Raw genomic sequence first — 72,089 nt, 5'->3', positions numbered from 1 at the left:
TATCGAGAACCGGTCCCAAAGTGGCCAGATCGGTCCAAAGTGGTTTTGGGGATCATAGATGAGCTTGATTTTGAAAATGATGAACTTTGACACCCATATTGCCATAATAGAAATAGTTTTATTTCTGACCGTCCCTTGACCGGTTCCCCCGGGGTAGGGAACCTGCCCGCTCAATCCGGAACATCCCCGGTGGTGCAAAATGCATGGTCAGTATTGTCTGTTGGTAGAACAAAGATCGTAACATGAAAAATTGTGTTTTTTCCAAGATTTCTATTAACAAAATAGTGCGGGAACCAAAAATGACAATTTTTGACCCTGTTTGACCCAGTGACCCACCGGAATATCTCCGGCCACCGAAACATTTCCGGGTTCTGCGGGTCATTTTCGGAAAAAAGACATTCTAATGAGTCCAACTAATAAAGAAGTATGCAAATTGGTTGAGTTTTCGCTGAGTTATGGCCATTTTTGTGATTCCAATTTCACCCAGGCCTATACGGGTTAACCAAACGTTGCACTTTATCAAAATTTCACCAAAGTACTTTTTGATGGCTAATTAGATTTTACATCGAAAAAAAAAGTTGAAATTTTGTAGCGACCGGTATTTCGGTTTTTGAAAAAAATCAGCATTGATTCAAAAATGCATAACTCTGTCAAAGATTTTTTGCACAACCTAGAAATTTCTGAAAAGTGGGCAGTTTATGTCCCCTAAAACATATCAGAAAATGAAAAAATAGTGTTTTTTGAAAATCAAGTTTTAGTGGGGTAATTCTCCGCCAACTCACACAGCAGTTGTTCCGACCCCTCTTCGATTTGCGTGAAACTTTGTCACAAGGGGTAACTTTTGTCCCTGATCACGAATCTGAGGTTCGTTTTTTGATATCTCGTAACGGAGGGGCGGTACGACCCCTTCCATTTTTGAACATGCGAAAAAAGAGGTGTTTTTCAATAATTTGCAGCCTGAAACGGTGATGAGATAGAAATTTGATGTCAAATGGACTTTTATGTAAAATTAGACGCCCGATTTGATGGCGTACTCAAAATTCGGAAAAAACGTATTTTTCATCGAAAAAAAAACTAAAAAAGTTTTAAAAATTTTCCGATTTTCCGTTACTTGACTATCAAAAATTTTGGAACATGTCATTTAATGGGAAATTTAATGTTCTTTTCGAATCTACATTGACCCAGAAGGGTCATTTTTTCATTTAGAACAAAATTTTTCATTTTAAAATTTCGTGTTTTTTCTAACTTTGCATGGTTATTTTTCAGAGTATAACAATGTTCTACAAAGTTGTAGAACAGACAATTACAAAAAAATTATATGTAGACATAACGGGTTTGCTTATAAACATTACGAGTTATTGTGATTTTACGAAAAAAAAATTACCGTGATTTATTTTTTATGGACAAGCTAATGATGCAAAATGGCTTCTTTGGGCATACCGAAGGCACCAAAAAAGTTTCGACCGGATTAAAAATTACAAAAATTACTCAGAGAATTGCTGTTTGACTACTTATGGATTCTTAAATTTGAAAAAAAATTAAATAACGTAATCTTCAAATCCCATCCAATCTCAACCTTGTCAAACATGAAGTAGATTAACTGACGAACCCAGTTGAAGATTATTACCCGACTTCACCAGCTTTTGAGTACTCTTCCCAACCAGAGGTTAGCCAACATATGGTTCCTCTGCCATCAAAATGTAAAAATGATTCCCCTCCCTCGCGTGGAAGGATTAAAGTTTTACAGCTCTATTTTCGGAACGAACTTTTCGGAATTTCCCACCCGGGTATCGATTCCTGCCCCAGGCCCTCGCAAAGTAGTAACAGTTTTCCCATCCAAGTCGGAGGCGAGGAGTTACAAGAAGCTTCACCCCCTTTTTTCGGAGGACGACACCGCCACCGAAAAAAGCCACCCTGAAGCAAACATCTGTTTCAATTTCATGGCTCGGTTTCTTCCCTCGTCTGCATATTTGGAGGGGAGCATTCATGCATTTGGAGTTGTGGAATGAAGAAAACTGTGCTGCCAGCTAGCAGAACTATGTTTCTCAACTTGTCGGAGTCGCCAAAGTGTTGAGTTTTCTCGTGCGCCCAAGCTGTCTGGACGGTTCCAGAAGCACAATTCCGGAGGAATCTGTGGAATTATAGTATGCAGTAATTTATATTTATAGATCATCCTAGGGAGCTGGAGAGCAAGTCGGTGTAGAATGGTTTTTGCTGTTTGCATGCTGCAACCACATCCGTTGAGGGTGAGAAAATGTAAATTGCGGTGCCTGAGGGGAAACTATGTTTTAATAGTTTTAATATTTCAATTTCTGGTCACCCAACCCATGGTTTGCGGTTAAATCGTAGAAAGATATTGCTATCCCTCCGTCAAAACAAAATTACATGAAATTACAAGCTGCTCGTAGTATCGATTCTGCATTCAACCCACATTTTCCTCGATTCAAAAGTGGTCCCATTTTAATCTGCCCGTTATGTTTCCGGCTCCATTTTCTTCACTCTCTCCCGCCTACACCTTAATCTTAGTCCTGCGGAAACCAGAGTGGGGGAGAGGGTGTGAAAAGTATTTCTCAAGATTGGTTTCGGATTATGCACTTCATGGCTTCGCCCCAGACGGCAGGCTAGACGATTCTAGGACGATTTCGGGACACCATCCCACGCCAGGGATAACGTCAATGTGTTTCTCATGTTTTGCCAGGGATAATGGTGGAGCCATGTCGGAAATGTACTCGGAAGTCGGTAGGATTTAAGGACGAGGACGGATCTTGGGGAGTGCCCTCGACAGGTCAAGTGCTTATTGATTTCTTGATGGTTTTTGACGGGGCTGATGTCTTTGATTGTGGGTGGATTTCGAATATGGTTGTTATGTTTCCTACACATTTATTGGATTTGATTGGTTCAAACTTCACGAATCATCATTCTTGTATACCGTAGTCCGTAATGTGCACTTTTAAAGTGATACCACGTGACAGACCTGACATCGTTTGCATTCATAAATTGTCCGTTGAGGTTGCTGCAAATAAAAAAAAATATTTTGTCAAAAATCAAATCTTCAAAACATGTCAGTTGATTTTAAAATTATCTGTCAAAGCAAATATGTCACTTGAATATGGAGGTAAACTAAACACAAACATGTTTAGATCTCAATAGAGCTGTTTTCAGCTTCACAGTTCCAGATCTATTTGTCATCTCATGTCTTTTTCATTTTAATCGATCAGTTTATTTGAGACGCGGGTTCGATTCCCGCCTTATCCACTGAGCTTTTATCGGATGGTGAAGTAAAACGTCGGTCCCGGTTTCTCCTGTCTCGTCAGAGGCGCTGGAGCAGAAATCCCACGTTAGAGGAAGGCCATGCCCCGGGGGGCGTAGTGCCAATAGTTTCGTTTTTCGATCAGTTTATTTAGTTTTATCGACTGTTTGTTGTCAAATCAGCCGTTGCGTCCATGACGAATGATCGCTCTGTTGTGCAGAACATCACCCTTTAAGCGAAAAATGCTTTTTGCACTGATAAGAAAGCCATATATTTGGAAATGTTTCATGTTTGTGCAGCATACATTGCGTATGTTACGGATTGCTGATAAGACCATTCATGGCCTTTCTCTAAAAATAACCCTCGTGTATAAACAAATTTTTATAATTTTGGATACACAAAGTTGCTCATTTTTTAATGCTATTGCAGCCATTCAATATTTGATCAACATTTTGATTTATGGCTTTGAAAGTCATCAATCGCGATCGGCCATTTATCGGCTATGTTTGTTTTAGAAAATCATTCAAATCTTGATTCAGATTGTTTCAAACGATAAATAATTTTCTTTGTGTTGTTTGTAGAAGCATTTTTCTTTTCAATTTATTATTTCTGGAACCTGAATTCAGAACCATCATTGACAGTCAATGCTTAATGTGATTTCTTTTCTTCAAAATTACTCAATGTATAATAATTAGGTTGCATATATTCAGTGCACCGGGATCGGTGGTGGGTTCGGCGTGGGTTCAATACCAGAATTGTCTGATCACGCCTTCCGTCGGACGGGGAAGTGAATGTTGGCCCCGGTCTAACCTAGAGGTTAGGTCGTTAGGTATAAAAGTCATCTCCCTGGATCCTGCCTCGGTTGAGTCGCTGGTAGGCAGTTGGATTCACAATCCAAAAGTCGACAGTTCGAATCTCGGGGTGGATGGAAGCTTAGGAGTAAAAATAGGTTTGCAATTGCGTCAACAATCAAGCCTTCGGACACTTAGTTTCGAGTAGGAATCTCGTAATCGAGAACGCCAAGGCAATGCTGTAGAGCGAATAATTTAAGAGCGAGTTTTTCACCAATGTGTAACAGGTCGTATCGAGGTGCTTCGATTTGGATGAAACTTTCAGCATTTGTTTATCTGCCAATTATGAGCCCTCTACGACAAAGGGAAGTGGGGTAAAACGGGCATTAAAATTTGGGGTCCAAAAAAATAAAAAATCTTAAAATTGTTCGCAAGTCAGTAAAACTCCATCATTTCCAACTCTCTTAGATGCATTCGAAAGGTCTTTTGAAGCACTTCAAAATGAGCCATAGACATCCAGGATTGGTTTGACTTTTTCTCATAGCTTATGCAAATTACTTTTAAAAATGGATTTTTTTTTTAAACTTTAATATCTTTTTGCAACAGCCTCCAACACCCATACTCCTTTAGGTCAAAAGTTAGGAAATTTCATGGACTATAAGCCTACGATAATAACTTTCTGGCCAATCGCAGTTTTTCTCATAGTTTTTCGATTTTTCTATAACAAACTTTTTACAACGTTAGTTTTTGCCCTGTAAGCTCCCATGGCGGCATTTTTTGGTCTCAATTTTGTTATATTCGGAATCCTCGGAAAATTTCACGTTTTTTAGAAGTATTGGAGTTGTAAATTTGATTCAAAAAATAATTAAATAAAACATTTTTGAAAAAAGAAAAAGATCTTATTTACTCTGTTTTCAATACGTCAAATGCTGTATCAAGTAGGCGAAAACCTGTTTTACCCCTAATCCAACAAATAGTTAAAAAAAATTAATTCATTCTAAAAGGCATTTTTTCAATCAGATTTACAACTCCAATACTTCTAACTAACGTGAAATTTTCCGAGGATTCCGAATATGAAAAACTTGAGACCAAAAAGTGCCGCTATGGGAGCCTACAGGGCAAAAACTAACGTTGTAAAAAGTTTGTTATAGAAAAATCGAAAAACTATGAGAAAAACTGCGATTGGCCAAAAAGTTATTACCGTAGAATTATAGTCCATGAAATTCCCTAACTTTTGACCTATAGGAGTATGGGTGTTGGAGGCTGTTGCAAAAAGATATTGAAGTTTAAAAAAAAAAACATTTTTAACAGTAATTTGCAAAAGCTATGAGAAAAAGTCAAACCAATCCTGGATGTCTATGGCACATTTTGAAGTGCTTCAAAAGTCCTTCCGAATGCATCTAAGAGAGTTGGAAATGATGGAGTTTTACTGAAATGCGAGCAATTTTAAGATTTTTTTTTATGTTTTTTGGACCTCAAACTTCAATGCCCGTTTTCCCCCCACTTCCCTTTGTCGTAGAGGGCTCATAATTGGCATGAGTTCATCTCAAGTATAGACAAACAAACGCTGAAAGTTTCATCCAAATCGGAACATCTCGATACGACCTCTAGAACAAATCGAGCAATATTTACAAATACTGCCTCTTAATCTTTTAGGTCTTATAGGTCTTTTAGGTAGGGGAACTATACCCTTTCTCAGCCTATTTCTATTATCGGCCTATCAGCACTTTGATCATGAATTACAGCTTATATAAAGTGTTTTTGACTGTTCCAAAGTAATGAATAGCTCAAATAAAAGTGAGCAAGCAACTCTCCATTGTTGAAACACCTGAAAATGTTGATTTAATAGCAGAAACGGCAAAAGTGATGAGAATTGGTCGAACGGCTTAGTGTGATTAAAATGGGTATATTTCCCCTAATTCAAGTTATTTTAGCCATTTTGGTCATTTTGGTCATTTTGGTCATTTCAATCATTTGGGTCATTTTGGAGGCGATCGTTAGCGGTGGGGCAATGTGCTTGCCTTGTAGGATTATTCGTGTCTTGAGCGTCATTTCTTTTCGAGGAATTTGTGTTTTTTGTGCTTTTGAAAAAGTGATTTCTGTAGAATCGTATATCGAAAGACCAGTTGACATTTCAGATCGTCGAGTGTGCAAAATTTTTCATTTATAATACGGTGGACTCTTTGGCTGTCGATTTTCTCGGTATCAATATTGCTCCAGCTGCCAATAAATTTTTCAGTCCCTTCAAACAGAATGCTTTGATTTTAGTTCTTTAATTTGATAACTCCCTTTCTCGACGGTCCCTTCAATATCGAAAACGATAGAGTCCACTGTATATCGAAATAACTGTAGGGGGAGAGGGGGTAATATGCACCCCCGGGGCAAAATGCACCCCCTGCTTTTCTCGGTATTTGAAAGAATTTTCTGGGGAAAAACTCATAGAAATTGGAAGCTTAACATTGCAAAACCATGCTGGAAAAATTTGAGCATCGTAGTTTAAAAACAGCTTAAGTTATTTGCAAAACTTTAAAATGTTATGTTTTCATCTAATTTTCGTTGAACTTTCATCATGATTTTTGGACAATATAAAAAGCATTTATTGTTATTGTAAGTATTGAGGTATATAGTTTTTGCCATAATCTTCACTATTTGATAGATAGATGAGTCCAAAAACATCAAAAAATGCATTTTTAATTAAATTTTCTGCAAAAAGCGTGGTCGGGGCAAAATGCACCGCTGTGATGCTCCTTTGTAAAAACAGCGGTGTCATCTAGTGGTGTCTAGTGAAAACTGCTTTTACCCGGTGCATTTTGCCCCATGTTGTGGTGCATTTTGCCCTGTTGTTGTAGTGCATTTTGCCCCAGTGTTGCGGTGCATATTGCCCCGGAAGGATGGTTTGAAATAAATCAAATTTTTTTTTAGAAATTTGATATTTTCGAACAATTTTGAAGTTTTTTAAGACTTTTTTCACATGGATAACGAAGAATAATAGTTGGTTAAGAACATCGAACAAAATTCTTCCACAGTAATGCTGTAATGGTTGAGGAATCACAGTTTTCCCTTAGGGGGTGCATATTACCCCCTCTCCCCCTACAGTGATTGATTTCGGCGTTGGCTGTTTCATCAACATCCGCAGGGTCCGAACTCCATTTGGGATTCCTGGGAAGAAGTTAATCCAGCGGTCGTAGGTGATGGTCAAAATTTCGCCGTATTTTTCATCACTTTTACTATGTCGTCATTTCTTATGTCATGAGGTAAGTCAAGCACACGAACTTCCGTAGCGTTGTTGTCCAGGTAAATCGGGATTTTGCAACCCTGATATACCAGAGGTTTGTCGATGATGGACGAGGCCACTGCTGAGTCGGCGAACTGCAACACGGCTATTTTTCTTCTCAATTGCAACGCTAACAAGTTTTTTTGGTTTACTTGAAGGTCTGCGAGAAATTTTTTTACAAGCTTTGGGCTTGGTTGGGTTTGGAGTTGACAAAAATCCAGAACCACACTTGTTTTGTCTACGGTGCACATTTTAAAAAAGCGGCGACGCGCACACAAACTGCGGACTGGCGTTGAGAATGCGACTTGTAATGTCGGCGGTTACTTTGCAACTGAAAATGTCTTCTTTGATCATAAGGACGGCCCCCAAAAAAATTTAAGGCCAGGTCAAAAAGACAAATAAATAAATTTCCTTGATTCGGAAAAAAAGCTCATGTGTGTTTACAATGCGCGATCTAACTGATGTTTATTAAAGGTTTAATATTAAAACGCTTAAAAACGTCAACACTGGAAGCCGAATATTGGAATCCATCTAACACACAATAATAATTCCTTGAAATTTAAATCGACCGAAAAAAAATACCAAAACTGGAGTTTTTTTTTAAAAAAAAAGGTCCATTATACCAAATTTTCAGGTTTTGCTTTCAAGGTGGTTTCAAAAACACTCCGTGCATTTTTGTCACTTTTCATATGAAAGAAGTTTCTATCTTGTCATGCTATCTTGACACAGCCTGAAAATTAATGTACACTGAAAAAAAAGTACCAAATTCCTAAATTCTAGGAATTTTGGCTCCTTTCCTTATTAAGTAATCCAAAAAACCAGATTACTAAATAAGGAAAAGAGGCAAAATTCCTAGAATAAAGAAAATGGGTACTATTTTTTATTTCAGTGTAAGTGCGACAATTGGCCAAAGGGATTTCAGGTCAGAACGCGTTAGACGCACGTACAATAGGGTGCCCAGAAAAAATGACCCCCTACTCCACAAGCGGAAAACGGTTTTTTGGGTTATTTTAAGCATCTGTGTAAATTTTGAGCGACATTGGATGAGATTAACCCATTGATACCCGAGCCTAAAGTTGGTGTAAAAAATGTTTTTCATACAAAAATGACTTTTTTTAATCGCTAATAACTTTTCAGGATCGAGTTTTACAGCTTTGGTATGTTCTACAAAGTTGTAGAGCATTAAATTTTCATTAAGAATCTCACTTTTGGGAATATTCGGATGGAAGTAGCGCACCGTGCAGACCAAACCGTAAGAAACTTGGATTTTCCATACATTTTTTCGATTTTTCCCATACAAACTTCACCTCCGAGTATCAATGGGTAAATGATGACCGATTTTGCTCATATTTGGTCCAGAGTCCTAGAATAGGTCAAGGAACAATATTCAGCTTGTGGAGCGAGGTTTTGAGAAAAAGTCTCATATTCTGGGCACCCTAACGTACAAGTTAGACTACCGTAAACATTTGTAATTATAACTCGAGACTCCAGCAACCAAATTCTACCAAACTTCGAGGCAATGCACAGAATGGTCAACCAAACAAAACGTGTTTGCATTGCGTGCTTTCGTTTTTGTTTATTCAAGGTCAAACATTGAAACGCGTTTTTCTCGGAACGTCAAAAAGCGGCGTCGACTTCAAAAAACACTCACCTATGATGACAACTGTTGTACCACCAAGCTCCGGTATTCGTTTCTGCGCAGTTGGCTGCATTTGCATCATTGTCACTGTCCAGCGTCGTGAACTTCATGTTCTTGTGATACACCAACGAATCTCCCGCCGAACCACTGTAAACTCCAAGCTTTTTCAGCGCGTATTTTTCCGTTTCGTTGCCAATCCCAAACTCCGTATATTTGGCGTACTTGTAATCTCCGTTGTAATCTTCCAGTTCCACCAACAGTTGGTAGGTCTTGGCGGCCGTCATCTTGTGAAGCAACTCCAACCCGATCCAATACTCCTTCTCAGGGTCGCCAAATCCTGCCTTGTACTCGGTCCAGTTTCGGTAAAAGTCGACTGATCCATCGAACCGGTGCTGTATCACAATCCAACCTCCCCTATATTTGGTCTGCTCACAATACGCCACAAATGGCTCCTCATCACCAAACGGCTGCAGCATATACTTTCCGGAAGTTTTGCTCGGCTCAGCCTTGCAAGATTCGTACGGACCTCGACTCTTGAACTGCTGCAGATCGAACAGCATTCGCACATTGTCCGACGGTCCCTTGATCGGTTTCAAGCTGAAGATTGACTTCCGCAAACTCTCATGGTTGGCGCAACTCTTCTGCTGCTGCAGAATCTGCCACGATTGTCCCATCACCGAGCTGAAGTTCTGGCCAACGGCTTGCTCCAGCCGACTCATCATCCAGGCCATTCCCTCGTGGGTTTTCTCCAGCCGAGCCTGATTGCGCATCATCTGCTCGTTTTGCTCTTTGATCTCGAACTCCAGCTCCATGAACTTGTACTCGATAAAGTCCAGCTTGGACAGCAGCACCTCGTAGCCGAAGCCATTGCCAACGTCACTTGGCGAAGTTGCTGGGGGTTTTGTGGACACTTCCGTGCACAGACTTGAACTTATCAAGAGTATTACTAGCACTAAACTGAGCAAATCTTGGTAAGAAAACATGATTGAAACAGTTTCTTAGCGTCTTGGAACTGCACTGATGCTCTCAAAGAAAGCTGGCCTACCTTTTATAACTCTTGCAGATGATTTCTCTCGTTGTGCAAAAATCCCCGTTTTGCGCGAGGGGATTTTTGGTATGCTTCTTGTGGTGCTGATAAACGTGCTGCTTCCGAAACTGAATCATATTTGCTCAGCATATTTACTGTGATAAAACTTGATTTCATCTTCCAAACATGTTGAAGCTTTTCTCAATTGCTGAGTTATTTTAATTTAAATTTTATTGAAAAAAATGGACCTTTTTAATATAATTTTCATATCATAAATCCGCATCTCATCAGACGCTTTGCTGTTTTAGTTTTTTTTTTCAAATCACAATACCTCTCCAATTCAATGCAAAAAAATATCTCGTAATAACATATTTCCGCAGTTCTCTCAGATTTCGGCCATTCGATGTTTTTTTTTGTATTTTTTACTCCGACTGAAACTTTTTTGGTGCCTTCGGTATGCCCAAAAAAGCCATTTTGCATCATTAGTTCATCCATATAATTTTCCATACAAATTTGGCAGCTATCCATACAAAAATGATGTATGAAAATATACAAATCTGTATCTTTTGAAGGAAATGTTGATCGGATTGGTGTCTTCGGCAAAGTTGTAGGTATGAATATGGACTACACTGAAAGAAATTATACACGGTAAAGAAAAAAATGAGTGATTTTTATTTCACTTTTTGTCAGTTAAACTTGATTTGCAAAAAACACTACTTTTATTTTTTTATTTTCGATATGTTTTAGAGGACATCCAATTCCAACTTTTCAGAAATTTCCAGGTTGTGCGAAAAATCTTTGACCGATTTAAGATTTTTTTTAAATCAATACTGATTTAAAAAAATCGAAATGTTGGTCCTCTAGTGAAATTTAGATAAAGTGCACCATTTTCAAGTTAAATCTATTTTTAGGTTATTTTTTTTTAAATAGTAGCAGTATTTCATTTTTTTTAATTAGTGCACATGTTTGCTTAGGGTAGAGTAGTCATCAATGAGACACGGGGAACAATGATAAAATGGCTCTCACAAGACGTAGTTTCAACCAATCTGGCTCATATTTGGGGGAAAGGCGTGTCTACTAGATACACGTCTGCCATAAAAGTGACTTTGGTTATGGACGCTCCCTTGCAAAGTTATTCATACATGTTTGATTCTGGGGTGTAAAAGTAAATTTTGACTAAAAATTACATTTTCGCCTATGAGCTTAAAAACTTACAAACTAATATTTCTCCAAATTTCTTTCGTCATTTTACAGGGCATGAGTTGGGCTACAATGTCCTTTTATTAGGTTTGACCAAAAATTAGAATATACCCAGAATCCAGGGCTGTCTCATTGTTCCCCACTCTTTTCGGCCCATGGGTAACAATGAGACACTTTGATTTTTCTTCAATAAACTTTTCAAAATCTATAGAAATCTTTCAAAACATGAAGAGTGATTTTTGGCATATTTATCGAGTTTGAACTTCATTTAACCAAAAATATAAAGTTATTTCGTAAAATATATGGATTTTACAAAATTTAAATACTTTTTAGTATAACTTTTGTTAATTAAAGTTTCATGTTGACAAAATTGTTTGAATATGTTCAAAGAAAGTCTCCTGCAATTGAACAATATAAAACATGATGTTTTACTAAAAAAGTAATGATTTTTGAAGAGTGTCCCAGCTGTCTCATTGTTCCTGCCAAATGCGTCTACAATGAGACAGTTGAATAACTCTGGCTGTAGACGTCAGATCGATCTCATATTTTGGTCAATGTTAGAACATATTAAAAGAAAGAAAATGCAACAAAAAGCTCATTAAAACATGCTGATGAAAAAAAAAATACAAAAATCGTTGAAAGTTGAAAACCAAAAGTGTCTCATTGATGACTACCCTACCCTACTATTGAAAAAATATTTTTGAAAAGCTGGGAAAATTCAATTTATTTTGCTTTAGAGCAATTCCAGCTCAAAATTGGGAATTTTTCAGGTACTTTTGTTCCCTACCCTCTCCGATTTCAATTTTGACATGTTATCCTAGGCCTATAAAAGCCATTTTTGTGTATATGGAGCCAGTTGCACTCGATAATGACATTTGAGAAGGGCGTTAGAGTATTCAACATTTTTGTATTTTGTAATTTAAATTTTGCTGTAGCTCGAAGCCGTTGCATCGTATCAAAAAGTGGTCAAACACAAACTTGTAGGAAATTAGACGAGCTTCTTGAAAAAAAATACACTGAAAGAAAAATGCACGCCAATTCTATTAGATTTTTCAAGTTTTAAATTTAAATTTTTGGGTGATGTCACGATTTTTATTTCGTTAATTTTTTTGTGAAAATAGCCTAAAATGTGACAAAAAGACTCACGAAAAATGCAGGATGGTATGTCTCTCCTAAAAAAATACAAAAATCATTTACTAAAACTTTTTTTTTTTTTTGAAAAGTTGTCTAACGTCAACATTTTCAAAACCCGACAGTGGGAATCGATTTTCCAGACAATTTTACATAAAAGTCTCGATATTGACCAACAAAATTCAAAAAAGCATTTTTTTTTCAAAAGTACTTTTGATTGCAAATTTGATTTTACATTGAAAAATGAAGTTGAAAAATTTTGCGACCAATATTTGGATTTTTCGAAAAAAAAACAGTATTGATTAAAAAATTCATAACTCGGTCAAAGATTTGCTGCACAACCTAGAAATTTCTTAAAAGTTGGCATTTAATGTCCCCTTAAACATATCAAAAAAAAAAAATAATAAAAACGGTGTTTTTTGCGAATCAAGTTTTAGTGACAAAAAGTTAAATAAAAAATTAACAATTTTTTTTTACCGTGTATCATTTTTTTCAGTGTAGTCCGTATCCATACCTACAATTTTGCCGAAGACACTAAATCGATCAAAAAATTCCTTCAAAAGATACAGATTTTTGAATTTTCATACATCATTTTTATATGGACAGCTGCCAAATTTGTGTGGAAAATCATATGGACAAACTAAGCCATGTTTTCTTTGGGTACACCGAAGGCACCAAAAAAGTTTCTCTCGGAATAAAAAATACAAAAATTAAAATTCTAAAAAAAGACCGATTTTGTAGAGAATTGCTCATTTATGATAAGAGGAGTCTCGCCGTTGCTCTTTGCGAGGCAAGGCCTGCTTCGATCGTGTTTGGCCGGCGTCGTTGTTTCGCACGGGAGAAAAAGGAAGAAAAAGTGATTTTGAAAGAAGCTGGCCAGTCTCGCCGTTGCTCTTTGCGAGGCAAGGCCTGCTTCGATCGTGTTTGGCCTGCGTCGTTGTTTCGCGCGGAAGAATAAGAAGAAAAAAGTGTATTTGAAAGAAGCTGGCCAGTCTCGCCGTTGCTCTTTGCGAGGCAAGGCCTGCTTCGATCGTGTTTGGCCTGCGTCGTTGTTTCGCGCGGAAGAAAAAGAAGAAAAAAGTGTATTTGAAAGAAGCTGGCCAGTCTCGCCGTTGCTCTTTGCGAGGCAAGGCCTGCTTCGATCGTGTTTGGCCTGCGTCGTTGTTTCCACGGGATATTTATATTTATATTTTTCACATCTTCCTTACATTAACTGCTAACATGTATCTATTCACTATATGATTTATTTATATTTTTCTAATCCTCTGTCATACTATTTTCCCATAAAATATACATTTAAATTGCATGAACTAACGATGCTTTAAAAAACAGCAATGGATCGATCTGGAGCATTTGTTTTAAAATTATTGCTATTTTTTACAGCTTCCTGGAATTAATTTCAATTTAGCTGCTGATATGTAAATTTATTTGAATGTTCAAATTATTTTTTTTTTTTTCGTATTGCTTTCCTTTATATCCTCATTTCCTCATACCATATATGATCAAATTACATAAACTAACGACACTTACTAAAACAGCAAGGGAACCATCAGGAGCATTTGTATTTTAAATGATTATTTATTTACATGTTCATATTATTCCTCATCCTATACCTTTCCTGTAACATACCATCTCCTCATACCATATATCATCAAATTGCTTAAATTAACGAATCTTTCTAAAACAGCATGGGAACCATCTGGAGCATTTAGATTTTAATTTACTGCTATTTTTTACAGCTTCCTGGAATCATCTTGAATATATTTCAATTTATTTTATTTACCATATTTATAATATTTATTATTATTATTATTATTATTACAAAACTATATGCTTATTAGATAATACACTACAGACTAACATTTACACTTACAAACATCCAAATCATGTAATACATTACGCATTCAACCATTTTCATCGGCCCGATGAAATTCCTCTAACCCCCATTCCAAACCTCCCAAAAATATTCCGTTCACTTTTAAAAGTCGCATGGGTTCCCTGCACTTTTGCCACTAGTGAACAACAAAAACATCCCCTCCCAAATCCCCACGGGACTGTATGGGCGTAGCCTTGGAGCACAGTGTGGAAATTTCCGTTCTTAGATATTTTTGGTTGTACCGGGCAGCAATCAAATTGTCTAAGAATATTGAATTGACCATTGTGGCACCCCCTACAGCGTGGTGCAGACCCGTAATGCTATGCTGCTATGCTATGCTATGCTAATTGCTCATTTATGATAAGAGGTTAATTTTAATTAGCGTAGCGTAAATCATGGTATTAAGCAAGTGGTGCAGCTTTCAGTGGAATTTTTTTGCAAAAGATTCTTTATAAAAACCTGTCAATGTTGAAAATTATATTGTCAAACATAGATTTGTTGAGTTTTTATTTTTGCAATGTCCCACAAACTAAATGTCACCTTATGTTTGAAAGACCTTTTCAAATAAACTCTTGATTTGTTTTCTTGATTATTTTTTTATTGTTTTTTTTTTTTGTGTTTGATCTGATGCAATGAAAAAAAAAATAGACTGTATCCAACAAAAAACATCCTCCACTTCCAATCTTCAAACATTTCTCTTTCATCGCACCTTAACCCGCACCAAACTGCAACCAAGTCACGTTCGCTCATTAATACCACCCACAACAATCTACAGAGATTACTCAAAATAATCCAAACTTCCTTTCCCCCGTCTTAACCCGGCAGTCCCCAGGAATCTTGTGGACACAAACCCAGCGAGCAGAATACGTTTTCCGTAGCGACGAAACTTGTCCATGATTAATTGATATGGATTGCGTCCGGGTGGTAATTAATGGCGGCCGCCCCATAATCCGTGCCCAGGTGATCCATTATTCAATTTTCTTACCGCGCGACGGTCAGCAATGCCACCGGCCAGGGCTCAAGATGGCTTACATCCGGGCAGTGGTGACTTTCTTAGAAGGCTGCCCCATAGTCACACATGTGTTTGGCACACTGGTTGGCGATTAATCCCGGTCATTAGCGTGTTATAAATTTGTTGAGCGATTTGAAACGCGTGTGGTAATCTGGGCTACGGGTTGACCTGGATGTGTGTGGTATTGATTGCTGTTGAGACTATCAAATTTATTAAAACTACATTGAATTGCTACTTACTAAAGTCTTGTTCAGAGTATTTTTGGGCATCTGTCTTTTAAAACCAGATTCGTAGACTCTATAATTTATCGTTATCGCAACACTCTCCCCTCCACTGACCTTGCACAACCACCGGTACATGGGAGGAAATCTCGCTAGTGGCAACACAAATGAGCTTAATGAAATTATTGCATCCTTTTTTCTCGCCGACACCAAACCATCTACTAGACTTCTGGGTACGAGAGTTTAATCTCTTTTAATGTTTCGCACGCCATCACCCACAAACCAACACAATTTCAACCGGCGGCGGCGGCGTCTTGGCTAAAATTTACGACCACATTCTTCCGTTTCGTTCTTATGGTGGTATACGGTGATGGGTTTGTGGGTGGCGTGGGTGATAATAAAATTTTAATTTGTGAAAAATTACGCTTAATTGGCGGTGCAATGAGAAGTGATGCGGATTTCCAAAAACGAGGAAAATTAATTTCGCTGATGGAACGATTAGTACTGGAATCGAAGCAAAACCACTTAAAAAACAAACAACCCCAGAAAGTAATTAAACTTTAATAAATTTGCTGTCACTTGAGGGATCCGAAAGAAATTTGTAGTTTTCACTTCGGAAGAGCAAAAGTTTTATTGTTTTACAAACCAACCTTAGATCACGAAACAGAACAACAAACTTTTCCTCTTTGGGTTTTTGCAACCGAAATGCACCGACCTGTGACTGCTGCAGACGATGCGCTTTCTCTCGAGTCGAATCTAATTTATCAGAAGAGGTGTTTTTTGCAAAGGTGAAAAGTCTCAAAGTTAGAGAAACTTGTCTGATGAGACAAGTTTGTAATGTTATGCTTTGTTAACTGTTATTTTTTCTTTTTGCATAGTAAAAATAATCCATAAAAAATAGTACAACATTTGAAGCTGTATTTAAACAAGTATGACAAACTTGTAAGAAATTTTCTGATCTTTTCGAATATCTCATTTTACAATATATTTTTTTTTTCATTAAAACAAAACAAAAAAAAATACAAATTGATATTACAAGCTATGGTATTAACATATGAATAAGGCCGTTAAAAATATTTTTTAAAGTTTATGTCCATCGACGGTACACACATTTGAATGAAAAGTGGGTAATTCTCTACCAATTCACACGAAATCGGGAAAAGTTGCCCCGACCCCTCTTCGATTTGCGTGAAACTTTGTCCTAAGGGGTAACTTTTGTCCCTGATCACGAATCTGAGGTCCATTTTTTGATATCTCGTGACGGAGGGGCGGTACGACCCCTTCCATCTTTGAACAAAGAGGTGTTTTCCAATATTTTGCAGCCTGAAACGGTGATGAGATTGAAATTTAGTGTCAAAATTAGACGTCCGATTTGATGGCATACTCAGAATTTCGAAAAAACGTATTTTTCATCGAAAAAAAACAATAAAAAAGTTTTAAAAATTCTCCCATTTTCCGTTACTCGACTGTAAAAAATTTTGGAACATGTCATTTTATGGGAAATTTAATGTACTTTTCGAATCTTCATTGACCCAGAAGGGTAATTTTTCATTTAGAACAAAATTTTTCATTTTAAAATTTCGTGTTTTTTCTAACTTTGCAGGGTTATTTTTTAGAGTGTAGCAATAATCTACAAAGTTGTAGAGCAGACAATTACAAAAAATTGATATATAGACATAAGGGGTTTACTTATAAACATCACGAGTTATCGCGATTTAACGAAAAAAAGTTTTGAAAAAGTTACTTTTTGCGTTTCTCTTTGTTTCGTCGTCCGTGTCTGTCGCGGGTAACAATGAACGGCCAATGTCAACAACGACCAACATTTTCAAAACTTTTTTTTCGTAAAATCGCGATAACTCGTGATGATTTTTAGCAAACCCCTTATGTCTATATATCAATTTTTTTGTAATTGTCTTCTCTACAACTTTGTAGAATATTGATACACTCTTAAAAAATAACCCGGCAAAGCTAGAAAAAACACAAAATTTTAAAATGAAAAATTTTGTTCTAAATGAAAAAGTGACCCTTCATTAAATTTCCTATAAAATGACATGTTCCAAATTTTTTTACAGTCGAGTAATGGAAAATGGGACAATTTTAAAAACTTGTTTAGTGTTTTTTTCGATGAAAAATACGTTTTTTCGGAATTCAGAGTACGCCATCAAATCGGGCGTCTAATTTCACATAAAAGTCCATTTGACACCAAATTTCTATCTCATCACCGTTTCAGGCTGCAAATTATTGAAAAACACCTCTTTTTTCGCATGTTCAAAAATTGACGGGTCGTACCGCCCCTCCGTCACGAGATATCAAAAAATGGACCTCAGATTCGTGATCAGGGAAAATTATTGAAAAACACCTCTTTTTTCGCATGTTCAAAAATTGACGGGTCGTACCGCCCCTCCGTCACGAGATATCAAAAAATGGACCTCAGATTCGTGATCAGGGACAAAAGTTACCCCTCAGGACAAAGTTTCACTCAAATCGAAGAGGGGTCGGGGCAACTGCTGTGTGAGTTGGCGGAGAATTACCCAAGTGTTTTTTTAATTAAATATGTATTTATTGAAATTTCTTATAATAATAACGTTCATTTTACATGCTAAGTGGTATAGCTTAATGCTCTTCATCTTTGTTGTGGTTTTTTTTCGTTTTATTATTAAATGTTTATTAACATCTTTAATGAAATTCAAATTGTTACACATTTTTGCATTGAATTGAATACATTTGGGTAAAAAAGAAAAATCACTTTAACAGCTAATCCTAACTCAAATCTAAAATAAAAATTCTTTGAATTATTCAAAAATCAAACGAGTAAACTACGAACTGTATTTTAAGATAAATCCACCAAGCGTTCTCACTTGTTCTGCACGAGTTTTGCAACCACGCAGTGTTGTTGTCAACTAGATGAAAATGTTCAGAAGTTCTTGTGGTGAAAACATGTCACTACTGCCTTCATTCGTTGATGCTGGTTGGTTTTCCCTCGGTTACTGACTGAAGCCTGGAGGTGTTGTATTCTCTGCAACCTTTTTGCCGCTGATTCAACGGCAATGGCTGCAGATTTGGAACCACTCGAGTAGATCCCGCTCCTGGCGACGCTAAAGCAGGAAAATCTACATCCATGAATGCTGGTGGTGTTTTGCGATGATTTGGTCGGTGTCTCGTCGTCGCTTGCTGACGATTTTTTACAAACTCAGTACGTTTTGGACAGCTTCGATTCTTGGTCGAATGGGCGCCACCGCAATTGAAGCATTTGGCTTCGATGTTCTCGTTGATTGTGTTGCAAGCTTTAATTTTTTTGGGCTCACCTCCGCAGGTTGCACAACGACTCTTGATGAAACAGCTCCTTCCACCATGCCCAAACTGCAAACAGTTCGAACACTGTGTCACGTCACGGTGCACTGGACGATAACGTTCCCAAGTCACGATGATGTTGAAAATTGCCCGAACTGCTTTTAGCTCAGATGGCGTTATCGATCCTTTCTCGAGATGAACCAGGTACAGTTGATCACGATACTTGATGTCCTTGTTGTGTCTCGTCATCTTGAAGACTTCGATCACGTTCAACTTAAGAGTTTTAAGCTCTTCTTTCAACACATTTACATCCATGTCGTACAGGCCTCGGAGGACCTGTTTCATGGGGCGTTTACCTAGATCGTCATGGCTGCAGTATTCAATCTTTGTGTTGTGCAGGAAATCCCGAACGTAGTTGTAATCCTTTCTGGTCCATCAGCACACAAGCGAATGGAAGCTCGTAAAACGCCAGATTTGATAAATCCGGTCAGCCACTTTCGCACCGAATCCGATGACGATGTTTTCACAAAAATGGGTGGCAACTTTTCCCGTCGTTCAAATTCTTCCTTCTCGCTGGTTTCCAGACAATTTTTGAGCGTCCTTGCTCAAACTGCCTGGCTTTGCAGGTAGCGCTTCGGCATTCTTTAACTTCTTCAAATCTACCGATCCTGCTGGCGAGGACCGCCTCTTTTTCTTGCCGTGAGGCATTTTTTGCACTTTTTAGCACTTATTTGGTGTTGGAGGGACGCACGTCTGACTCGCTGCTCTGTCAATCGCAGACTAAAAAAAGTGTATTAAAATACATTATGCACATGTCCATTTGTTAAGCAATCATAAATTTCCATAATTTCTAAGTATTGACGAAAATTTTATTTTCGTGAGAATAAAATAAATGAAGAAAAATGCATTTCAGACTGTTTTCAGCTGATATCTATTTCTATTGATATTTTTAAGTATTGCTAAAAAAACATTCGTATTTTTCGAACAAATTCTGAGAAAGGGGGAGATGGCGACATAAGCTTTGAAATATATTTGCAACGGCTTGAAAAATGTTTTAAAATGCTTTTCAAAGAAGCACAGTTGTTTCAAATCTCCTTACTTTAAAAAAAATAAGTATTGTTAAAAAACACTATTTGAAGTAGTGTGCATCGAAATTCCACTAAAAATCTAAATATAGTTTAATAAGCCCAAACATGCTAAAAATGATTTTCAATGCAGAAAAATGCATTTTTATTTGTTTTCTGTGGATTAGATTGACATTTCAAAAAAAATAAAATCTAATTTTGGTCTGGAAATTAATGCTTGGTTGTGGAAATATATGAACTGGTAAATAAATACTAATCAATATGAATTCTAAAGAGCAATTCTCTACGAAATCGGTCTTTTTTCTTCAATTTTAATTTTTGTATTTTTTAATCCGACTGAAACTTTTTTGGTGCCTTCGGTATGCCCAAAGAAGCCATTTTGCATCATTAGTTTGTCCATATAATTTTCCATACAAATTTGGCAGCTGTCCATACAAAAATGATGTATGAAAATTCAAAAATCTGTATCTTTTGAAGGAATTTTTTGATCGATTTGGTGTCTTCGGCAAAGTTGTAGGTATGGATACGGACTACACTGGAAAAAAATAATACACGGTAAAAAAAATTTGGTGATTTTTTTATTTAACTTTTTATCACTAAAACTTGATTTACAAAAAAACACTATTTTTAATTTTTTTTATTTTTTGATATGTTTTAGAGGACATAAAATGCCAACTTTTCAGAAATTTCCAGGTTGTGCAAAAAATCATTGACCGAGTTATGAATTTTTTAATCAATACTGATTTTTTCAAAAAATCGAAATTTTGGTCGTAAAATTTTTCAACTTCATTTTTCGATGTAAAATCAAATTTGCAATCAAAAAGTACAATTGTGAAATTTTCCGATCTTTTCGAAAAAAATATTTTCAAAATTTTCAAATCAAGACTAACATTTTAAAAGGGCGTAATATTGAATGTTTGGCCTTTTTGAAATGTTAGTCTTGATTTGAAAATTTTGAAAATATTTTTTTCGAAAAGATCGGAAAATTTCACAAATGTTTCATATATTAACATTGAAAATCGGACCATTAGTTGCTAAGATATTGACGATAGAAAATGGTGGGTTGTTTGGGTGAGACTTAGAAATCATCAATTTTCCTGTTTTTAAACCTTTGCATTGCAATATCTCAGCAACTAAAGGTCGTATCAACAAAGTCCGAATAAGCAAAATATAGAGAATTTTCTCAGCTTTTCAAAAATATTTTTTTCAAAACTGGGCAAACATGTGCACTAATTTTAAAAAATGAAAAACTGCGACTATTTTCAAAAAAGTCACTTAAATATGGCTATAACTTGAAAACGGTGCACTTTATCAAAATTTCACTAAAGTACTTTTTGATTGCAAATTTAATTTTACATCGAAAAATGAAGTTAAAAAATTTTTACGACCAAAATTTCGATTTTTTGAAAAAATCAGTATTGATTAAAAAATTCATAACTCGGTCAATGATTTTTTGCACAACCTGGAAATTTCTGAAAAGTTGGCATTTTATGTCCTCTAAAACATATCAAAAAATAAAAAAAAATAAAAATAGTGTTTTTTTGTAAATCAAGTTTTAGTGACAAAAAGTTAAATAAAAAAATCACCAAATTTTTTTTACCGTGTATTATTTTTTTCTAGTGTAGTCCGTATCCATACCTACAACTTTGCCGAAGACACCAAATCGATCAAAAAATTCCTTCAAAAGATACAGATTTTTGAATTTTCATACATCATTTTTGTATGGACAGCTGCCAAATTTGTATGGAAAATTATATGGACAAACTAATGATGCAAAATGGCTTCTTTGGGCATACCGAAGGCACCAAAAAAGTTTCAGTCGGATTAAAAAATACAAAAAAAATCGAATGACCGAAATCCTAGAGAACTGCTCTAAAGCATTAAAATTTTGTATTCAACATATATCAGCAACAATTGGACTCATTAGGGAAAATTGTTTTAATTGCAGTGTACAGATCCTCAAAATGCCTATTTAATTTTATATATTTTAAGAAAGACGTAGATTTATGATTTTAAATTTAGAAAAAATATTATACTTAAATATATTCTAGAAAACAAATGTTTATGTTTGTTTGTTTTATTTTATTGTTTTGCAAAATGTTATGATTTTTTTATTTCTGTTAAAACAAACACAGAACAAAAGAATTCATACTGCGATTTCGAAATTTATTGCGTTAAAATCTTCTGTACCAATTCAGATTGTTGTCCCAATTTTCCGCAGTTGGTATAGAGACTCAAAGATAATTTGTAAAAAAAGTTACAAACCTTATCTATAATTTTACATTTACTGGTACTATTTTATTTGTTGGTTCCAATAAATTTTACAAGCTTTTCTAGTTATGTCAAATAAAAAAATAATTAAGAGAAAAATATAAATGTAGGAGACTAATTTGATTTGAATCACACTGGATTGAAAATCGTGGTTCATTTATCTAAAATCTGCTGTCCTTGTTTAGACTAAAGTGTAGATTATCACCGATTAATATTATTGAGTAATTCTATGATTTCAAACTTTAAAAACAAGACAAATGTAATAAAAACATATATTCTATGACTGTTTCGAAAATTTCCCGGGATCCTGGGAATTTCCGGGATTTAAAAAATATTTTTCACGTATCCCGGAAAATTCAAAACCCGGGAAAATTGGACGCCACCTTTAAGGTTTTTGATTTATTTTTGCCTCCCTGATTTTTGGGCTAATTTTGGAGGGGTGGGGAGACATAAACTCTGAAAATTATTTGCAACGGAATTTCGATTGTTTATCCAAAAAGTAGGTTGAATGCAGAACAATGCATTCTATATTGTTTACAGTTGATACAACGTTTAGTATCGTTTTGTGACTCGATTTTTCGAACCAATTCTGAAGGAAGCGATGACATATATTTCAAAAATATTTAACTTGGACTTGGGAACAGCTTTGCCGATGAGTTCGAAAAGATTCGTCCACTATTTAAAGTGTTACAGAATTCATTACACCGCCGCTGAACACATAAACTTTTTCTTCACTCTCTTCAGACAGCACTTGCTGCTCCTGCAGAAAGGATTGAGGCAGGCGTCGCGACGCTCATGCAACCAAGCAAGCTGATGGTTGCCAGAAGAGCTTAAAGAAAAAGTGAAGTTTTCAGCGGCGGTGTAATAAATTCTGTAACATTTTTAGTATTTGACGAATATATTCGCACTCTTCGGCAAAGTTGTTCCCTGGAATACGGACTATAAGCTCATGAGGTTATTGAAAAATACATTAAACGTTAAGGGGCTCAAACCTGGCAATAAACAAAACGCACCGATTTTTCGGGTTATATTCCATTTAAACTTCAAAATAAAAATCGCCAGGTCCTGTTGAAACCAATCCAGCTCACATTTGAGATTCGGGCTCTGTAAATCTAGGGGATCATGCCATGAAATGCCCACAAAAATGACCCTTTTAGTTACATCCGTGCATCGTAGACCGAAACCTCAGAGAATTGCTCTATAGTTACAATGTTGACATTTATTTGTCTGTTGAAAATATTTTAGAAACTGAAAAAATACAAGAGAGATAAGTTTTTGCTCATTTTTTGAAATTAAAAGTTTGTTTTAAACATGTTTTTTGGAGTATGTTGTTTTCCGAGTAGTCCTGATCTCTCTTTTCAGCACCCAGTTCTCGATCATTTCAAGCAGCCTAATATTTGCCTGAAACTCCGAATTAATTTGACATTTGTACACCCAACTGGTAGTCGCATGATTGTGATGCATGGCGGCATGAAAGTATATCAGAATCTGCATGAAATCTGTCCTCATGCATTTTTTGCGATATAGGGGTATGACATTTTTGCCCGTTACCGACAATTATCGACATTACCGACGGCTTTTTGGTTGTATTTCACAAAAAAAAAACACTTAGCAGAACGAGTATTGAACCACCAACTTCTTGGTTTTTGATCCGACACGCTACCACCGCGCCATGGACGCTTGATGAAATGAGATTGAAAGAGCACCAACATAATCTTCTCTCTGAAGTGTTGCTCAGGGACGCACCAGCATTATATGTGTTGGTGAGAACTGCAGATCGCAGAAATGTTTACACGCGGGCAAAAATGTTCTACGGGCTTGCTGCAAAAAATGTTATAAAATGTGACATTTTTTGCAGCAAATCTACTGTTGCAGATTTTGAGATATATTTTTCCTTTGGGTGTATGGACTGGACAGCTAACAGAATTGTATTGGGAAATAAATTGTGTTGACATCAGCAATCAGTGATTAGAGATAAATTGAAATAAAAAAATAGGTTGTATCTGGGAATATTTCAAGAATTTCTAAGCTAAGATAATGTTTTAAGCTATTTGTGAAACCTTGTTTTCAAAATTTTAAATTAACAATCTTTCGTTTTTCAATCGTCACCACAACACAATTTTTTATAGAATCTTTGTTGTTTCTCACCATTTTTTTAAGTTTTCGTGTTGATTAGACCAGAGAGCATTATCAGCATATAAAATACATTTCCAAAAAAAAAACAATTGAATATACCTTCTTCATATTTTAATACATTTTTCATTTGTGTCCCACTATTGAGCTAAGCGTATACTAAAATGGCGACTCTCAAACTTTTCGTTGAAATTATGTTTTATTATTTTTTTTTTTCTAAAACAAAATTGAAACTCGGTTGAATTTCAGCTTGGATAATTAACTCATTTACAAAGTAGAGACATATGAAAGAATGAAACATAATGCAAGAAAGTGTTACACAAACCAACCAAGTCAACACATCGATTCCAAGAGAAAACGAACACACTGCTAACGAAAAGTTGAAAGGCATGTTTTTCTTTCCGCCACACCAAATAAAAGGAAAACCCTGTCCAAACGTTCACACCTCTCCGTTCGTCAACGGTAACGTGAGTTCCGTTTTTCACAAGGCAAATCGACCGTGTTGTGCAGCAGCAGGAGCTTCCAAACCCAAATGGCTGCAGTCTCACATGGTTATAAACTTCACGGCTAACACCGGTGTTATTTTTCCGACTGGTTCTTTTTTCCTCCTGGCTTGGCCCAAGAAAACATTATATGCACTATACATAGATTTCCGTTTCAATTCTTTTGAGTTTTTTTACTCAGCATTAACCAATCCTTTAATATAAAGACATGGAACGGAACAGAAATGAGTTTAATTGGCGCTTATTTGATTGTATTACACATATGACAAGTGCAGTGAGGTACTTTGAAAAATTTCAAATCAAAATTAAGAAGCAATCGATAACTAAGTTAAAAGATATATTATATTCGATTTTTTTATAAGCGTTACAATATATTGAATGAAAAAAAAAAATAAAGTAAAAACCTATTTAACTATCAAACTTATTATTTCTTCATTCAATCATCTTTGAAGTTTTTATTTTCAACTTCATCATACTGGATCTCCGATTTGCTTCCCCAAATCAACCACAAAGCTTTCATTTGTGGATCAGAAATGTCCCGAGCTAATGAAACCGAAGGCCGGCTCGCAATTCAGCCCTCATTTCATCCCCCGAGGCAAATTGGCGGCTTCTTTTCATTATTTCAAAACTTTCGCACCCTTCATCAGAGATACCTTCCCTTCCTTCCACTCTGTTCAAATTGTACCGCAAATCAAACCCCCAAGCTTAATCCATTAAGCCTCCTTCTAATACCAACTTACGTTCGCTTTGATCCCCCTCGAGGAAGGCTGTGTCGAGCAGGGTGGAAAATTAAATCAAACCATCAACCCTTTTTCCACCGTTGTTTTGTGTTTTAGATTTTCTCACCTACCAGCAAATGTGAGCAGCTGGCGAGGAAGGGGCGAAAATTTGGGGGAAATTTCACGCCTTTCATCAACCACCAGCCAGCAGGGAGGCAATCCTTTCCGGAACTTGATCAACTCATCAGAGGGAAGGCCAAAATTAAAAAGATGAAGATGAGAGTGGAAATTACACCTACTCTGGAAAAGGCACTTGAAATGCTTAAGCTGGAAGATAGATGGAATTAAATTTGTTATGAGAATTTGTACACATCGATTTTTACAAGATATGTATATCATTGAATTATGTTATAAACAATATCTTAGAAAAAAGTAAAGGTTTTGAAAAATAAAGCTGAATAACTTTGTTTTTATTTGCATTGAAAATATTCCAGCGTGAAAGGTAATTTTAAACACACAATTTGCCAATTTAAGGGTTATGAAATTATTGAAAATTTTGTCCAAATCTTCTACGTAAAATACTCAAAATTGTTAATTTTCCGAGGATTCATTTCCCAAGCATTTTGTACAATAATTATAATATTTTGCTTTAATTTTACGATCTCGAAGAGTTTTTCAATTTCGAAAATAACGCTTTTTATAGGGGCAAGTCAAGGAGCTATTACACTACGGAAAAAAACAAACAAACAAACTCGCACTTTTTGTTTGCCAGGTTGCCTGCTTTGTTTGTTTGCCTGGATATGTTTATACAAACGTCAGCCTGCATATTTTAGTCTTGTTTGCGAGTTTGTCGCAAACAAGTATGCGAGTTTGGCAAACTTCCAAACACGAAAAAGTGCGAGTTTGTTTGTTTGTTAGCGGTACACTCAACCCCGGGTGGTTGGTCACTTTTTCGTTTGACACTTTTTTAGTTTGTACCCCGTTGTTGGTCAAAGTCAAACTAAAAAGTGATGAACTGTCACTTTTTACACGGCGCTCACGCACACTATCAAAACAAACGTTTGGTAGTGTGTGTGAACTCCGTGTAAAAGGGATGTCAAACTAAAAAGTGGTCCCGTTTGTTTGACAACAGTTGGTGTCAAACCATCGGGGGTTGATTAGGTAGGTTTTCATTTTCAGTGAGCATGATTTTCAAAGAAACATTAAGTTTTCACTAATTCAACTTCACTCTCCTTTTGAAAGTACCTAATAACTAACGCTCTTCTATCGAAGGTCACGCAAAATTGCTCAATTCATGACGCAAACCTACATAAAGACGAAGAGGAAAAACGCTATCGTCACCCTTTATGGTCGTTAAGGTGTGCCAATAAATATTCGGTGAAATGTCTTTTCCTCGATCCGTCCCGTTTTCACTCTCTTTTTGGCCGCCTCCTCAAACGTCGGATCGCAATGAACTGTAATGTATGACTTTGTTTTGACATTTGTATGGAAATTTCTCATTGTTATTGCCTTTTCTGTGTGCTGAAACGATGTGCACGATACATACGATGGAGCAGAATGTGCGTGTAACTTTATTAAATTTTGTTTGCCTTCCAACGCCCAAGGTGTGACTATAAATTTGAATAATGAATAGAAGGCAATTCCGGAGGAAAAATTAAATGTTTGCACGAGTTTTTCACAGCAATTCCTGCTAACAAATCGGTTTGTTTTCCTCACAAAATTGTGTTCTCGCTAATCCTCATTCAAACGACTTAGCTAATTTCTCACCACAAAATCCAGCAGAACTCGGTGTGGTTGAAGCTGTTTGCGTTGGAGCAAAACCGTCGGTACGATGATGATGGTGACGATGATGTTTGCCATCGTAAAACTTTACGACATCATATGCCAGTTGCCTCGCCTCCGCATGAGGAGTACTTTCCCCGCAGTCAGTCAGGGTGGTGAAGATAAAGTGAGCAGCATATCCCCGGCAATCATAATATTTGTGTAACGATATAATACTCATCCTGTTGTGGCCTCCGACCTCCGAAGCGTGCCACCAAGCCATCGTCTTTGGCCACGATCCAGAGGGAGGGGCATGTCGTTGTGTGAATATGATGAATGCTTTGGAGGAAGTAGCTTATCCTGTGTTGAGCTACTTCAGACAGTTTGTTGTGGTTTTATTTTGGTTGTTACGAAGGTTAAGGTTAGGCTTTGGAAACGTTGCGGAAAAACTTCCTAAATATTTTTTAATAAGACAAGAGGTGTAATTAAAAATCAAAAGTTGTAATTTTGGCCATAACAGTTACAACTAAATCATCGCTGTCATTCTCACTTGCCGTATGTCGATTTTGGGCCAAATTGAGTTGAGCGCGTCATTTTGTGCAGCACACAATGCTTCACATTTTGACTCCGTGCATTGATGTCAGATTTCATATGAAAGAAGTTTCAATCTTGTCGTGCTATCTTGACACAGCCTGAACATTGATGTAAGTGCGACAATTGGCCAAAGGGATTTCAGGTCAGAACGCGTTTGACACAGTAAACATTTTCAGCTATAACTCGGGACTCCATCAATCAAATTTAACCAAACTTCAGGACTATGCACAGAATGATCAACCACACAAAACGTATTTTTTATTGTTTACATTGCGTGCTCTCGGTTTTGTTTAATCAAGGTCAAACATTAAAACGCGTTTTTCTCGGAACGTCAAAAAGCGACGCACGAAAAGTTAGCACGACGGTCGAAATGTACTGCCAAAGTTGGCTAAATTACACGAATAGAAATGCTGTAAGCAAATCCGGTAAAACTGTGTTTTTTTAATTCGACAAAACGGAAATGTTTCCAGAATTGTCATAATTTTTCTCGATTCCACTGCAAATGTTTAAAAATCAATAACATTGTTGTTCAAAATCAATAAAAATGTTGTCAATTTTGGAAACATTTCCATGTTGCCGAATTTAACAACACAGAGTTACCGGATTTGCATACAGGATTTCCATCCGTGTAGCAATTGATGCAATGGCCTACTTTTCATCGCCAAAACTAACAGTAAGTAAATCTTTCCCTGTTCCTGAGGGGAACACCCTTGAAGAGTATCGGGGCCGGCATTTACAAAGCGGATTCAGTGGCAGTTTCATTCTCAACTTAATGTTAACATGTTAAGGTTAATGTTAACATTCCATAGGTCGCCTCCCTAAGGTGTCGTGATAAGGTCCAGTTTGTGACGATACACTACCTTCCCTTTACTAAGCAATCGATTCCAGAAGGGAAAAGATCACCAGTTGTGTTGGTCCTAGCCGGGATTTGAACCCCGATCTACCGCTTACGAGGCGGAAGCGTTACCACTGGGCTACGTGGCTCGGTCGAAAAAAAACTAACAGTACTGAAAAGTATTTTTCAGCATCGATTTGTGTGCTGAAAAGTTCAAATTTTCGGCATTTATATCGAAAAGTTATACTTTTGGAAACTATTTTTGAATGTGACATTAACCTTGACGGCAAGTTACATTCAAGTCAGGGAACAAACGTTTTACTGAGATTTAATTCAAAGTGTGATTTGCGGAATCACAAAAATTGTTGTTTTCAACTAATTGCAAAATTTAATTTTTGCAACCCTCGTCGTATTTATCCAACCTAAGCTTGTTGGATAAATGTTCGACTAATACTGAGAAAATCTCTTGGAAAATCTACTTTAAGTAACATGTTTCATAATTTCTACTTTTTCATTGAAAATAAGTTCAATGGTTGTCAAGATATCGTCAATTAAAAATTGAGGAAAACATAGGCAACGCTCAGAAAAGCTTTTTTTTTAATATCAATCTATTAATATATATCTTTGCAATCAAAGCTCGGGTAATCATGTGAAAATAAAAAAAATGCAGAGAAATGTTTGATCTATGAATATTAATTTTCGAAACAAGTGCTGAAAGTTGAACTATATAGCACCGTTGTGTTTCGTTATGATAAGTAGGCCATTTTGTCACTATAGAATAGAACGATAGAAAAAAGTAACTATTTTCAAAACGGAACTTTGAAACTTATGGTTAGAAGGTGACGATTCTCGAGATTTTCAATTTTCCGGGAATCGAGAGTTGAATTTGGAAATTTCTCGGGAGTGTTTTTAACAATGCCAATAGTGCCAATAATGTATAAAGAAAAATATATAAATATGTTTCTTTTCAATGAATTCAGTTACGATTTATTCATACTTATTCAATGAAACGTTACTAATTATTTTTAAAAACTATGATATGCCTTATGATTTTTTTCTGAATCTGAAAATTCAACTTGCTGTACGAACTTGTTATTAGATTTTTGTGAAGTAAAAAATAGCTAATATATAATTTCCCAGTATCGGGATTTTTGCAATATGATAAAAAGCGACTCAAAACAACAATTTAAAGTTTTTTTTTTCTATTTTTAGGTCAACTGGAAATTTTCAATGAAGAAATAGTAGTAAGGAAAATTTGAATGTTTACATTTGGCGGACCTTTACATTACAAAGATTGCTAGGTTTTTTTCTTCCAAAATATAGTATATTGAGCGAAACACAAGATGACTTATTGACACCAAAAAAGGAAACTACCTTGGTACAGCGAAATTAAAAAATTAAGAATACAGCAATTGTTTACCAAAACCTGAAATGGATTTTATTTGTATTTTTAAATTTGTCTCAAACTTTGTGGGGGCCTTCCCTATGACCAAAGAAGCTATTTTGTATCATTGGTTCACCCTTACAAGTCTCCATACAATTTTGGCAGCTGTCCATACAAAAATGTTATGTAAATATTCAAACAGCTGTAACTTTTGAGTGAATTTTCTGATCAAGTTGTAGGTATTGTTGAGGACTATCGAAAAAAATAGGTACACGGAAAAAAATTGCTGATTTTTTATTAAACTATTTTTTCACAAAAACTCAATTTCTCAAAAAAAAACGTATTTTTTTTATTTTCGTGATTTTTTCATATGTTTTAGGGGGGACAAAAACCCGCAACTTTTGAGCCATTGAGAAACATGGTCAAAAAATCTGCCGCCGAGCTATGAATTTTTGAAAATCATTGATTTTTGGAAAAATCGAAATGTCATGCAAAAACAAATTTGACGTAATTTTTTAAAGTAAAATTTAATTTCCTATCAAAAAGTACATCAGAGATTTTTTTGGTAAAGGGCTCTGTTCTCAAGAAATAGCCAACGAATGTTTGATTTTAGCAAAATATTTGCAGTTTTCCGATTTAAAAAAGAGACCATGAATGACCATTACTAAAAATTATTTTTTGGAAAGTTCAGAAAAATCTGCTAAAAAATTTTTAAGAGACATTGAATATTTGACCTTTTTTTAAATCAAGACTAACATTTTAAAAGGGTCAAACATTGCATATGCATATTTTTTTAATTGTCCGATCTTCACCTTTGTGCAACATTATTACACTCTAAAAAATAACCCTGCAAAGTTAGAAAAAACATGATATTTTAAAATGAAAAATTTTGTTCTGAATGAAAAAAATTACCCTTCTGAGTCAATGTAAATTCAAAACTAAATTCAATTTCTCATAAAATGACATGTTCCAATTTTTTTTAAGTTTTTGTAAATTGTCAAATTTAGATTTTTAAATAATAAAGTGATAAAAACACAGAAGCTAAAACTTTAAAAAACACTTTTCAATGCATGTTACCAAAGATTTCGATAACATTGTCAACACATTCACAATCCACCTCCAAGTGGACGTGTGAATGACTGCATGATAATGGATTTAACGGCGGTGTTTTCTAAAAAAAAACTCTCTTTCACTGCATAATGGATGATGGCTTTTCTAGTGCCTCATGCTTCCTTTTCCCATCTCTCATTAAAAATCTTCCTCAGTTACTTTCTACACAGTTGCAACTGCAGCTCGGTAAAACATTCCACTCAAGTATTCAGCCCGGCACAAGTTGCAGGATTCCAGTTCTTATCTCTCGCTTTCATGCCGGAACGTAATTTACTCACAGCTTTCGAAAACGAACGACTCGAGATGTGCTTAATTACATTAAGGCTCGCTGTCCAGCTCGGTCCTGCATGTCCCCGATATGATTACACATTCCGCGAAATCTCCACTGTCACAGGATTCAGTCTTAAGCCCTGTATCCTTTCAACTCGAGTGGCAAAGGGAATTAAACATCACACGTCGCGCCAGCTGCACGACACCAATTTAATGGTAATTGACGCAGGACGCCGTTATTAATCTTTTTCCTCCTACATAACAGATGACGACAGCGCGTAAGCGCCTATAAATTTGTCCGACCTGTTTCGTTCACGCAGATTGGCCAACAAAAGGCAAAATGTTTCAGTTACAACTCCCCGCGGGGATGAAGGTGGTGAAAGGGCACGCCATTTTCACACTCCAATTTTTCCACGCGGGTGAGATTTTTTTGCCCTCCACTTTTCACGCTGTTACTTCCGCTGATGTTTGGTCCCACGTGGCGTTAAGCACGCTGTCAACAGTTGTTGCTGCTGCTGGCAGCTTTTGCAGCGCGTTGGTAGTGCGTTTAAGGTGATTATTCTGGTTGGCTAGGGATTGGGATTGAGATTCGGGAAAGGATTTTCCATAGCGATGGGATAATAGTTGTATTTAAAGAGGAGGATATTTGAACAAAAATATTTCTTGTAAACTTTAAAAATTTATAATACATACTTTAAGAATTTTCTAAGTGTTTGCTTGCTAACCAGCATATAAACAGATGTTTCATTCAAAGGCTTCCAGAACTGTTCCGACTACCGAGCAAATGCATCTCAATTCACCCACATCGTCTGTAATAAATTGCCCACTTTATCATTTTGGGGGCGGTGATGACCCCTCCCCCCTACTAACACCCTCCACCCTCATTACACAATTAATGTATCATCATTTTCAGACACGTCGTCTCTCCGCTGACTTACAACTCCATTCATCCAACTTTCCCTAGGTCCTTTCCCGCCCCAAGACCTTGGAAATGGTTGACCATTTACTCAGTTCGCTTTCCCTTAAGGAAAACGGTCCATTCACCCGAGGCTCCCTCTCCGTCTAGAATCCTCATGTGTTTCATGACACATCACGCTAAAAGCTGCTGGTCTGCTTCAGTTGTCTACCAGGCTGCAGGGTGAAGTTGGTCTTGAATCGGCCTGAAATAGAAACTAGGGGAAATTCTCGTATCTTTGGCAGGTTAAGCTCTCGCTCCTAACTCCATCCAATTTGCTGATTTTCACTATTTAAACAACTAATTTTGCAAAACTTTTGATAGAAACTTGCTTGCTCACTTCTTATTGAGCTATTTATCACTCGATTTCTGTTGAAATCGCTTTTAATGAGCTTTAATTGAATGTCAAAGTTCTGACCTGCCAACATTAGAGGCACGCTGGAATTAGATGCTGTTCCCCTAGTTAGTCTTTACACTGAAAAAAAATAAAAGTACCAAATTCCTAAATTCTAGGAATTTTAGCTCCTTTCCTTATTAATTAATCCAAAAAACCTGATTACTAAATAAGGAAAAGAGGCAAAATTTCTAGATTAAAGGAATTTAGCAATATTTTTTATTTTAGTGTAGCTAACAGCCAGCAACAATGTATTTGCTAGGAGGTTGAAATGAGGACACCCTGTCTGGAAGGTTAGTTCAGGGATGGTCTTTAAATTAGTATTTTGAGCTCATTTTTAAGGTGAAAGAGTCAAATTTGTGAAAAAGCCAAAATGTGTTTTCATTCCTACTTTTTCAACGATAAATAAAATAGGAACAATTCTCAAAAAGGAACCGGATTTCAACACTGAGGATAAACTTGAAATATGACAATTTATGCAACTGAAATGTGCGAAGATTTCATCGTCCGAACGATTCTCGAACAACCCAAACAGAAGTGAACGGACGATTGCTGGCCTCAGTGGCAGCGTGTGAGTGTTTGTGCGTATGTGCCTGACCTTAATTCAAATTTAACAATTTCAATTTCCTGACAATTAGTTGGCGGATATATTTATATTTACATCTATCATAGTTTTCACCCGCCCCGGAAGCCGGTTCTGACCGTCTGTCTGACTGTCTGCATCGGTTGTTGAGTCCTCTATTTTCGGACCAGCCAGGCCATATAAAGAAAAACATACTTTTTTTCATGTTGGTCGATCTGGATAGCCTATTATGGTATTTTTATGGACTAAAAAGTATACAGCCTTCAAGGTTACTGTTTTTGAGAGTTGTAAGAGTTAGTTCCACCGAATTTTACGCATTCTATTTACCAGTTATAGTAAAATAGTGAACTTTTCAAAAATATCCCGATCAAGGGGTTTCCAGCATCGTGTCAGACTGGTCACTAATCCGGAATTACTTGGAATTTTAGCAAGTAATTCTGTAATTCCGGATTTACTGAGTAATTCCAGAGTAATCCTGGTAATTCCTAATAATCCCAGTAATTCTGGTAATTCCATGATTCTTGTTTGTGAAAACATACTTCAGAAAATAATAAAATATTGAAAAATAACTGTTAAAAAGATAATTTCGATAAACCTTTTATGATTCTATTTATTGCCTATTAATTTTCATGTAAGAATCCAAAGTTATAGCCAGTACGGAATCATTCGGATTTTGAGTAAGTAATTCTGTAATTCCAGAATTACTCCGAAATTCTGCAGTAATTCCTGTAATTCTGGAATTACCTAGTAATTCCCTAGTAATTCGAGTAATTCCATAGTTACTCAGTAATTTGGTATTTCCCATCAATTCAAGTAAATCGGCAGAATGCATTTTGCTTTTCCTTGATGCCTTTTATGGTTGTAAGAAGTACAGAGCGGATTCGGAATGTCCGCAAATTTGGATGCTCTCTAATTCAAATGTCAAAATCAGTTGTCAAACTGATGTTGATATTTATCCCATTATTCGACGATTTCCAAGTAGGGCGTCCAAGTTTCCCGGAAAACGGAAAAATATATTATTTATTCCAGGGAAATTTTTGAAAACGTCATAAAATCTATATTTTCTTTATATTTGTTATGTTTTTAAAATAATACTTTTAGCTCAATACTATTAATAGGATAGCACTTTTAGATAGTTTCAAAGATTTTTTTGTTCTTTGTTGTGCTTTGAATTTTAAATGCACTAAAACGTCAAAATCAGTTGTCAAACAGATGTTGATATTTACCCAATTATTCGATGATTTTCAAGCAGGACGCCCAATTTTCCCAGGTTTTGAGTTTCCCGGAAAACGGGAAAAATATTTATTTATTCCGGGAAGATTTTGAAAAAGTCATAAAATCTATGGTTTCTTTATATTTGTTATGTTTTTCAAGCTTTAAATTTATAGAATTAGATCAATACTAATAATATCAATCTAAACAAGGATAGCAGTTTTAAGATAGCTTAAACAATTTTTTTCTGTTCTCTGTTGTGCTTAGAATTTTATATGCACCACATTTCTAATTCAAATTAAATAAGTATTTTATAAATATTTATTTTTTAATTATTTCTATATGACATGACTAAAACAGCTTAAAAATTGGTTTAAGATGTATAAAAAAACAAAAATGACAACAGATAAAATGGTACCAATTTATGTAAAATTTTAGAAAATTTTAAACATATTAATTGTAATACTAATGTTATTTCCAGGCCAAATTAAGATTTTTGCTTAATTCCGGGAATTCCCCGTACAACATATAAAAATCCCGGGAATTTTGTGCACTATTGCCAAGCACGTGGTTTTGTGCGTTTGACAACTGTCATTCGATCCAATTCCAAAGACTTTTCTCAATATGCTGGAAGCTAGGCAGTAATTCCAAGTTATTTTTTATAAATTTGAGCAGTTCTAAGTGATTTCTGGAAATCCCAAATAATTCTGGGAAATCAAAGTAATTCATGACATATTGCCAGTAATCTTGGTAATTCCATTTAGACTGGTCAGTAATCCTTGATGCTGGAAACCCCTTGATCCCGATTCTGAAAATGCATCATTTTTTGGAGCCTGCAATGTTTTAACGCAAAAAATAAATGCTACTAATGATTGTAATTGATACTAACAGATGCTCTGATGTGACTTTTAACAATATAAAGCCGCTGAGTACGCTTTTGAGCCATCGACAACGGTTTTCAGTTATTGATTTATTTCGACAGAATCACACAAAAAAAAATAACCAAAATGGCATTTTTCACACAAATTGCCAATTTTAACAAAATTAAAAAACTTCTTGATTAAGCTTATTTTAGAAGGACTTCTAATGATGCTTTCGGCACATAGTTGGATATTTTAAACTGTTTCGTTTTTGAAATAAAAATTATTTAATTAGGGAAAATATTGTTCCAAAAATACATTCATGATTGTAGACTTCCTGTACACAGTTTTGGTGAACTGCAAAAAACTATCATGACGATATCTTCAAAACATACTAAACTAACACCATAATACATAAAAAATCTGATTGTTAAATAAATTTAAGAATGGCACCACTTTTTCTGTGAAAAAATGCACATGTCGCATTTTTTTTATGGGCCATACTGTAGTTGCAATTGCAGTAAGAGTAATTCATATTCTTTGAAAAACTTTACTTCTGTTGTTTTTTTTTGTTTTAGTCACTTTTATAATTTTTACATTGAAATTATCATCGTATCTTGTCTGTCCCTCTTTGAACTTTTATTTTATTGAATGTCAGAGTTTCAAAAAACGTTATTTTATTAAATGTCAGAGTTTCAAAAAACGTCGTTTAACAGAGCAACAAACAATACATTGAATCAAATCATGTCAAGATACCACAACACCTTCAAACTATCATCCCAAGGATGCAACTAACTGTCTCACATGTTTCAATTTTAGAAGGGCAGTTCTAACCAGGAATGCACTTTCCAGGCCTGTCCTGCCTTCCCCCATAATTCCGTGGCAGCCGACGTTCAAGTCACGTGTCCCAATTTGGGCATTCCAGGCAACCGGAGAAAGGTCGAGCCCGTGAGGCGACATCACTTTCTAATTATATCCTGAGTAAGCGGAAAATTCATCGACCCAGACAGCGACGACGAGGCTTCCGAAACGATTGAGCCATATTTAGAAGAGAAGGAGGGAGTGGCAAATTACTAACTAGCACAAGTGACCAATTTTGAGGTGTGGTCCGAACCACAAAAGGGTGGTGGTTTTTGCGGTCGCAAAAGTTAATCTCTGCCAGAGAGAGCAAGGGCACGTCCTCGGAGAGAGAAAGAGAGTTGACGCGTAAATTTGTCGATTTGTTCAAGGGGGTGGAACGTCGGGTTGGGGTGGGACGGACACGTTTGTCTGGACACAATGTTTTCAATATTTTATCCGCAGCATAATTGAGAGGGTGGTGTTTTGTGGTTGGCGGTTGATGCCATTTGCAGATCGATTGTTGCTATTTTGTTACTGTTGGGTTACAGATTACATGGTGTGTGGTATCTACTATTGAAGTCGGATTTGTGAGCTGATTGATGTATATGATTTTTTTTCCAAATTTCCGGCATTTTCGCAATCTTCAGAGTTTATGAGTTAATCCAGTCTGATTTTACTTTGTATTCTAGCTCTACCAGCTCAACAATTTGACTTCATAATCCCCCGCAAACATTCTTGCAAACAGCAATCTCCAACCATAAACTTAATTTCAGAAAGCACGCGAAACAACAAAACCGTCTGCCTGGAAGTTTCGCTGAGAAACTATTTCACCGCCAGGAATGCGCAATTACCCACAAAATCTCAGTGTGGAAATTGCTGTTTTGCTGCGAGTTTTTCCCTCCATTTCCCGCTTCTTTCCATTGTTCTGAATAAGCTCTAATCCACCCTCCCACATATGCTATGCATATAAAAAGCCACACGTTAATGACTGGCAGGAAAATTTTCGCTCTTGTCATGCAACATTGATTTCGCTCCGGCAAAGATTTTCCTACCAGCGAGATGGAACTATTTTAAATTTCACCCTCGGTACAATTTTCCAGCAGTAGGGTTGGAAACCATTGACGGAGGTAAACTTTCCCAGTCATCACCGTCGTCGTAAAAACACTTGACACAGAACATCGAAAGGGTTTGTTCTGACTTCTGACTGCCAGCCGAGCGGCAACCCGAGTCCTGGCCCAGGGATGACGATCCTGTAGGTATATTACGTTGTTCGTCTAATTCCAGCGCGCGCGTTTGGTGCCCCGAAAGCATGTCGTTTCTAATTCGAGCGCCAGATTTCAAACCCCTATGTTGGCTGGTGAATCAGGATTTTTATGCTGTTTACCGTTAAAATGTGAGGTTTGGTTTTTGTAATAAATTGAATTTTACCGATGACAAAGTAAAGAGCTCAACTCACATGAAACCAAGATTTTTTTCATAAAAAATTCCTTTTACTTTCCTTTAAAATTTCAGCTATTGATAAAAAAAACATGTTTTCAATTCCGTCGTGAAATTACTTACTTTTCCTGTCATCCTCGAGCGACGAAACGACGAACTGTCACTTTTTACACGGCGCTCACGCACGCTATCAAAACAAATCGTTTGGTAGTGTGTGTGAACTCCGTGTAAAAGGGGTGTCAAACAAAAAAGTGACCCCGTTCGTTTGACATCAGCTGGTGTCAAACCATCGGGGTTTGACTGTAGTGACCAGAAAAAAAGCATTATGCCTCACTGATCATTGTTGTACGACATTAAGTTTTCTACAAGAATCTCACACATGGACACATTCGAGCGTTTTCTAGTAATTTACGCCTTCTACAAACGAATTTAGAGAAAGCATCACAGGAAACCTTCAAAAATCAGTCTTCCAACAATAAATCTGTCCTCAAGATTGAGCCAAAGTATCAAAATATCGTTTTTGGGTTTATATAAGAATTTTGCATTGAAAGGCAAAATATGACCAAAAATCAATATTTTTACACTTTGTCTCTATTCTGAGGGCAGATTTAGATTCAGCGGGCAAAATTACATGGAAATTACTTTTTCGAGTTGCTCAAGATTAAATTTGCATCTTTTATACATTAAAATGGTTGTGACTTATGACTCTTGAGTCCACCCACATTGACTAGTCGAAATGATTTTTTTAGGGCTTTAAAATTGCTCCGAACATTACTTTTCTCTAAAACTAAATCATGAATTGTTACGTTGAAAAAACTGTTTTTAGGTGGTTTGATCAAATGATTTATTCTTAATTTGGTCAAAGAGATCACAGATTGCGAGATAAAATTTGGCGTCTTCGACAAAGTTGCTTGGATTAAAAAAACCCAACAACTTTCTATCAGACAAAAAAATCCTCACCCTAATACCCAAGTAACATTTTTTCCAGGAGTTCTACAAGAACTCTTCAAGATAGCTACAGCATAGCAGTTTGGACCGCGGTAGAATAAAATTCTCTTCAAAACTTCTTCAGCAGTTTGGAAGAGTACTTGAAGAGAGTTTTATCCTACCGCGGTCCAAACTGCTATGCTGTAGCTATCTTGAAGAGCTCTTGTAGAACTCCTTTAAAAATGTTACTTGGGTATTCAACCAAACCAAAAGTTGCCCGTTATCATTGGCAACAAATCATCTGAAGGCACTTAAGCTCCTAAACTTAACAGTTTTATCTACACAGAAAAAAAATGATGGTAATATTCATCAGGAAATGGTGACAGATTTTGTGTCGAAAAAAAATGCTTATTTTAACTCAGAAAATGATGAATTTTCATCCGTTTTTGAGGTATATTCATCAGATTCACATTTTTTATGTAATATTACTCAAAGAAAGAGGTAATATTCAACGTACCAAATTTTCAACATTCCAAAATTCAACTATTTTTTTCTGTGTAGTTTTAAGCATTTTCTATTTCTATCCCCTTTCACTTGCAATTTTAAAAAGTTTTTTTCCTAATTTTTCTTACTATTGGTGACATCTTTATTAACAAGTAATAATTGTTCCAAAATGGATTATGATGTAACACACAGCTGAAAAGAACTCCAAAACTCTGTTATGTACCGCAAAAGAACTTATTGTATCTCGATTATTCACCAATAAAATCGAATAAAACTTATTTATTCATATTTTCTTCAGTTCCATGTATTTACCTTTCAAGTATAGATGCCGATTTCTATTCATCGCATTGATAATAACTCATCAGGATCAACTCGGATCTTCTTGCACCCTTTGACAAAATTGTGGGAAATTAAAGTGTCCAGGTGTGAGATCTGTACCACTTTGCATTGAAAATACACCAAATCCAAAAGTGCGCTCTGTTTAGTAGCCCAAAATAGAGACATCTACCCTACTTCACATTTTTGTGATTCTTTCTGCTTCAAAATTAGAATATTTCGCCTGAAAATGGAAATTTAGTTGATTTTGATTGTTTTCACTTTCCTCTTTTTCTTGACCTTGACCAGAGCCGAGGAACAAAGGCTTTTAAAAAATGTGTATATAGTTCAATTTAAGACATAACTCTGTGGCCACATTTGAAAGGAACGGTATGACATTGCGCTTACGGCCTTTCATCCCATTTAAACGCGTGTAATGTAAGACAATTTCGTACCGCCCCTTTCAAATGTTGCTCCTAAACTTAAGGCATGTAAAGTTTTTGCTTATACTACACAAAAAAAATATTTCCAAATGTTACATCATTTATGATGTAACACTTTTGCCCGTCATTGAACATTTAAATTTAAATTGCAACAAATTATACGTAAAAACATAATTTTAAGTGTGATTCAACCGTTTACATCAAATCTCATGTTTACATCAACTGAGTTTACATGTGATTCATCTTTTCCGTGTCGAGTAAATTCACACTTTTTTCTATGTAGTTATTTCTTTATAATTTTAGAAAATTGCCATAAAAAATATGTAACAATCAAAATTTCAAAAAAAAATCCTTTGGAAAATCTGTTTTTAGAAGGTTGAATATTACTTCTTTTATGATGTAACTCAATTTAGACTGAAAATGTCATATTACACCAGAAAACTTGTAAAATAACACATTTTAAGCGGTAGAATTACACATTTTTTGACATGAAAAATGTATCGTTCCCAGTTGTAACATAACCATGTTTTTTACTGTGAATTTCAAGGTCTTATATCTTCCTTCTGAAAAATCAACAATTACTTAACGAGCACTTCCCAAACGCTAACCAGAATGTCAAGTATCGTAAACCGGGTTCAGGATTGAATTTAAAGTTATTTTTCAAATGTTGTTCCAATGGTAAAACTTGTTTCATAATTTATATAGACCAAACCATGAACGTTGTTGTATTAAAAAGTGCTTTAGCAAATATTTTATTGATTAATGACTTTGACATTCACTATATTTAATGAAAATTGAAAATTAATTACGTCAAAATTACCAAAAAAGCAAAGCAATCCACTTTAACGACCCCCGGGTCTTTTGTGGTCTCTGTTGGAAGTTACTGCTCATTTCTAGGCGTCCGAAGGTTATGTGTGGTGAGGCCCTCCATAAGTAAATAATTCTCACGATTTTGCGGACAGCATGAATTTTCTGAAATCCCAAATTTGAGGAAATACTCAAAGGAAATTGGTAGTTTATGCAACAAGTTGCAAAAACAAGATTTTTTCAGCACGAGTTGTACATTATAAATACGACGAGTGCTGAAAAAATCAAGTTTTGAAACGAGTTGCTTCCAAAAAATTTTTGCAATTCCGAAAAACGCTTCTTGAATGAAATTTTATGTCAAACATTCAAGTGTTTATTAAATTCATCGTTCAAAACAAAAAAAATATTGAAAACATTTACTTTTCGATAATAGTGCTGAAAACTTCAACTTTTCAGCACTGGTATTGAAAGGTACAAAGCGGAACTGCAAAAAAACAATTCTCATAATTTTTTTCATTCGCAAAACCTTTTTATATAAATTATATAACTTGAAAAGCATGAGGCTAGAAGTTGAAAAAATGTAATAAACATTTAAACAAATTTGTTTCAAAATTTACTCTTGACATAAAGCTTAGTTAAATAAATAACATTCGTAGTAAGGAAGAAGATAAGTAATAAAAGCAACCAAAGATCGCAATTTTGTCACCGTCGTGCTAACTTGTCGTACGGGAATTTTGGACCAAGTTGAGTTAAGAACGCAATTTTGTGCAGCTCACAATGCCTCACCTTTTGACCTTCACAGATCCCCAAAATTCGATTTCAATCCTAAGATGTTCAATAAAAACCAAAAAAGCTCCAAAAATTTTTGTCACTATTCATATATAGAGTTATCTAAGGCCGATATCACGCACACTAGCACACCATTTGTTTTGCTGGCTGGTACAAAATTTAACCTCAATCTTTTGCGTGTACGTACACGCAATACATGCGCACGTAGATAACTCTATGGAAGAAGTTTCAATCATGTCATTCTATCTTGAAACAGCCTGAAAATTGTTGTAAGTGCGACAATTGGCCAAAGGGATTTCCCCAAGTAACCGTGGGACTGTATATGGTAGCTTTAAATCCCCTCTATATCAACATATAAAGTATGCATACAGAGTCTCAAAACTTTATATTCACTTTATACGCATGGAGGTAAAATTGAGTGGCGACTGGTAGAGTTGATATAGAGTTATACCGCGGTAAAACGTCAAAATACTACGTTACCGACAGTATTTGAAATAGAAAAAAAAGCTTTTCGCGCAACTCTCTCTCTCTCTCTCTCTTGGGAGAGTGCTTTTCACGCTGGGATGACGGTTTTTGAAAGCTTGTTTGTGTTTTTTTGCTGTGTTGTGCTTCATTCGAGATTCTAAACTGCGTGTTGATTTGATGTTCAGAGATGTTTCACCTAGATGCCCTGCGCCAACCATCTCTCCCGTCCTGAAATATGTTTACACGTATGATTTTTGTCGATAGAGTCTTCCTTCAGTTAGTTGCATGAAAAAGAATACACTAACCAGGTTGAAACAAAGTACATATTTATTAATCAATACACTTCAAACCTTTACAAGATATTGATAATCTTCACAATATTCATCGACGAACGGGCTAGGGCACCGAGCACCGATTTCGCACCCGGTCCCGGGGTCTTGGTGCAAGTTCCACCGGCGGCACGCAGTTTCATGTGCAGCGAGGTGATTCCGAGGGACTTGCACTTTCCGCCTACGTACAAAGCGGCCACATAGCAGCGTAAAGCGAGCCTCGTCACGATCAGCCTTGACCTTCATGCCGCCGGTGCTCCGCCAGATAGTTACTTGCCCAAAAGATCCGTAACGTGGACGAAGGTATCGTTGAAGCTGGCGTAGACGTATGCCACTCCGAACACGATCTCGTCCGAGAAAACCTGGACCTCCTCCAAACGATTTTTCCTGCATCAACAAAAATACCACCAAATACTGCCAAACTTTCTTTGCTCTCACTAATGTTGAGTTAGTGTTTTGAAACATTTGAAGAAATGTCACAGTGTGATGTAACTTTAAAAGCTTACTTTACATTGATATATAAAGTTTACCATTAATGCTTTGAAACATTATTGAGCTAAATGCTTTGAAACTTTAATTGGCTGTTCTATATGTCATTATACAGTAGATAATAATGTTTCAAGCTACAAATGTTTCGAAACATTGGGAAAGACGATTTAAAGTGTCATAGCATCGTGAAAGTTTATTTAGAGTGGATTTAGAGTTTTGATTTAGTGCTTCTGGTTACTTGGGTTCAGGTCGGAACGTGTTTGACACAGATACAATGCACAGAACGGTTAAGCACACATATCGTGTTTGTTATTGTTAACATTGTGTGCTCTGTGTTTTGTTTCTACAAGGTCTAACATTAAAACGCGATTTTTTCTCATGACAACGTCGATTTGATCAAGACATAATTTTTGATCTCATTTTTCGGGTTAATTTTCGAGGAACTTTTGTGAAAAAACGTTGCTTAATCCACCTTCAGGTTGTTGATGCCTTCCTCATCCTGTTCGTCGATCATCAACTGTAATTTTTTCATATATTGAACTGAACCACCTTGTACAATCGAATTTTAGTAAACAAAAACTAAATAAAATAAACGGGAGTTTTCCGTGCATACGAAACGGGTCGGTCTGTTCGTTTAGTGCTCTTAATTTCGATTCGATTTTTCAATGTTTTCGTGACATTGCAGTATTATTTTAGTGTTAAGCATTGAGTTTGTGATTCATACTTTATGAATCAAGTGAAGTTTTTGCCAAGTATTACGATTAATCCTCTGAATAAGATGATTTTTGATTATCATTCTTTTGATTCGATGCAGCGGCGTTTCAGTTTCCGTTGTTCCGAATACAATTTTTTCAATGGGCATGAGTTGCACAGAAGTTTTTGTCGTAACTTGGATGCAAGTTGAAGCGACGCGATCTTGTTTCTGTACAGGGGGTCGCTATTCTTGTTTTTTTTTTGTGAAATTCGATATGTTGAATGTTTTGCAATCAATAGAAAAGCGTGAGAAATAACGAAGCTGTTTTAAAGCTAATTTTTCGGTGGTGCAACGTAGTGCACAGTACCATTGAAGGATCATCATCAAGGAACTCGGTGAGGACCTTCCAATTACATATTTTTATTTTATAGTATAGTATTTATACATTATGATTATTGTATTATCATATATCATCAAACTTGACACATTCTTGGTACGGTATGTCCATGCATCCTTCCTCCCCTGTAGATTCTGTGAAATGTGATCCGTTCTCAGAATCCTCTCTGTGGTAAACACAACGCATTAGGGCTGGCTGCTTTAATTTTTGCAATACATTTTGGGTGTTCTTGGATGTACTGCAATTATTAATATTGACAAGAAAAATACTTGGGGCGTTATCTAATCACAAGACTTTCCAGCATGCTTTCATCGGACTGGCTGCGTTTGTGTTAGATTAGATTAGATTAGACAAAAACCAAATAAAATAAATCTGTTGGGAAATAGATTGAGGTTATGTCAATTCAGACCATTTTTTTAAACTGCTTGTAATTTTAAATAGGTAAGACAGATCTGGAAAATTCTTATTCCACAAGAAAGGTAATTTCAAAACTTTTTGAAATATATAATATGGTAGGTTTTCATGTAAAAACCACCCTTTTTTGTAAATTGTTAAATTTTATATGCAGCAGTTTTTCAAACATAGCTTTTGATGTGCTGTACCAAATCTTATGAATTTTAATAGTGACTTATGGGACCCCAAGACGAATCGAATGAGGCCAATACAGTCAAAATAGGTTTAGCCAGTGACGAGATATTCTAGTGATATTTATTTGGTACACATGTCTACATACAGCCAAACACACACACATATTTGTTCAGCTGGTGATTCTGAGTCGATATGTACAAATGAAAGTATGTCTAGGCTAATTAAAAAGTTTATTTTTTGAGTGATTTTATAGCCTTTCCTCATAAAAGTGAGGAAGGCAAAACCGAATGGCTTTTTAAAAAAGCATTTTTTTTGTATATTTCAAAAAACTTACTTTACTAAATATTTTAGTACGAATATCATTGATTTTTAATACCCAGCTTCCGGAACTTTATAAGTTTGTAACTTTCTATCACATTAGTATCGCATTTTTCAAAGCAAAACACTCCAAAGTCACTCCAGCTTACCGTGCTCAGCATACAAAATTGTCGTACAAGCGAAGAGAGAAAAAAAATCAACTGAACATTCTCACTGGATACATCGTTGCGAATCCACCCATTCGGGCCCGTTCGAGAGCGCGCGTGGCGAGGAAAATGTAACACGTGTTGTGAAGGGGGAAGGCCCAGAGACAGAGAGAAAAGCGATTAAACATCAAATGGGATTTTCTAATGCAATCAAATAAATTTCGCCAAGTAACGACCGTGGACAAAATGCTCTCTCCCACATAGGGATGAGTCGACGAGTTGCGATATGTAGAATTCAGGTGGAAGTACCGACACAGAGTTTTTTTTTGCTGGTGCCATTGTCGTTGTGGTTGGTGGAGTTAATTTTCGGCTGAAATGTACCACAAAAGCGTAGAGTACATTTCTAATAGAGTTGTTCTGCTGGGGAGCACGTCGATGAAGCCACTAATAGAGTTGAGAATGGAGTCAACTACAGGGAGATATGATGTTCAACGAAAGTGTAATTAACCTTGCACGTTGTAGTTGCGCTTCAAAAGCAATTTCTCATGTTGTTTGACTATTTCATAACTAGTGCCAACATTTATGGTTACCAAACATTTGGATTAAGAACTTTGACGTTTTATCTTGACAAAGAGATACATGATTTTCCCTTCCTTTTATGTTCAGTTGCAAACCCACCCCAGTAAATTATCCCAAAATGTTCCAATTAATCTCACTTGATGCAAGTTATATTCAATCCGTCTTATCTAGCGCCAAACAATTGCTCATGTTTTCAATTTCACTCGCAAAAATCTCCCCCAAACACAAATTTAAACCAATCAACGCTTCGCGCTACATGACAGGTGCCGTCAGTCAGCCGTCCACAGGACATCACCAGCAACGGGTGTCCCAGCTTGCCCAAAATCTGACTGTTTCTGTCAGCAACACCATCACCACCACCACCGCCTGGAATGTCCCCACGGCAGGTGACAAATATTTTCCGGGATTAAATACCTTTCGAGAGTGTATTTTTTCGTCCAGATTTCAAATCCTGTTAGGCTGCTGACTGGCTGACTGAGTGGTGCGTCCCCCCCCCTAAACGGCAGGATTCCGGAACAAGGACGCGGTGGAATTTGAGATTTATGTTCGCAAGACATGGACGTTTTTATTAAATTTATTTGTTTTTGTCACTTTGTTTTACGGCTGGAAGAGGGTTTAGATTTATTCGTCACTTTCTTGGAAAATCACAAACTCATTGGTATGCAAGACGATGAATTCGGAGGTTGATGCCTTCCAGTCTATTGGTTTATCGATTTCATTTTACTCATTTTCCCTGAGCCTTCCAACTAAATCATGGTTCGATGAATATGGAAAAATTCCACTCTAGTGCTGATCCAATTCCGTGAGCGAGCAATTCATCGGGATTCAACTCGATCGTAGACCTATGTGAGCTGGCGCAAAACGTTCGTCGCATCTAATGCATAAGGTATTTCAATATCATTAGGTGAGTGAAATTCCATGCTCATTCGCACCCTCGCTCGTTCCAATTTGGGCTGGGAGAGGGGGTGGAAAACCATTTCCAATTCACACCCACCCACTCAGCAGGTTGCAGCAAGGCTGGTTTTACAAGACAATAGAGAGCGAGGGTGAGAGTAAATGTGCAAGGATTCCATGAAAACCTTCTCCCCCCTCCCCCACCGAGCCACCCGATTGATTTTTGATAAAAGGAAACTCCTCGCGCCAGAAAAAGCGAAATGATGTCACGTATTCGAAATGATTTTCGCATCGCATAGAATCATAATAAGCTCCTGGGTGGGTGGGTCTTTGCCTTTTCTTTTTCTCTCTGTCTAGATGATGGTGTAGAAGCCGAGAATCGTTACAGCTGGAATTGCTATTACAAGTTAAGTGTGTTTCTTTTCGTGCTTTCTTCTTTTTTTTTTTTTTTGACTTGCCCCGATGATGCACGATTGTTATGAGAAACGTGAACAGCTGATTTCTTTTTGCAGTGCAAAACCAATTCCAAGGTGTACAATAATTTCTCTCATGTTAAACTCATAAAGAGAATTCCATCAATCGATGGGTTTATATTTGACCTAACAAAAATCTTGGTTGAAATTGTTATAAATTTGATAAAACTGCTTTAAGTTTTAGCAGAGTTTACTATTTTTTATTTGAATCATTTTTTCCAAAAAAAAAATAAGAATCGTTGGCCAGAACCAAAATTAACCCATATATTGCTGGATGTTTGTGTGTGTGCAACCAACCAAACGGGACCACGCGGTCGCTTCTTACAAATTGAGTTGTTTCCATGTATTTTAGATTTTACATTCTATACATGCAAATAACGCGCATAGGCATTTGGACGGTGTTAGCTCTGCCATTTCTACGCCGGCTAGCCATGCGCGAAGTACCTCAGCTTAAATCGACAAGCCCCGCCCTAAAGAACGTTTGCATCAATCAGATTCAAACGTTATTTAGCACTTCCAACTCCTTGTCAAATGGGCAAAGAGCCAGCACGTATATAGTTTGTAGTAATAGTATTCCTAATTCTAGCAATCCAAAGAACGGGGGATCGAACCCCTGAATTTTCTCGTTTGGAGCAGATGGGAATCCAACCCAGGATCATTCGCTTACAAAGTGAACACCGTGACCATTCAGCCCCGGCTGCTCCATAACCCATATATTGCTGGATTTGCTATGGAGCACCCGCTGTCGGGCAGTTTTTGACAGTTCGTTCCATAAGAAAGACATGGTAGAAAAAAGCAAAAACTGCTCGAATGGAAGTGCTCCATTAACAGTCTCTCCAAGCATTTCATATTCTTTCTTCATTTGAAAACTCAGAAAGAAAAAAAAAATATTATTTTTGCCAATTCCAATTCTGTGCCAAATTGGTTAAGCATTGTAGTTTGTAAAGAAAAATTGTCAAAAATATATGGAAATAGTATTTTTTTGAATTTTTCAAGAACATTACCCAGAAAAGATCGAGCCACGTAGCCTAGCTAAGTAATAACACTTCGCGGTTCAAATCCCGGCTCGGCCCAACACAACTGGTGATCTTTTCCCTTCTGGATTTGATTGCTTAGTTAAGGGCAGGTAGTGTATCATCACACGCTGGACCTTATCACGACACCTTAGGGAAGGCAACCTATGGAATTTCAACATTAACCTTAACATGTTAACATTAAGTTAAGAAATAGCCACTGAATCCGTTTTGTAAATGCGGCTTCAATACTCTTCTTGGGTCATGGAAAAAATTTGCTTACTTTTAAGCCAGCTTAAAAAAATCTTAATATTGCAAATTTTTCTGAGAAAAAAAAACAAAAATGTTAACTTTTGGGTAAGCAAACTTAAAGAATTTTTAATGTATTTTTTAAAGGGCCAGATTTTAAAGAAAACTGTCTTTGGTTTTTTTTTGCGAGCATAAATTCATTTTGCGACATCCGTTTATTTTCTACTATGCTCCAACACAATGCATTGTCCAAAATGTATAGATTAGTGAAAAAAAAATGCAAAGCATTTCAGAACTTGCCAACTTATCCTTATCCTGAGGTTTTAATAAAATTGCAATATTCCCGTAAGTGTGTTAATTGGGATAGCCGCATCCCTAGTGTCAAACGATCAAAAATAAATTTAAAAACTTCAAACGCAAAATTGTCATATCTGGCAACACTGAACAGTGGTTCAGATCACAAAATTAAGTGGAAAATAAATTTTCCGAAAAATGGTGAAGTTTTGGAGCTTTAATGTCTTCAGATGATTTGTTGCAAATGGGAAGGAGCAACTTTTGGTTTTGTTGAAAATCAGGGTGGTTCACTATTACATTTTGAAAATCTGGGATTTTTTATGTGTTCTAAAAAGTTGATTGGCTTGCCAATCCAAGCAACTTTGTCGAAGACACCAAAATTGTTTCTCGTAATCTACGCCCTCTACGACCAAATTTATAGCAAACCCTCAAAGATCAGTCTTTGAACGTGGCAATTCAGGGTTAAGTTTTAAAGAAAAGTGATAATCGGGGCACTTTTAGAGCTTTTAAAATCAAACATCTTTATTTTAAGACAGGTCAATTTGAACTTAAGGGTCAAAAGTTACAGCCATTTTTAGGTAAAAAGATGCAAATTAAAAACATCAATATCTCGAAAAGACGCATCCCAAATTTGAGAGCGCGGTTGCATTTGAAAGAGGAGATCCAGCACTACAAACGCTGACAAAATCTCAGGGGTGTTTTTCTTTAAACGCCATTTATCTTCATTTGAAAAAGTCTGATTTTCAAAAGAAAACCATATGAGACCACCCTAATGAAATTCGAAAATTGTTAAAATATATGTTTTTCCATGTAAATTTGCCCGATGAATCTGAATCTACCCTCAGAATTGACCCAAATTGTCAAAAAAATGATTTTTGGTCATATTTTGGGTATAAATGATAATTTTAGATGAAAACCCAAAATATGACCCTTAAGTTCAAATTGACCTGTCTTAAAATAAAAATGATTGGTTTTTAAAGCTCTAAAAGTGCCCTGATTATCACTTTTCTCTAAAATTTAACCCTGAATTGAAACGAAGTTGACCAAAGTTGTTCCAAACATTGAATATTACGCCCATTTAAAATGCTAGTCTTGATTTTAAAATTTTCAAAATATTTTTTTTGAAAAGATAGGAAAATTTCACGAATGTTTCAAGTCATAACATTGAAAATCGGACCATTAGTTGCTGAGATACCGACATTAAAAAATGGTGGGTTGTTTTGATGAGGCTTAGAAAACTTCAATTTTCGTGTTTCTTTTTCTAAAAGTGGCTCTATCTCAGCAATCCGAGGTCCAATCTTCAATGTCTCTTAGACAAATTTATAGCCAATTTTCTGAACTTTTCAAAAAAAAAATATTTTCGGAAATGGTCACTCATGGTCACTATTTTTAAAAATCGAAAAACTGAAAATATTTCGCTAAATTCGAACTTTCGGTGGCTATATCTTGAAAACGGAGCCCTTTATCAAAAAATCTGTTTAGTACTTTTCGATTGCAAATTCAATTTTGCATTAAAAATAATGTCAAATTTGTTTTTGTATAAAACTTAGATTTTTTTTCCAAAAATCACTATTTTTTCAAAAATTCATAACTTGGCGGCAGATTTTTTGACCATGTTTCTCAATGGCTAAAAAGTTGCGGATTTTTGTCCCCTAAAACATATAAAAAAATCACGAAAATCAAAAAATACGTATTTTGGGAAATTGAGTATTTGTGAAAAAAAAGTTGTTTAAAAATCTGCAATTTTTTTCCGTGTACCTATTTTTTTTCTCAAAAGTCCTCAACAATACCTACAACTTTGCCGAAGACACCAAATTGATCAGAAAATTCACTCAAAAGTTACAGCTGTTTGAATATTTACATACCATTTTTGTATGGACAGCAGCCAAAATTGTTTGGAGACTTGTAAGGGTGAACCAATGACACAAAATAGCTTATTTGGTCATAGGGAAGGCCCCCACAAAGTTTGAGCCAAATAAAAAAAATACAAATAAAATCCATTTCAAGTTTTGGTAGTGAATTGCTCACTGTAACAACATTTTAAGTACTCCATTACGTCAAAACTTCTTTAAATTTGTTTGCCCAAAAGTTAACTTTTTTGTTTAGTTTCCTCTTAGGAGAATGCATTTTTAAAATAAGGTTTTTTCGAAAATCGAAAAATAGAGTGGAGTAGCTCCATAAACTTCAAACGCTAAACAATGACGCCAAGACTAGGAACAATTTGGCTCAATTTCGGTAAAGAAACTGATTTTTCCAAGGAGAAGTGAGCAACATTTTCGCTCCGAGAAATGCCATATAAATTCTGTAACATTCATTTAATTGACGAATCATTTCGAACTTTTCGGCAAAGTTGTTCCCTGGAACACGGATTATGAGCTCATGAGGTTTTTGAAAAATGCAAAATTCGATAAGAGGCTCAAACCTGGCAAAACCCAAAATGCACCGATTTTACGGGTTAAATTTCATTTAAAACATCAAAGTCAAAACGCCAGGTCTTGTCGCAACCAATCAAGTTCATATTTGGGATTCGGCCTCAGTACACCTAGAGAATCATGCCCTGCAATGCCCACAAACTTCACTCAATTTTACGAATGTTTGTACCAAAATGAATCAGCGTATGTACCGGCAAACGAAAAGACCCCCAAAAAGTGTATTGCTGTAAAATTTGATACTTTTATAGTTTTTTCAGCTTATTATGAAATGTAGTGAACTCATGAATTCCTGTGAGAAAGTATTAAGGAAATAAACACAGTTGCACACACTTTTAACATTACAAAATAAGATTTTATTAATTATCTACCAACTCAAACGAAATCGGGAAAAGTTGCCCCGACCCCTCTTTGATTTGGGGCAGCAAATAACCAAAAGGTTAAAGTTGCCGGAAATAAACTAATTACCACCGCCACCCTCTTCGATTTGCGTGAAACTTTGTCCTAAGGGGTAACTGTTGTCCCAGATCACGAATCCACAAATCGACATATTTTTTTCAAAACTTTTTTTTCGTAAAATCACGATTAGTTGTGATTTTTAGAAGCAAACCCGTTATGTATGTATATCAAAAATTTTGTAATTGTCTGATCTACATTTGTAGAACATTGTTACACTCTAAAAAATAACCCGGCAAAGTTAGAAAAAACACGAAATTTTAAAATGAAAAATTTTGTTCTAAATGAAAAAATTACTCTTCTGGGTCAATGTAGATTCGAAAAGTACATTCCATTTCCCATAAAATGACATGTTCCAAAATTTTTAACTGTCATGTAACGGAAAATGGGAGGGTTTTTAAGCTTTTTTAGTGTTTTTTTTTCGATGAAAAATACGTGTTTTCGGAATTCTGAGTACGCCATCAAATCGGGCGTCTAATTTTACATAAGAGTCCGTTTGACACCAAATTTCTATCTCATCACCGTTTCAGGCTGCAAATTATTGAAAAACACCTCTTTTTTCGCATGTTCAAAAATGGAAGGGGTCGTACCGCCCCTCCGTCACGAGATATCAAAAAAACGGACCTCGGATTCGTGATCAGGGACAAAAGTTACCCCTTAGGACAAAGTTTCACGCAAATCGAAGAGGAGTAGGGGCAACTGCTGTGTGAGTTGGTGGAGAATTATCCATTTGAAAAATATTCATGTCATAATTTTAATTGGTTTAACCTTAAACATTATCTAAAGATCAGTAGAATATTTGTTACCGAATTCAATAGACAATTTGTTTTAAATGTCGTCAGAATAAATTTAGAGCAAATATAATGATTTATCCGAAATAACTGAAACAAACCTAAATGAAATCAAATATGTTGGAAAAAAGATATATCTATAGGAAAGTTCATAATAAGTTATGGAAATAAACAAGAATAAATTAACCAAATAAATATGGAAAAAATATTTTGACATTACTTGAAAATGCTTAAATTGAATGAGCTTAGTTCTATAACAACAAGCGTGAAACAAAATCTTTATCACAGTTTCATCTTATCGCGTCGTGAATCATCTTGCCAACGCAACCAACAACCCCAGGAGAGACCATCCTAATGATGTTATCGCAGATATCCCTCGTCGTCGTCGTCGGCTCCGTTATATCCCCGATACCCGTAATTCAATAAAAACCACAAGAATAAACCGAGAAGCCGGGCGATGGTAGTAGCAATATCGCGTAGCATAACCCAATCCCAATGCCCAAAGAGTGGTTGATAGAGATGTAATCAGTAAGTAAAGGCAATAACGGAATAAAAGCAATCAAAAATCAATTTGATATGATATTAGTGCCTCCGAAGGAATCGCTAAGCGAAATCCTGGCAGAATCCTTGATTCGATTCGTGCTCTCTGCTGCCTGGATATATCTTTCCTCATTCTATTAAACTTTGATCGGATTTGGATTGGATTTTAGTTGTTTTAGTTGCCAATTCACTTCCGATGTAGTTAGGGGAGTGGTCATTCATACAAGGTAATTTTTTGGTGACCTTTCCCCCAGTCTCTGATGTTGTTGGTAGCGGTACACAACATCATCATTAAGTTATGCCAGCGGGCAAATACGAGCCAAACAGACGAGCCACGCGGGAGGACGCATTTACAACTGTGTGTTATCAATTTGCCGTAATAAAATTTTACGAGGTACAATCCCATAAAAATGATACCATGAAAATGATGTTTTATTAAAAAATATGTGTGTTCACAGCAGACACGGCCGATTGGAATTGGGCTCTCAGGAGGAGAGAAAACCCAAAATGCCCTCCTCCTCGCGCGCTCTATGAATATTGTGTGGCATGGAAAATATGTTTCTTTTTTTTTCCTCTGCCACACTCCACAAGAAGAGGAAAAAGGCACGTGTAGAGCACGAAATAAATATGTAAATTTGATCCTTGCCAAACTGTTTTTGGGTCCTCTGCGTCGGTTGCCGGAACATCCTCCCATCCCCCGACAGGGGTGGAAAAGTCTTGAGGGTACGTTTCGCTCGATTTGTTCTCCCATGCAAGTTTCACACTTGAGCGGACAAGTTGTGTTGTGTTTAGCTCGCGTCACGTGTCCTGGGTGTCACAATAAAGATTTTCTGTTATTTTTTTTTTCTTTCGGGGACTACAATCTGGTCACGGTCTGGTGGAAAAAAGGTGTTTATAAGGAGACAATTCTTTGGTGATGGTTTCAATGGCGTGGAAATTCAATTTCAGAAAACTACAACTTAAAACACTGTTAACAATAACCAACAAAAGAGCTTGTTTTTTCTGTTTAGTTTTTGAAGAGGTCCTTTAAGGTATTTTTTTCAAAGAAAATAAAGAAATAGCAAGAATATCGCCTAATTTTACTTGACATAAGTGGGTAATTCTCCGCCAACTCACACAGTAGTTGCCCCGACCCCTCTTCGATTTGCGTGAAACTTTGTCCTAAGGGGTAACTTTTGTCCCTGATCACGAATCTGAGGTCCGTTTTTTGATATCTTGTGACGGGGGGCGGTACGAGTCCTTCCATTTTTGAACATACGAAAAAAGAAGTGTTTTTCAATAATATGCAGTCTGAAACGGTGATGAGATGGAAATTTGGTGTCAAAGGACGCCCGATTTGATGGCGTACTCAGAATTCTGAAAAAACGTTTTTTCATCAAAAAAAAACACTAAACAAGTTTTAAAAACTCTGCCATTTTCCGTTACTCGACGGTAAATTTTTTGAAACATGTCATTTTAAGGGAAATTTAATGTACTTTTCGAATCTACACCCAGATCCTGAAGGGTAATTTTTTCATTTAGAACAAAATTTTTCATTTTAAAATGTCTTGTTTTTTCTAACTTTGCAGGGTTATTTTTAAGAGTAAAACAATGTTCTACAAAGTTGTAAAGCAGACAATTACAAAAATTTTGATACATAAACATGAGGGGTTTGCTTATAAACATAACGAGTTCTCGCGATTTTACGAAAAAAAAAGTTTTGAAAAAACCTTAGTTTTACGTCAAAAGAATGAACTGAACCCAAGATATTCAATGCTAAAAAATCTAACCTTAAAACGATTTTTAACTGCTCTTGATAGATGATTCTCCATAGAATCATAAATTTAAATATGTTTTTGATTTAAACTCATATTTTTTTTATAAAATTCTTTAACTTATTGTTTTGATTATCAAAAAAAAATTTCTGGAACAAATCACCATTGCCTCGTGAAAACTTTAATTTTTTTTCAATGTATTTTATTTTTTGTTTTGTTTTTATTAGGCCCAAACTTTATAGGAGCTATTCGTATAACAAAAGTTGCCTTTTTGTGCCATTGTAAACTATTCACATAAAAATGGTTCACTAAAATACAAGAAAAGTGTCAAATTCCTGAATTCTAGGAATTTTGGCTCTTTTTATTACTAAGTAATTTAAAAAATCCAATTACTAAATAAGGAAAATGGCATAATTCCTAGAATAAAAGAAATTTTATAGTATTTTTGTATTTCAGTGCATGTAAAAATTCGAAAATCTGTATATTTTTGAGGCGTTTTCTGATTGACACCAATCTTCGCCAAAGTTGTAGGTTTGATGAGAATGATGCAAAAAATAAGTAAACAAATTGACGATTATTAAATAAACTTATTTTGACAGAAAAAAAATTCTTCAAATCCATATACAATGCCCCTACAATGTTTTAGCCAATGTAAATTGGCAACAAAATATGTAAAATTCTTTTCCCTTTTTGGTGTAGAATAACCTACATTCAATTGTTCTCAAATTTTGTTTAAGATTACTTCTTGAAGAACTTTGAAAACTTCTCCATCACGGAGGAGAGTAAACTTAAACGTAAACATATTTTATTTTTGTTTAAATATTCCTGATGATTCACATTCCAAAAAGATAAATATAAAAATGTCGATCATGTGTCTTATTATTTTTTAATCAATTATATTTTAACTTATTTTTCAAATAAGGTAGCTGAAGGATTAAAAATCGAAATATTTTATAATAGTACAAATACGTACAGTCACAGAGATTTTGAAGGTTTGAAACGAATTACAAGCTGGAAGCTCTATGGACTTATTATGTAAAGGATCTTGTTTTGTGGAGTTTTTTTTTTAATTTAATGTCACATTAATTATCGTAAACTGGGGTGACTTTGATAGCCCGGGGTGACTTTGATAGGATTTTTTCAAATGGCCGTCAAATTAATATCTAAACATTTTTGATAATTTTGAGTATGTAAGCATTAAGGGATGACCGGGACCGTGGTGTAGGGGTAAGCGTGGTTGCCTCTCACACAGTCGTCCTGGATTTGATCCCAGAAGGTCCCGGAGACAAAATTTGAGACGAGATTTGTCTGATCACGCCTTCCGTCGGACAGGGAAGTAAATGTTGGTCCCGGTCTAACCTAGTGGTTAGGTCGTTAGCTCAGTCCAGGTGCAGGTGCAGGGAGACGACCCTGGGTCCCTGCCTCGGTGGAGTCGCTGGTATGCAGTTGGACTAACAATCCAAAGGTCTTCAGTTCGAATCCCGGGGTGAATGGAAGCTAAGACGTAAAAAAAGGTTTGCAATTGCCTCAACAATCAAGCCTTCGGACACCTAGTTTCGAGTAGGAATCTCGCAATCTTGAACGCCAAGGCAATGCTGTAGAGCGAATAATTTAATTTGATTTATTGAAGCATTAAGGGATAGCTTACTATCGAAAATATATGCCAAAATGTGACTGCTGCACTGGATGTATCAAAATTAGTGACTAAATCAAATTTCTATCAAAGTCACCCCAGTTTACGGTACCTTTTTAACGAAGCAAAACATTGCGAATATTTGGAGCATTTTAATGATGTATTTAGCTATACACACATTTTATGTATGGTTTGGATAAGGGAATCGTGATTTTGTTTTATCTAATCTAATCTAATCTAATCAGACCCTAGCGCAGCCAATCTTTCGAAGGGATCCTGGAGAGTGCCTTAGGTTAGATGACGCCTAGCACTCTTCTTGTCATTTATTAACATTTGTAGTGCACCATTGCATCGGAATGCACTGAAACATCACAAGCGTTAAAGCGGCCAGGCCTACTGCGTAAAGCCGTATCGCAGAGATGACTCGTAATTGGGTTGAGTTTGAGCACTGAGTGTTCGAACAACAACACAATTCTGAATCGACAGGGGAGGAAGAAGCGTGGGGACACACCACCATACGCTCCGAGATTTTGGTTGTTTTCGTTGGGTTGGGAGCACCATGCTAAGAAGGTTTGGTACTCCGGGACCCTCTGGGATGGGACATTGTATTTCCACGAATGCCCTGGACACTATTTGCCGTGGTTATTAGGGTGGGTACGTTTTTCAAAAAGTTCTCGGATCAAGTTTTAGTATGGTTCCCCTTGTAGGGCATACCCATAGGGACTTTCATGCCAAATATCAGCTCATTTGGTTGTAAACTGGCTGCGCGCATCAGGGTTAAAGTTTACATGGGAATTAGTATGGGAAATTGGAACTTTTTGTTCAAACGCTCCTACAGGTCTGGGAAAAAAACGCGCCAACTTCTGGTATGGTCAGGCCTATGGGGAATGGTCTGGAGAACACTTTTCCCGAAGAGAGCATATGGATTCGTTGTCCCTAGACCTGGCGCATCGGCAAACAATCCGATGTCTCCGGAATCAACGGTTTTCCCTCAAAAAGCATCAAATTTTCCTTAGCATGCTATGAAAGCTTGATGCACACCGCGACGCCATACGTCAGGCAGCTACCACGTGGATGAAAAATTTGCAAAAAAATACAAATTTGCTATGCAAAGATTCAGAATTCGACTGAATAATATCAGGATTGCTCGCAATGATCATTTTCTAGTTAAAAGAAAGTTTGCAATTGAATATTCCAGCCGTTTCTCACCCACGTGGTAGCTGCCTGACGTATGGCGTCGCGGTGTTCATTAAGCTTTCATAGCATGCTAAGGAAAATTTGATGCTTTTTCAGGGAAAACCGTTGATTCCGGAGACATCGGATTGTTTGCCGATGCGCCAGGTCTAGGGACAACGAATCCATATGCTCTCTTCGGGAAATTGTTCTCCAGACCATTCCCCATAGGCCTGACCATACCAGAAGTTGGCGCGTTATTTTCCCAGACCTGTAGGAGCGCTTGAACAAAAAGTCCAATTTTCCCATAGTAATTCCCATGTAAACTTTAACCCTGATGCGCGCAGCCAGTTTACAACCAAATGAGCTGATATTTGGCATGAAAGTCCCTATGGGCATGCCCTACAAGGGGAACCATACTAAAACTTGATCCGAGAACTTTTTGAAAAACGTACCCACCCTAGTGGTTATAGCGCCACAACTCGCTCTCTGAAACAGTATTCCTAATTCCAGTCCACGCTCACCAAGTCGTCATGGCCTAGTGGTTAGCATTTTTGCTTACCAATCCAAAGGACGGAGGATCGAACCCCGCCTCGAGCGATTTTGATTTTTCGTTCATATATTCATCATTTCAAATTTATGTGTTCTTAACTTTCTCGTTGGGAGCAGATGGGCATCGAACCCAGAACCATTCGCTTACAAAGCGAACACCGTAACCAGTCAGCCACGGCCACTCCCTAAGGGAAACGTGATTTTGTTTTAAAGAATAAACTTTAATTTAGAACAAACTTTCCTTAAAGCACACACAAATAAAATCATGCTCCCCTCTTCATCCGCCCCTTAAACGAACCGCCAAATATTTCACCTTCAAAACGAGGGCGTGAATCCCCACTTGAAAGGCATTTTCACCCTTAAACGTGTATGATAAATATTGCTTAAGGTCACCATTTCTTTTTTCTTCTTCTAGGTTGGCTGAACTTTTACCAACAAAAAAACTCGTATAAATTCTCCTTTTGCTGTGTCTTTCCTGCTCGTAATAGGGCTGCTCCACTATACTTTCACTGCCATGTTTGCCCTTTAAGGTAAGGGTGAAGGGTGCTTTTTTGGATCTAAATTGATGATTCTTGAAAGAATTGGTTTCTCTTTAGCATGCATTTTTTGAGCAGATTTTTGTTGGATTATAGAAGACTCAGATACCTTAAAAGACAAAAACTCCCTAAGTTTCAGTGCGATCTCTGTCGCAGAACAGGAGAGCGAAAGCGTCTTTATTTTTATTCTCGAGAATATATTCATTGGCGTTATAAATACCAATTTACGCTAAATAAATATTTCTTTTTATTGCCATTTGAGAATGGCACACACACGCTCCCTTCGCCCCCAGCAGCTGTTCAAGGTACTCACGCGTGAGCATCATCACGCCATCTACTGGGAGAGAAAAGAGACGTTCTGATCTTTATTGTTGGCTTGCGAACCAACACTCGAAACATATTTAACGCATTATTCCCTGACGGCCACGGTGAAGCTCATAACCTTTGCTAAACGGGCCTCCTTCTTCTCGTTATTAGACTCAATAAATTCTAATCTCATTAGCCGATCTCATAAATCATATCGAGCAGAGGAGCACCTTCAAAGTTTGAACGATGAGAGCTGCTCGGGCGCGCGCCATGAGATACTCATTACTCATCATCAATTGATGGGTGCTCCCACGTTCACTCCCAAAGGAGCTAAATTGAATTTTTAATTTCACACCGAAACTCAAACTCAACTGGGCTTTGACCCAGGCTCTGCTTTTGTACGCTGAAGTGCGAGTTGTTCCGCCCGAGCTAACGAGAAAACTTTTAATTAGCTGATTAATATTTACGATCTCGATGAAATTTATCGCAAAATATTGCGCCACTCTCGGTAGAGCAGAAGCTGATTGGAAGAGCCACCTGTCGTGACGCGTCGTCAGCTCTGTCACTGGCAGACGTCAACTGGTGACGCTGAGACGGCGACGTCAACGCGACGGGTGGCGTCATACAATTGCTATCGCTGCCTCATCATTGGGTCCCATTATCAGAATGCAACCACCAGCAACACCCACACAGTGGGGGACACGCTTCCGTGTGTGATGTTCCAGAAAGAGTTGCAAAAAAAAGTTTGAACTGAAAAAAATGTTAGTAAGAAATTTAAAGTAAAACTACATGATTTATTTATTACAACCTAATCTTTCTAAAAAAAAAACCGTACAGTTTGATTCGTCAGTTTCCCTGGATAAAAACTACTGATTAGCTGGGCAAAAAAAAGTACCACATCACTCATTAGCGAGTGACGAGAACGACTCACCGACTCACACTCCAGGCGGCAGCAGCTGGGGACATGTCGACAGTGTTGCTTTCCGGGTTGCCGTTTTTCCCGCAGCTTTCCATTTCCAAAGTGTCTCTAAACTAGTGTACCATTGCTTCATGCTGCTAATGAGTGTCCGGACATCTACCAATCGTGATGATGGATCAGTTTTAGCACGCCTGGCACTTACAGACAGATGATATCGTTGAGCCAATTGGAGTACCCACCGCACATGTATTCACTCTCAGCTGGAAGTGAGAGTTGAATGATTTCAGTTAGTTCAAGTTTTAGCTGTTTCAGTCATGAAATGGCTAGAAAAAGTCGTTTAAGCAACAATTTAGAGACAACGAATTATTTCAGTATGATTCGTACATTTCTCTAAAATTCAAGTTTTGCAAAGAGTTGAATAAAAAATATTAGCAATGCCAAAAAACACCCTTTGAATTATTATTTTTTCAGTGAAACATTTGTTTCCTCGCCTGAATGATAACCGTCGAGAAAATTGTCAAACTTCAAACCATCAACAGAAAATATTACTTTTCGCTATCTGGTTTTGAATATTTTGAGTTGTCGTGGAACTCAAGAGTGAACTCCAATTTTTGAAATAATGTTCTAAATCATTTTATGTAACTTCAGCAACCAAAATTTATCAAGTTTCTTTTCACAAGGTTTTTAACCAAAATTTCCAATATTTCATCTTTAGTGTGCTAGTGGTCAAAAATGAATTAATGATGACGTTTTGTGAAACTCAAAAACCCTAAAAGTACTTCAAACCGATTTAAAAAATGCTTTTCCGATTCCCAAACACCACAATTGTAACGCAGTCCACTTTCTCATCGAAATGATCGTGCTATCTTGTGAAACGTCACACAAATGTTCGAAAATTGGGATTCTGTTCTGAGAAACTTTTTCAATAAGGTTGTGGTAATTTTAATAATTGAATAATAAAAAACCCTTCTTTTTTCTTACTTAGAAATATGTTTTACTTTGGAAAAAAAACTCGGTAAATATTATGTTCTGTATCATTTTATAATTTTTTTAATTATATGAATGTTATATTTTTGACTATACTTGATATTGTTTCCAACGTACAATTGATTGAAATATGAGGGCTAAATGGATATCATTTTGCAAAAAAAAAATATCATAGTAAAAATAACTTTTTAAGGCCATATTTCAATAATCCATGGTTTACATACTAACAACAAAGATCCGGTTTCAAAAAATATATAAAAATCACTTAAAAACGAAACTATTGGCACTACGCCCCCCGGGGCATGGCCTTCCTCTAACGTGGGATATCTGCTCCAGCGCCTCTGACGAGACAGGAGAAACCGGGACCGACGTTTTACTTCACCATCCGATAGAAGCTCAGTGGATAAGGCGGGAATCGAACCCGCGTCTCATAGCATCATCGCTACAATCACTTAAGTGGTTGTAAATTAAGACAGGGTTGCCAGATCTAAAAAGTTTTTGAATCATTTGAAAGGTCTTTCAATTCAAACATAATGAAATCTGGTACGGTTTCAGGTCATTTATCTAACATCCGGATATATGCGAAATCTCATTTTCATAAATTTTGTTGAAACTCGACCTAAAGGGCCCTAATCCGAGTCAAATGCGACCGGTTTGGTCTAAACCGGTTCAGCCACTTCTGAGAAAACTGAGTGACAATTTTGTTAACACACAGACACACATACACACAGACACACAGACAGACAGACCTACATTTGTTCAGTTTTCGATTCTAAGTTGATAGGTATACATGAAGGTTGGTCTGTGAGTTTAATGTGAAAAATTCATTTTTAGAGCAGGATTATAGCCTAACCTCAAAGAGGAAGGCATAACCTAAAAATAAGCAGACATGAAAACGATCGGATAATCCGTTTTCAAGTTACAGAACATTTTTTTTTTTGGGATAGGAATTGGGTTAAATTCACTGCGACTACCTTACACTGAAATGAATAAAAAGTACCAAATTCCTTTATTCTAGGAATTTCCTTTCCTTATTTAGTATTTGGGTTTTTGGATTACTGAATAAAAAAAGGAGGCCAAAATCCTAGAATTTAGGAATTTGATTCTTTTTTTTTATTTCAGTGTAGACGGCTATCTTTTGTGATGTATCCTTTTTTAAGAGAAATGAACATAATCAAAATATAATACAAAGACATTAGAATTATTGAAAATATTCAAGCTACATATAAGCGTTTTTATGTACTTTTATGGTTTTACTATCTACAATATTTAAAAATTAACAAAAATAATGCAGTTTAAACGATGACATATAAGGACAAAAACATCCCTGAGCAATTATCTCAAGAACGGAATGTTTTTTCTTGATTTAGTTTTTGTGTTTTTTTAATGCATCAAACTTTGTGTGTATTTGAGGAATTTACAAAAAGGTCTTTTTGAATGATTGAATCGTCCTTACAAGTCTCCAAATAACTTTGGCAACCCTACGTACAGAATAAAAGTTATTAAAATATTAAAAAATCTGTATCTTGAAAACGAATTTTCTGAGAAACTTGGTTGTCTTGGGCAAAGTTGTCCGTAAGCTTGGAACTGTTCAGAAAAAAATAGAAACTTTCTTAAGCGCACAGTACAGTCATCCCACATATTCGGAACGGTTTCCAGATCGGCCAATGTTCAAAAAATCATAGCAAATCGATAATTGAACTTAATGATTCGCTTTTACCTTCATTTGAAAGCTTTTCTTGCGATCTTTCGAATGCTATATCGAACATCTGCAAATTTTAACTTTTATATGAAGTTTTTGAATAATTACTTTGACCCTTGAAATCCACAAATTCGGAACACTTTTTTCTTACGAATGCAAACAAACTTTGGATCTCTCCAGGAGTACATATTTTTTACCAAATAATGATTTCTCACACTGAAACCAATGAAACTCAAGCTTAGTGATGTTTTATACATGGTCTGATGACTTTTTTGTGGAAACATCAGTTAAATTCAGGTGTTCCACAATTGTGGGATGCACAATAACATCCCACAATTATGAAACAGGCAATTTGAAGGAAGTGTTTTGCTGTTCTGGATAAAATTGTCTTGAAATGAAGTTTTTGTCTAAAAAGTACTACTTTTACTAATGAAATAGCAAGAGAATGTCCAAATAAAGGTCCTAAAAATGGTAGGGTTTACGGAAAAGCTGAATTTGGCATGCTATTGACAAATTATCATAAAAGTGTTTCGAATTTGTGGGTGTTCCAAATATGTGGGATGACTGTAATTTGGAACCCCGCGTTGAACTTCTTAAAAAAAACCTTTTTGCACTTGCCTCAACAGCGTTAAAAGAGTTATTCTTATGAAGATTTGCTGAGTCTTCCCGAAAAAAATAACTTTTAAAGCACACGATTGAATTTTAGGGGGCATATACTTTTAAAAACACTGTCAAAACACTTAAAAAAAAAAAAATTTTTGCGAAAAATTCAGATAACTCGTGATGAACACAAACAAATCCCTAATGATTACACAGCGTAACAAAATATTTTTTTTATTTTTTGGCAGCACGAAAAAAAATGCTCCTCTAGGGATCGGCTTCCTGAACAAAATGCAACCTGGCGCGTATTTTTATTGTTATCCTAACTCGAGATATTCAATGCAGAAGTTTTGCATATGAATCACCCCCCGTCGGAAAATATTTTTTATTTTGTTTTCTCTGTAACTTCTGATCAATTAGGTCTTTTTGGACGCTTCCGGTGTCATTCGACGGTAAATTGTTAGAAAAACTCAAGATTTGGTCCCATTGGCCGGTTCCCGTAACCGGTTCCGGAGGAAATTCGGAATATTGGCCAAAACTGAGCAAAAACTTCAAAATTTTGAAGTTTTTTGCTCTTAATGCGAAGTGAACGCACTATAGCATGAAACAATCCATACAAACTAAAAAAATGTTGGTCCCAGCATGTTTGAAGGTGTTCAATTGAAAAGGTGGCCATTGAGAACCGGTTCCGGTCAATCCGGATCCGGAAACTCCGGAAAAAATTAAGCAATATTTTCACAATTCCAATGTGTCAGACAGATATAAATAAAAGTGTTGTTGAAGCATTCTTTGCTACTTCATATTCATATTACCACAAAAACATGGCCAAGTGGCCAACGGGAACCTGCTCTGAATGTTCCGGATCAGGGAACCTGTGGAAATTATATTTTTTTTATTAATTTTATGAAGCAGTTTTTATTAAGACATTTTCAATGTATCTGGAAAAAATCTGAATTGATTTAAAATCAAAATCAGAAATGTGGCCAAGTGGCCAACGGTAACCTGTTCTGAATGTTTCGGATCATGGAACCAGTGGACACTTGACATTTTTTTTTTTAATTTTAAAGGCAGTTTTTTATTAAGAAATTTTCAAGGTTTCTGGAAAAAAATATGAATTAAACCGAAATCAGAATCAGAAATGTGGCCAAGTGGCCAACGGGAACCCATTCTGAATGTTCCGGATCAGGGAACCAGGGGTCACTTGAAATGTGTATTAATTTAAAATAGCATAATTTAATTAGGAAATTTTCTAGTTTTCTAGAAAAATCAGAATTAATTAAAATCAGAATCAGAAATATGGCTAGGTAACCAACAGGAACCCGTTTTAAATGTTCTGGATTAGGGAACCAGTGAACATTTGAAGTTTTTATCAAGTTTTCAAAAAACATATTTAGATTAATGAAATTTAAAAATTCCTGTAAAAATTAAGAACATATTCGATATCAGAATTAGAAATATTGCCAAGTGGCCTACGGTAACTCGTTCTGAATGTTTCGGATCATGTTACCAGAGGAAACTTGAATTTTTTGTTAATTTAAAAAACTTGACTTTTTTTGTTTATTTTATGAAGTATATTTTCATTAAAAAAATTTTTAGATTTCTAGAAAAATCTAAATTTATTTGAAATCAGCATTAAAAAATTTTGCCAAGTGGCCAAGTGGCTGGTCACAATTTTTATTAATTTAAAAAAATATAGTGGTTTATTTGAAATCAGAATTAGAAATGTTTCCAAATGGCCAACGGGAACCCGTTCTGAATGTTCCGGATCAGGGAACCAGTGGACACTTGAAATGTTTATTAATTAAAAAAAGCATATTTTAATAAGGAAATTTTCTAGTTTTCTAGAAAAATCTAAATTAATTCAAAATCAGAATTAGAAATGTGGCCAGGTGACAAACAGGAAGCCGTTTTAATTGATCCGGATTAGGGAACAAGTGAATATTTGAAATTTTTATCAAGTTTTCAAAAACATATTTTGATTAATGAAATTTTAAAATTCCTGTAAAAATTCAGAATTTATTTAAAATCAGAATTAAATATGTTGCTAAGTGACCGGAACCCGTTCAGACTGATCCGGATCAGGGAACCAGAAGACACTTGAATTTTTTTTATTAATATTAATAAAGCATATTTTAATAAATGACATTCAAAAATTCCACTTAAAATCTTAAAATTTTTAAATTTCTTTAAAAATTCAGAACATATTTGAAATCAGAATAAGGCAAGTGGCCGACGGAATCCGTTCTGAACGGTTCAGGGAACCAGAGGACACTTGAATTTTTTTTATTAACTTTAGAAATGCATATTTTAATCAATGAAATTTTTAAATTCCTGAAAAATTTAGAATATATTTAAGATTAGACATTAAAATGTTGCCAAGTGGCCAACTGTTCCGGATCAGGGAACCAGTGTTCACTTGACTTTTTATTTATTTTATAAAGCATATTCTAATTATGAAATTTTTTAGATATCTAGAAAAATCTAAATTTATTTGAAATCAGAATTGAAAATGTTGTCAAGTGGCCAACGAGAACCTGTTCTGACTAGTCACAATTTTGATTAATTAAAAAAAATATATTTTTATTTTACTGATTTTTTTTATTTTTTTGGAAAAAATCACAATTTATTTGAAATCAGAATTAATAATATTTCCAAGTAGCCAACGGGAACCCGTTCTGAATGTTCCGGATCAGGGAACCAGTGGTCACTTGAAGTGTTTATTGATTTAAAAAAAGCATATTTTAATTAAGAAATTTTCAAGTTTTTTAGAAAAATCAGAATTAATTCAAAATCAGAATCAGAAATGTGGCCAGGTGACCAACAGGAACCCGCTTTAAATAATCCGGATTAGGGAACCAGTGAACATTTGAAATTTTTATCATGTTTTCAAAAACATATTTTGATAAATTAAATTTTAAAATTCCTGTAAAAATTCAGAATTTACTTGAAATCAGAATAAGACGTTGCCAAGTGGCCAACGGGAATCCGTTCTGACTGTTCCGGATCAAGAAACCAGTGGACATGCAGGGTTGTTACGGGAAAGTCGAAAGAAAATCCGCGCCAAATCCGCGCTGACCGAAACCTCAATCCGCGCGAAATTCACGCCATATAAAAAAATCGCGACAAAAATTCAAGAAACATTATTTCCAAAGAAAAAACTAATACAGAAAGTATTTGATAAAAAAATGAAACTCGTTTTATGTTTGAAGGAATGATAGCAAAAAATCCTTTTAAAAAATACCTAAAGAGACGTCAAGAAAAGTGTCACTAAAAATTCTTTTTGCGAATCACAGGGACACAACAATAATTTTGACCAATATAAACAAAATAGAAAATTATAAAGCATTATAAACAAAATTTAAAAATCTAATAAATTAAATTTAACTTCAAAAATAAAAACACAAAAAACCAAAACCTAAAATTTGAATATTATTGAATTTTAAGATTTCGAAATTCTAAAAATTCAAAATCTATGAATTTTAATACAGATTGTATTCCATATTCCACACTTAATTTCGAATAATTCCGAAAAAAAATTGCATTTCCAATATTTGAAATATTTTCTTCCAAAAATTATAGATTTTAGGAATTTGAGAATTTAAGAATTTAAGAATTTAAGAATTTAAGAATTTAAGAATTTAAGAATTTAAGAATTTAAGAATTTAAGAATTTAAGAATTTAAGAATTTAAGAATTTAAGAATTTAAGAATTTAAGAATTTAAGAATTTAAGAATTTAAGAATTTAAGAATTTAAGAATTTAAGAATTTAAGAATTTAAGAATTTAAGAATTTAAGAATTTAAGAATTTAAGAATTTAAGAATTTAAGAATTTAAGAATTTAAGAATTTAAGAATTTAAGAATTTAAGAATTTAAGAATTTAAGAATTTAAGAATTTAAGAATTTAAGAATTTAAGAATTTAAGAATTTAAGAATTTAAGAATTTAAGAATTTAAGAATTTAAGAATTTAAGAATTTAAGAATTTAAGAATTTAAGAATTTAAGAATTTAAGAATTTAAGAATTTAAGAATTTAAGAATTTAAGAATTTAAGAATTTAAGAATTTAAGAATTTAAGAATTTAAGAATTTAAGAATTTAAGAATTTAAGAATTTAAGAATTTAAGAATTTAAGAATTTAAGAATTTAAGAATTTAAGAATTTAAGAATTTAAGAATTTAAGAATTTAAGAATTTAAGAATTTAAGAATTTAAGAATTTAAGAATTTAAGAATTTAAGAATTTAAGAATTTAAGAATTTAAGAATTTAAGAATTTAAGAATTTAAGAATTTAAGAATTTAAGAATTTAAGAATTTAAGAATTTAAGAATTTAAGAATTTAAGAATTTAAGAATTTAAGAATTTAAGAATTTAAGAATTTAAGAATTTAAGAATTTAAGAATTTAAGAATTTAAGAATTTAAGAATTTAAGAATTTAAGAATTTAAGAATTTAAGAATTTAAGAATTTAAGAATTTAAGAATTTAAGAATTTAAGAATTTAAGAATTTAAGAATTTAAGAATTTAAGAATTTAAGAATTTAAGAATTTAAGAATTTAAGAATTTAAGAATTTAAGAATTTAAGAATTTAAGAATTTAAGAATTTAAGAATTTAAGAATTTAAGAATTTAAGAATTTAAGAATTTAAGAATTTAAGAATTTAAGAATTTAAGAATTTAAGAATTTAAGAATTTAAGAATTTAAGAATTTAAGAATTTAAGAATTTAAGAATTTAAGAATTTAAGAATTTAAGAATTTAAGAATTTAAGAATTTAAGAATTTAAGAATTTAAGAATTTAAGAATTTAAGAATTTAAGAATTTAAGAATTTAAGAATTTAAGAATTTAAGAATTTAAGAATTTAAGAATTTAAGAATTTAAGAATTTAAGAATTTAAGAATTTAAGAATTTAAGAATTTAAGAATTTAAGAATTTAAGAATTTAAGAATTTAAGAATTTAAGAATTTAAGAATTTAAGAATTTAAGAATTTAAGAATTTAAGAATTTAAGAATTTAAGAATTTAAGAATTTAAGAATTTAAGAATTTAAGAATTTAAGAATTTAAGAATTTAAGAATTTAAGAATTTAAGAATTTAAGAATTTAAGAATTTAAGAATTTAAGAATTTAAGAATTTAAGAATTTAAGAATTTAAGAATTTAAGAATTTAAGAATTTAAGAATTTAAGAATTTAAGAATTTAAGAATTTAAGAATTTAAGAATTTAAGAATTTAAGAATTTAAGAATTTAAGAATTTAAGAATTTAAGAATTTAAGAATTTAAGAATTTAAGAATTTAAGAATTTAAGAATTTAAGAATTTAAGAATTTAAGAATTTAAGAATTTAAGAATTTAAGAATTTAAGAATTTAAGAATTTAAGAATTTAAGAATTTAAGAATTTAAGAATTTAAGAATTTAAGAATTTAAGAATTTAAGAATTTAAGAATTTAAGAATTTAAGAATTTAAGAATTTAAGAATTTAAGAATTTAAGAATTTAAGAATTTAAGAATTTAAGAATTTAAGAATTTAAGAATTTAAGAATTTAAGAATTTAAGAATTTAAGAATTTAAGAATTTAAGAATTTAAGAATTTAAGAATTTAAGAATTTAAGAATTTAAGAATTTAAGAATTTAAGAATTTAAGAATTTAAGAATTTAAGAATTTAAGAATTTAAGAATTTAAGAATTTAAGAATTTAAGAATTTAAGAATTTAAGAATTTAAGAATTTAAGAATTTAAGAATTTAAGAATTTAAGAATTTAAGAATTTAAGAATTTAAGAATTTAAGAATTTAAGAATTTAAGAATTTAAGAATTTAAGAATTTAAGAATTTAAGAATTTAAGAATTTAAGAATTTAAGAATTTAAGAATTTAAGAATTTAAGAATTTAAGAATTTAAGAATTTAAGAATTTAAGAATTTAAGAATTTAAGAATTTAAGAATTTAAGAATTTAAGAATTTAAGAATTTAAGAATTTAAGAATTTAAGAATTTAAGAATTTAAGAATTTAAGAATTTAAGAATTTAAGAATTTAAGAATTTAAGAATTTAAGAATTTAAGAATTTAAGAATTTAAGAATTTAAGAATTTAAGAATTTAAGAATTTAAGAATTTAAGAATTTAAGAATTTAAGAATTTAAGAATTTAAGAATTTAAGAATTTAAGAATTTAAGAATTTAAGAATTTAAGAATTTAAGAATTTAAGAATTTAAGAATTTAAGAATTTAAGAATTTAAGAATTTAAGAATTTAAGAATTTAAGAATTTAAGAATTTAAGAATTTAAGAATTTAAGAATTTAAGAATTTAAGAATTTAAGAATTTAAGAATTTAAGAATTTAAGAATTTAAGAATTTAAGAATTTAAGAATTTAAGAATTTAAGAATTTAAGAATTTAAGAATTTAAGAATTTAAGAATTTAAGAATTTAAGAATTTAAGAATTTAAGAATTTAAGAATTTAAGAATTTAAGAATTTAAGAATTTAAGAATTTAAGAATTTAAGAATTTAAGAATTTAAGAATTTAAGAATTTAAGAATTTAAGAATTTAAGAATTTAAGAATTTAAGAATTTAAGAATTTAAGAATTTAAGAATTTAAGAATTTAAGAATTTAAGAATTTAAGAATTTAAGAATTTAAGAATTTAAGAATTTAAGAATTTAAGAATTTAAGAATTTAAGAATTTAAGAATTTAAGAATTTAAGAATTTAAGAATTTAAGAATTTAAGAATTTAAGAATTTAAGAATTTAAGAATTTAAGAATTTAAGAATTTAAGAATTTAAGAATTTAAGAATTTAAGAATTTAAGAATTTAAGAATTTAAGAATTTAAGAATTTAAGAATTTAAGAATTTAAGAATTTAAGAATTTAAGAATTTAAGAATTTAAGAATTTAAGAATTTAAGAATTTAAGAATTTAAGAATTTAAGAATTTAAGAATTTAAGAATTTAAGAATTTAAGAATTTAAGAATTTAAGAATTTAAGAATTTAAGAATTTAAGAATTTAAGAATTTAAGAATTTAAGAATTTAAGAATTTAAGAATTTAAGAATTTAAGAATTTAAGAATTTAAGAATTTAAGAATTTAAGAATTTAAGAATTTAAGAATTTAAGAATTTAAGAATTTAAGAATTTAAGAATTTAAGAATTTAAGAATTTAAGAATTTAAGAATTTAAGAATTTAAGAATTTAAGAATTTAAGAATTTAAGAATTTAAGAATTTAAGAATTTAAGAATTTAAGAATTTAAGAATTTAAGAATTTAAGAATTTAAGAATTTAAGAATTTAAGAATTTAAGAATTTAAGAATTTAAGAATTTAAGAATTTAAGAATTTAAGAATTTAAGAATTTAAGAATTTAAGAATTTAAGAATTTAAGAATTTAAGAATTTAAGAATTTAAGAATTTAAGAATTTAAGAATTTAAGAATTTAAGAATTTAAGAATTTAAGAATTTAAGAATTTAAGAATTTAAGAATTTAAGAATTTAAGAATTTAAGAATTTAAGAATTTAAGAATTTAAGAATTTAAGAATTTAAGAATTTAAGAATTTAAGAATTTAAGAATTTAAGAATTTAAGAATTTAAGAATTTAAGAATTTAAGAATTTAAGAATTTAAGAATTTAAGAATTTAAGAATTTAAGAATTTAAGAATTTAAGAATTTAAGAATTTAAGAATTTAAGAATTTAAGAATTTAAGAATTTAAGAATTTAAGAATTTAAGAATTTAAGAATTTAAGAATTTAAGAATTTAAGAATTTAAGAATTTAAGAATTTAAGAATTTAAGAATTTAAGAATTTAAGAATTTAAGAATTTAAGAATTTAAGAATTTAAGAATTTAAGAATTTAAGAATTTAAGAATTTAAGAATTTAAGAATTTAAGAATTTAAGAATTTAAGAATTTAAGAATTTAAGAATTTAAGAATTTAAGAATTTAAGAATTTAAGAATTTAGGAATTTAAGAATTTAAGAATTTAAGAATTTAAGAATTTAAGAATTTAAGAATTTAAGAATTTAAGAATTTAGGAATTTAGGAATTTAAAAATCAAAGAATTTATTTTTTTTGCGATTTTTGTTTTTTTTGTTTGCAAAATTGTTTTAACTTTAATATTTTTTAGTTTTCAAATATTGTTTTTTTTTAATTTTGATTTTTTTAAATTTGAATTTTTCTATAAATTTTGAATTTTTAATTTTTAAGTTTTTTGTAGGTTTTTAGAATTCTGAGTTTAGGAATGTTTAATTATTTTAATCACGATTTTGGAAATTCGAAAAAAAAAATTAATCTGAATTTAAAAATATTGTTTAAAAAAAACTATTAAAATATATAAAAAAAAGTTTCGAATTGATGAAATTTGAATTTTGAATAATGGAGCATTAATTTTTGAATGTTCTGATCTTTTTATTCTTAGCCAAGAATGTTTAAATTTAGAAAAAAACATTACTCAAAACTGATAAGAAATTACATATTCAGAGGCGGACATATTATGAAATGAGTTAAGTGTAGTAATAATTTTATTTGAGAAATTCTCAGCCATACATTTAAAAAATTGTCTCTACATAATCTTCATCTTAATTTTTCGACGGTTCGTATTAAGAAAATACAAACATTTTCAGAAAAAAATCTATTAATGAGAAATTTACATTGCAATCAATGAAAAAAAAACCAATTCGCTTAATTCTTGATAATATTTTTCTTAATAACTTGAAAGTAATTCTATATATTAAATTAATAAACATTGTGACCAGTCAGAACAGGATCTCGTTGGCTACTTGGCAACATTTTTAATTCTGATTTCGAATATGTTCTGAATTTTATCAGGAATTTTAAAATTTCATTAATCAAAAATTGTTTTTTGAAAACTTGATAGTAATTTCAGATGTTCACTGGTTCCCTAATCCAGAAGATTTAAAACGGGTTCCTGTTGGTCACCTGGCCACATTTCTGATTCTGATTTCAAATAAATGGTGATTTTTTCCAAAAATTAATAAAAAAAATCAGGAATTTCTTTTTTAATTATAAAAATTGTGACCGAGAACAGGTTCTCGTTGGCCACTTGACAACATTTATATTTCTAATTTTAAATAAATTCAGAAAAAAATTAAAATATGCTTTATTAAAATTAATAAAAAAAATCTAATGTTCTGGGACTGGTTCCCTAATCCAGAACATTTAATACGGGTTTTTGTTGGTCACCTGGCCACATTTCTGATTCTAATTTTGAATTAATTCTGCTATTTCTAGAAAACTAGAAAATTTCCTGGTTAAAATATGCTTTTTTTTTAATCAGCAAACATTTCAAGTGACTACTGGTTCCCTGATCCGGAACATTCAAAATGGGATCACATTGGCCACTTG

At 34.3% G+C, this 72,089-nt stretch overlaps 1 protein-coding gene and 1 pseudogene across 1 annotated transcript; both read right to left on the bottom strand.

Annotated features, from left to right (window-relative positions):
- Nucleotides 1-2,860: 2,860 nt before the first annotated feature.
- Nucleotides 2,861-9,961, bottom strand: LOC120424644 (microfibril-associated glycoprotein 4-like). Its single transcript, XM_039588813.2, has 2 exons — nucleotides 8,967-9,961; nucleotides 2,861-3,013 (listed from the first exon to the last, which is right to left on the bottom strand). The coding sequence occupies exons 1-2, from the start codon at nucleotides 9,935-9,937 to the stop codon at nucleotides 2,899-2,901; spliced, it is 1,086 nt and encodes a 361-aa protein (XP_039444747.1). The 5' UTR covers nucleotides 9,938-9,961; the 3' UTR covers nucleotides 2,861-2,898.
- Nucleotides 9,962-41,748: 31,787 nt separating this feature from the next.
- Nucleotides 41,749-47,502, bottom strand: LOC128093368 (40S ribosomal protein S14-like; annotated as a pseudogene).
- Between the last annotated feature and the right edge of the window lie 24,587 nt (nucleotides 47,503-72,089).

This window comes from Culex pipiens, chromosome 3 (assembly GCF_016801865.2).
Source record: "Culex pipiens pallens isolate TS chromosome 3, TS_CPP_V2, whole genome shotgun sequence".
Lineage (NCBI taxonomy): Eukaryota > Metazoa > Arthropoda > Insecta > Diptera > Culicidae > Culex > Culex pipiens.
Note: the sequence above shows the minus strand (reverse complement) of the source record. Positions and strands in the feature narration are given on the sequence as shown.

Bases quoted from the DNA above. Each gene is read 5' to 3' on its own strand.
- LOC120424644 (XM_039588813.2), bottom strand. From the start codon at position 9,937: ATGTTTTCTTACCAAGATTTGCTCAGTTTAGTGCTAGTAATACTCTTG. The intron at 3,014-8,966 runs GTGAGTGTTTTT...TTTTATTTGCAG, and splicing joins TACAACAGTTGTCATCATAG to CAACCTCAACGGACAATTTA.